General features: G+C 37.2%; 1 protein-coding gene and 1 pseudogene across 3 annotated transcripts; both read right to left on the bottom strand.

Moving 5' to 3' along the window:
* Positions 1-5586: 5586 nt before the first annotated feature.
* LOC114078900 (small ribosomal subunit protein uS10-like) lies at positions 5587-5990 on the bottom strand (annotated as a pseudogene).
* A 16798-nt stretch (positions 5991-22788) lies between these two features.
* Positions 22789-63410, bottom strand: LOC114078893 (interferon-induced very large GTPase 1-like). 3 transcript variants are annotated; one of them, XR_011708565.1, is made up of 4 exons: positions 63298-63410; positions 60408-60621; positions 26338-35018; positions 22789-26006 (listed from the first exon to the last, which is right to left on the bottom strand). XR_011708565.1 is itself a non-coding variant. In XM_027919955.2 (3 exons), the coding sequence occupies exons 2-3, from the start codon at positions 60499-60501 to the stop codon at positions 27733-27735; spliced, it is 7380 nt and encodes a 2459-aa protein (XP_027775756.2). In that variant the 5' UTR covers positions 60502-60621; positions 63298-63410; the 3' UTR covers positions 22789-27732. The 3 variants fall into 3 exon arrangements, 1 of the variants encoding a protein (XP_027775756.2); XR_003580411.2 differs by lacking the exon at positions 60408-60621; XM_027919955.2 differs by having other exon boundaries at positions 22789-35018.
* Between the last annotated feature and the right edge of the window lie 8679 nt (positions 63411-72089).

Below are 72089 nucleotides of genomic sequence, written 5' to 3'. Positions count from 1 at the left end.
CTATCTGTCACCATGGAGAAAACTAAAAGTGGATCGAGAACCTGGGAATTAGGTCAGACACCCTGTGCCTAATAGAGAAAACAGTAGGCCCAAATCTTCGTCACGTCGAATTAGGCCCTGACTTCCTTAACAAGACTCCTAAAGCACAAGAAATAAAATGAAGAATCAATAAATTTGATGGATTCAAACTAAAAAGCTTCTTTTCCACAAAATAAACAATGAGGTGAAGAGAGAGCCTACATTTTAGAAGAAAATTTTTGCCAGATTTTTGTCAGATAGAGCACTAATCTTCAGGATGTACAAAGAACTCAAAAAACAAAGAACTTAACCCCCCCACAAAACAAAGAACTTACCCCCCAAAAAACAAACAAACCAATCAATAAATGGGCTAAGGAACTGAACAGAAAATAGCAGAAGAATATATAAATTTGATCAAGAAATATATGAAAAAAATGTTCAACATCTCTAGTAATTAGAGAAATGCAAATCAAAACTACTCTAAGATGTCATCTCACACCAGTCAGAATGGCATTTATCAAGAATACAAACAGCAATAAGTGTTGGCAAGGATGTGGGGGGAAAAGCACACTCATACATTACTGGTGAGACTGAAAATTGGTGCAACCAATCTGGAAAGCAGTATGGAGATTCCTTAGAAAACTTCCAGTATGGAAGTTTCATTTGATTATTTTTAATCACATTTTTTATTATGGCACTGTAGTTATACAAAACATTGGTATTTATTTTGATATAATCATATCAACATGGAATATAATTTGTTCCCCTCTAGTCCCTAATACTTTTCCTTTCCTTCCTCTTCTCCCTCCTCCTGTTCCCTTTCCTTTACTCTACTATTCTTCCTTCAATTTTTTCATAGGTTTCTTTCAAAGCAGTATGGATATTCCTTAGAAAACTTCCAGTATTCCAGTATAGAATGGAACCACCATTTGATTCAGCTACCACATTCCTTGGTCTATACCCAAAGGACTTAAACTCAGCATACTATAGTGATGCAGCCACATCAAGGTTTATAGCAGCTCAATTCACAATAGCTAAATTGTGGGAGCAAACTCTATGCCCTTCAGTAAATGAATGGATAAAGAAACTGTGATATATATACATATATACACACATATGCAATGGAATATTACTCAGCATTAAAAGAGAATAAAATTTTGCAGGTAAATGGATGGAGTTGCAGAATACCATGCTAAGTGAAGTAAGCCAATCCTCAAAAAACCAAAGGCTGAATGTTTTCTCTGATAAGTGGATGCTGATCCATAATGGGGAATGGGCATAGGAAGAATGAAGGAACTTTGGTCAAAGGAGGGATGAGTGAGGGTATGGGTCAGGACAGATGTTTTGGAATGAGATGAACATCATTAACCCAGGTACATGTATGTCTGCACATACGGTGTGATATTACATCATGTATGGTCAGAGACATGAAAAGTTGTGCTACATTTGTGTACAATAAATCAAAATGCATACTGCTTTTATGTATACCTAATTAGAATAAATAAATTAAAAAGAAAGAAATTGACCAAATTGTGGTATGTACATACATGAATGCACCACCATGTAACTCACCTTTATGTTTATCTATTAAGCAATAATTATTTTTAAAAAGAAGCCTATGAATAAATTGAAGAAAGAATAGTAGAGTAAAAGAAAGGGAACAGGAGGAAGGAGAAGTGGAGGTAAAGGGGAAGTATTAGGGACTGGAGGGAAACAAATTATATTCCATGTTTGTATTATTATATCAAAATAAATAGCAATGTTTTGTATAACTAGAGTGCACTAATAAAAATGTGATTAAAAACAATCAATGAAACTCTCATTTTGAATACAATGATCTTTCTCACATATTCTGTTATTTCAGACTGACATTGTTTTGTGAAAATGCATGTACCAGGCATGTAAAGGTGAAACCTGGAATGTATTTGAATGTAGCCAGTTCTTCCTGTCCTTACAAACTATATATGAATGTTAGTCTTAATACTTTCAGGAAGTTTCAAATTTCAACAACAAATTGGATAGAGATATAAATTTTGTGACTGTTTTATATATATATATATATATATATATATATATATATATATATATATATATATATATGGGGGGTATGGGGGCTTTCTACACTTGGCTTATTTGGCTTAAAACAATATTCTCAATTTCCATCTTTTTTTTAGAAAATGACATAATATAATTTTTCTTTATGGTTGAATAAAGCAGCATTGTACATATATACCACAATTTCTTTATCCACTTATCCATTGGCAGACACCAAGCTTTTTTCCATATTTTGACTATTATAAATTTTTCTTCTATAACTATGGGTATACATGTATAACTATAGTATGATGGCTTTAAATAATTAGGATACATATTAAGGAGTGGTATAGCTGGGTCATATGGTATTACTATTACTAGTCTTTTGAGGAAATGCGATCCTGATTTCCATAGTGGTTGTACTAATTTACACTCCCACTAATAGTCTAAAAGTGTTCCTTTCCCTCCACATTCTTTCTAGCATTTGTTGTAGTTTTTATTCTTGATGATTGCCATTCTGACTGGAGTGAGATGAAATCTCAGTGTAGTTTTGCATGCATTTTCTTAATTGCTAATGATGCTAAATATTTTTTTCAGACATTTGTTAGCAATTTGTAATTTTTCAAATGAGAAGTATCTATTGAAGTAATTTGCCTATTAATTAGTTGGTGTTTCTTGGTGTTAAGTTTTGAGTTCTTTGTATTTTCTTGGTATTAATCCTCTGTCAAAAGAGTTGTTGGAAAAGATTATATCCTAGTCTGTAGGCTCTCTCTTCATATTCTTAATTGGTTTCTTTGCTGTGTAGAAGTTTTTAATTTTATTATCTCTTGACATTATTTCCTGAGCTTTCAGAGTCTTATTGAGAAAGTAGTTGCTGTTCCTAAAAGCTGGAACTTTGCATGTTTTCTTTTTGAATTTGCACAGTTTCTGGTCTAATTCCTGGGTCTTTGATCCATTTTGAGTTGATTTAGGGGCAGGTGAGAGAAAAGGGTCGAATTTCATTCTTTTACAAGGGGTAAATAATTGGCCTGTCACCATTTGTTTAAAATGATATATTTTTTTCTAATGTTATTTTTGGTATTTAGTTGGTTGGATTTTCAATTAGTACAATCATTATGGAGGTTTCTCAAAGACTAGACATGGAAGCACCATATAACCCAGCTCTTCTACTGCTCTGTAGCCATTCTAAAGAATTAAAGTCAGCATATTATAGCAATATATGCATAATGCTTCATCCATGTCTTTAGGAGATCAATTTTTCAATAAAAGTTTAAATTTTGTAGTTAATAATTTTTACAACATTGTAAAATATTTTCTTGTGTTTTGTCATATGCTAACAAAACTTTAAATGACATATTAATCTACTATACCTATGTAGGTTTTTCTCTGTGCCTTTAATTCTTAACATTGGTCTACAAGTATAAACTGATACTTTGCAGTTTTTGTTACTAGTTCTGTGTATGATTTGAAGTCAGATATTGTGATGTCTCCAGCCTTGCCATTGGGGCTTAGCATTGCTTTGGCTATTCTGGGTCTTTTATTCTTCCAAATTAATTTCAGGACTTTTTTTTTTGCTACTGCTATGAAGAATGATACTGATATTTTGACAAAAAATTCATTGAATCTGTATATAACTTTTAGTTGTATGGTCAAGGTAACACTATTAATTCTGATATCCATGAACATGGGAGGTCTTTTGATCTTCTTGTGTGTTCTTCAGTTTCTATCTTTAATATTTTATGGTTTTTATTGCAGAGGTCTTTCACCTCTTTAATTAGCTCCATCACAGACTATTTTCTTATTTGGAGCCTATTATAAATGAGATTGTTTTCCTGATTTCTTTCTCAGAAGATTCATTTTGATGTATAGCAAAATAATCAGGTTTTATATGCTGATTTTATGCCCTAGAACACTGCTGAATTTATTAGCTCTAGTAGTCATCTAGTAGTCTCTAAACTATAGAAGATCCAAATCATTTGCAAACAGTAGTATTTTTACTTCTTCCTTTCCTATTTTTTTCCCCTTTAGTTCCCTTTCTTGCCCAATTACTCTGGCTAAAACAAAACACAAACTTATACTTAGGTTGTTCATTTATAATCCTAGAAAAAAAGAATGAAGTATAAGAGAAGCAAGAAATGAAGAAAGATTCATTAGTCAATTGGCCACTGTAGGGATGACATCTCAAAACCACATGAGGAGCCTTATAAAGAATTCCTCAAAAGCATCTATTTGGGGGCAGAAAAGGAAAAAACAGTTATTCACCACTTCCCATCCATATTGCTCATAAATGGCCTCATGGAAATAAGTTTCCTTACCCATTCATGTTGCACATGTAAGATGGCCCGTAGATTCCCATGGGCACCCTGTAGGAATATACAACATTTTCATAAAAGAAATAAAATGTTTTTCAAAAGTAAAACATAATTAATATATCCACCACATAACAGTACCTTTATATTTATCATTGCTCACATTCTGCTCAATGTGACTCAGTTATAACGTAGTCCGATGTTGGACTATCAACTTTATTCCTATTCCAATCCCCTATGGGTTATTCACTGTGATGTTAATGCATGTGAGAAGTAAACTTTAGCTGCTTGTTATGAACTATCGGATGGTATGAGTCAGTTTAAAGATGTAAACAATGTGGCTACGTTTGATGTGAAACCATGGTAGCATTTTATGGGTGATTGAAGTAATTTCATTTACAGCTACTAGTAATGCTTTGGCTGCTGTAATGAAGCCAATGGACTGGTGTGGAAGTTCCAGATTAGAAACACTGGTGTATAGCAACATATGTTAACCAGGACAGTCAGAAAAAAAGTTCATATATTGCTAATTCTACTGAAAATAATCTTTTCAACAACAATATGTACCTTTTTAAGCCCTGTATTTCCATGTGGCTCAGTAAGTTTTCTTTTTACTGTTAATCTCTACTGAACTCAGTCTTGTTTCAGCATTGGGTATTATTTTCATTTAAGGATCAATAAACTAGTTAAAAATATGGCCCATCCATGTCCTTAGGAGATTAAGTTTTCAAAAAAATTACATTTTGTACTTAATGTATTTTCACAAAATTGTAAAATATTTTCTCTTGTTCTGTCATATACTAACAAAAGTTTAAGTGACAAATGAAATTTTCATACATCAATTGACACTTAGTTTCAATTTTGTGTACTTATTTTGGTGGCAGAGAAACCACATATGCAAGACATCAATCTTAGAGCAGTCTTTCAAGCAGAATTTGTAAAGGACTTCAATAAAACCAACCCAAAATAAGATGGATGAAAAATAAACAGACATTTTATATAAGTGAATATCCAAATAGTCAATAGAGTATTTAAAATGCACAACTTCATTATTAAGAAGGGGATTTCTTATCCAGACTATATTAAATATTAATACTAAAATACTGATGTACATGTCAGAATGACAAAAATTTGAAAGAATAAAACCAAATGCTTACAATATAAATATACTAGAACTCTCATACATTTCTGACATAAATGGGCACTTTGAAAAAAATTGTAATTTTTAAAAACTGATAAACATTTTTTTACAAGTGTTGGCATAGGCATCTACAGTGTTGACTTCAACCTCCACTCCTGGCTTAATACTGATGGAGTTTTTTGTTTTTTGTTTATTTAAACCAATCTCAGAAGGACTGTGCAAGTCAATGAGTCACTTGAGGATTCTCATGTGGAAGTGATCCCATGACTTGGAACCTACACCACAAGGCTTTTCTTGCAGCCCTTCTTAATCTTGGTAGGCGTGCAAAGAGATGCTTTCACTTTGAGATTCTTTTCTTTGTGCCTCTGATGAAGTGAGCACACATTTTTTCTCCAGCAATTTCACATTGCAGGTGGTGAGGGTAATTCTAGTTCTCCAAATTGCCACCTCAGGTTGTAGGGTGTCCTTCCAGTATTTTTAAATGCCATGGCTTTGCTGCAGCCTCCTGATTGATTTATTCCTGGGCAAGAGAGAACAGCCGTGAGTGTGCAGCATAAGCAAACTGAATCGTGTTCTGTAGCAGCACACCCACATCACTCTCTAAAAACCAAACTAAAACAAAACAATAACAAAAAACTGTTCACATATTTAAAAGCCATTTGGTATTCTTTACTGATCTTGAAAATAAGTGTATGCTATGACTTAGCCATTTTGACTCCTAGTGTATACCTAATTGTATGTAAGTGCAAAAAAATGCAAAAATTGTTTGTTACAACATTATTTAATATTTCCCCAAGCTTAAATTAAAGTGTTCATCAATGGTAAAATGAATAATATAAAATCTAATGTGATCATATAGTGGGATATTGTCCAACAATGAAAATGAACCAGTAGAGTTCTCAGGTAGTAAAGTGGATAAATCTCACAGATTATTTAGTGAAGGACATCTGGCACAAAACACAAATACTTTATCATTCCAAGCAAAATCTAATCTATGGTGTTAAATTCCCTATGGGGAAGAAAGAGGGTATAGTGCTTATGGAGAGGCATGTGATGGGGGAAAAACGTGGGGTTGTGGATAATATTTTACAACTTCACCTGGATTATGGTGACAGGAGTGTGTTTGCTTCCTGACAAATTAAACTGAGCTGTTCACATGCAATCTGTGTATTGTTTTTAATATATCTGTTATATTTCCTTTTTTAAAATAAAAAGAAAAAAATGATTAACCACATGTTTTGTAGCCTTCTGACTCACTGAGAGTCATTCTTTCTTTGAATCTAGTATAGATAGAGGTCTCCCCTAAAGATATCTATATCTTAATCCCCAGAACCTGTGAATATGTTCTATGGTAAAAATATCTTTGCAGATGTCTTTAAGTAATTAAGATTCTCCTGGGTTATCCAGGGGCCCAATGTAAATTCCAGGTCCTCATGAGAAGGAGACAGCAGGGTCAGAGTTAATGAAGCAGCATGGGAACAACTTGGCTGGCCATAGCTGGCGCTAAAGATGGCAGAGGTCATGAGTCTAGGAATGCAGGCAGTTTCTAGAAGTTGGAAAAGACAAGAAAATGGATTTTCCCCTAATGAAACCAGAGGGAATGCAGTCCTGCCATACCTTGTTTTCAGTTCCATGAGACCTAATTTTGGACTTTAGCCTCCAGTACTGGAAGATAAATTTGTTGTTTCAAACCATGTTGGTGAGTTTGTTGCTACATGAAGAGGAAGCTATCAGTGAGCCACACATTGTAATTGTGGAAGTGTATGTCACATGATTACTCTACGAATGTGTATTGAATGAATGGTGACAGTCCCCAAATGACGGAACCCTAATTTTGATGAAGTGATGTTATACATCAGTGTCCCTCTGAGAATTCAGTGACAGTATCAGCTGCCACCACAAGGCAGTTGCCTTCCAGCCCCTCTCTTTCTCTGATCTTCAGACTTCAGAGGCCTGGAGTTGAAGAAGACAGAGCACAGTCTTTGTATTCATCACACAAAGCAAACTGAGGACAAGGATGTGGATAAAGACTGCATGATCAGTGTTTCTCCTTAGTCCATCTGAGGAATTCATTTGTCTGGAAGGTGAAAAGAATTTTTTTTAAATATTTATTTTTTAGTTTTTTAGGTGGACACAATATCTTTATTTTTTATTTTTATGTATTGCTGAGGATCATCATGATTCATCTTTTTTCCAGTACAAATTGTTGTTTATATCTTAATATACTTAGGAATACTTTAATTTTGGACATTATTAAAAAACTGACCTATTGCTTACATATAGTTGGACCCCTAACTAGTTAAACATGATTTTATACACACACACATAAAACACATAGTCCAAAGACCTTTTCAATACATCTTTTCCTTGATTAAATTAATTCATTTTTGACATGATTGTGCCCCAATATGTCCTTCTAATAAAAGTCAATGTAACTCTTCTGTTGTCGTAAATACAAATCTTGCATAAAAAATGTGAAGACTGAAGCAGATTACCTAAGTCATTGCCTGACATTAAAAAATATATATCTGAGGAACTGTATAGAGCAATTTTCAGACTAAAATAGTTCCAGCACAACTAGTTAGTCCAAGCCATGGGAGCTTCTCTTCATTCTCATGAGCTGAAGGTTAAGTTCAATTACTTTGGGCTTTTTTTTTCTGTACTGGGTATTGAACCTGGGCCACACTCATGCTAGGCAAGTGCTCTTCCGCAGAGCTACAGCCCCCAAACTTTTATTTTTGTTTGTGTTTTTGAGACAGAGTCTCATTAAGCTGCCCAGGCTGTCCTTGAACTTTTGATCTTCTTGACTCTCTCCAGTGGTAAATACTTGCACGACTAATGCATGTTTGAACTAACAACCATGAATGCTATTTAACAAATATAGACAACCAACCATAACTTTTAAGATGGGACAAGATTAATCAAGCTTTAAAATTTCTCAGATAAGTTTTGTAAACAACTTGGCTTATTTTCACTTGAAAAGAGAAAGATCTTTAAATTTTAAGTGACATTTTTAGAAAGCTAGTATGTTGGTAATATGAAAAAAACTGAGTGAATTCCACTATTGTGTATGTCCACAAGAACTAGGTACTAATTAGAATAAGATGAAATATGCATGCATAATTTTATCAAAATGGATTCTATTGTCATATATAACTAAAAAAATTATTAAAAGAAAAGAAGTCTGATATTTTCATACATCATTTAAATTTGAGTTTTCATCTAAAAATAAAGCAATGCAAGACTAAAACAGGCAAGCAAATAAATGCCATGATTTCATTACTACTATTGATGCAGCCATGAGGTATCTCCCCACACATCAAAGAGCCATAGTTAAGCTTCTCCAGGGACTCCCACCATAATTAAGCTTCTTGTCAGCAGAGTTTACAAAGACTATCAACAAGATTTTTGCAAAGAGCTCTCATTGTAGTTTGTAACTTCCTCTTTCTTTTAAATGCTAGGTCTGCAATTGAACTTGTACAAGAAATGCTCTCTCTGTTTTCTTGATAAAAACTTGTAAAACATCTGTCTAGCCTAAGAATATAGGACAAAGAGTAACTGTTACATAGCTATCAATTGTTGTATAACCACCCCACTGAGTATAAATCTAAGAATTTCCAGAGATTTTTATGCACATAAAGCTTAAATAAACCTGCTTTCTGAAAATTCTTTGAGTGTCCAGCCTCATCTGTCCTACATAATAACTATGTTTTCAGCAGAACTTTATAATTTTTTTTAGAGCTGGGTAACAATCACAGGGCCTCAAGGAAGATAGGAAAGTACTCTGCCACTGAGCTACATCCCTATCCTAGAAGAAAACAAAACAAAAAACCCCAAATCTCCTATTTATAAACACTTCAAAAACAAACAAAAGTTACCATAGTCTAAAATGACAATATGGCCTGAACTTAAAATTGGAACATGTGTGTTAAGGAATTTGAAATACTTTCCAGGAACAATCTTTAACATGTTTAGCTACAGATTCTCTCTTTGAATATTATATCCAGACTCTTCCCTATAACCTAATTAAAAGGTTTCTAGGACAGAAGTGCTTGCACTCTCCTTGGCTACTGATGAAAGAGGGTTTCCCATTAACTCTGTTACCATGGGGACTCCTTTTTCACTACCCTGATCAGATTCCAATTAACTTGTTTACTTTTTGTTTTTACAGAGACAGTAGATGTGTCTTCATTTTCAATGTAGTATATGTCACCTGATTGAAGAGAAATTTTTAAATGGATTTTCAACATGCCTTTGAGGTCAGACAATCTTGCCACACTCTAGAATCCATGAGGAAGTCAAGTCATTGATTCACTGTCAAATTAAACAGGTGAGTAGCCCGCTTGAGAGATTAACCCAAATAAAGTCCTTCTTACCAGTATCCAACTGAATTCATTGTGTCTATTAGTTTGACATCACTGGAAAATTATAACTTTAAACTTAAAACTTCCCTTCATCTATGAATTATCATAGATACTTAAAATGTAAGAGAAAAATCAAGCTAAGAACACTCAAAGTATTCCTGTGCTATTTTATTCAGTCCAGCTTTGTCTATATTTACTTAAAAAGGTACCTAAATATGAATTTTCCACTTTTCTTACATTAAGTTACTTAAGGGAGTATAATTAGCTCATGTAGGGGCTGGGGATATAGCTCAGTTGGTAGAGTGCTTGCCTCGCATGCACAAGTCCCTGGGTTCAATCCCCAGCACCAAAAAAAAAAAAAAAAAAAAAAAAATTAGCTCATGTAGACACTTGAAGCACTATTGACTATATTCAATGCATACACACACAGCTTTCAAGTTCTCTTGTAGCTTCAGGTTCCCAATTTGTCATGAGGGATCTTATAGTCAGAAGCAATTCATGGATGATAGACAAAAACATCATGGAGCAAAGAAAGAAGATTCTAAGAGAAGAATTATTTGCAAAATGCTTCTTTATTTTAAAAAAGTATATTTACTGAAAAGTTAGTAAATTTGTGCATATATATATATATATATATATATATATATATATATATATACACACACATGTGTGTGGGTGTATGTGTAAAAATATGTGCCCAAAGTTTATAAAAAGTCATGGAACCATCACCCAGTTTAAGAAAAATAACATTACATTACCATTTATGTGGCTTACACATCTCTTCCCAAACTGATTCTCATATCTCTGTCTCTAAGTAAAAATGATCCTGTATTTTGTGAGTCACACATGTGTTTTCCTTTAGAGTTCTAGCATTCATAGTGTATTGATCAATATAGACTATTTACGTGTGTATAATTTCCACTTCATATAAATAGAGTCATGCTGCCTATAGTATTAAGTAATTGGCTTTATGAGCACCAAATTAAGGGCTAAGGTTTTATCCATATTGTTTCTTATGGTTAAATTAATTATTTTATATTAAATACAAAAAATCTATGAATATATTAGAGCTATTGTTCATTTTACTATTGATGAGCATTTGTATTTTGAGTTTTGTTTTTCTTTGCTATTAAATTTTACTATTAACAATCTTATTCCTTTCTTCTCTTCATATGTAAGTTTTTTGAGGCATATACATAGGGATAGAATTACTAGTTTCAGAGTTAGCTCATCTTCGCATTTATTAGACAATATGTAATAAGATTATCCCAATGCTACATGTTTTTTTATATTTATTTTTTAGTTATAGTTGGACACAACACCTTTGTTTTATTTATTTATTTTTATGTGATGCTGAGGATCCAACCCAGGACCTTACACATGCCTGGCGAGTGCTCTACCGCTGAGCCACAACTTCAGCCCCTGCGAGTTTTTTCCAAAATTTGAAATTATTAAGTGTATAATATTCATGCAAATCCAGTAGCAGTGAAAATAAATCTGATTGTAAGCTTACTTTTCTTATTCCAAAGTACTAGTTGCATTGAGTATCTTTTCATAGGCTTACATACCATTTGAGTTATGTTTTCTTTGAAGTAATTGTTAAGTTGTTTTTCCACTAGATTATTTTAATTTTATTGATTTGTACAAACTTCTCATGCTAAGTCTTTATCAGTAATATAGGTAGCCAATATCTTCTCAGTTTATTTTGTATCTTTTTGCTATGATGTGTTCAAATGAATATAATTCATTGATTTTTTACTTGTTCTTTTCAGTTATACATGATAGAATATATTTTGACATATCATAAATACATAGCGTATAACTACCTATTGTTGTGGTCATACATGATGTGGTGTTACAATGGTCATGTATTCATATATGAACACAAGAAAGTTATGTCCAACTCCTTCTACTGTCTTTCCATTCTCATTCCCCCTTTCCTACCATTCCTTCCCCACTGCCATCAGAATATTCTGCCTTTGCTTTTTTTGGGAGGCTTATTTAATGTACCATGATTGCCTCCAGTTCCATCCATTTATCCACAAATGCCATAATTTCATTATTCTTTATTCCTAATATTGCATTGTGTAATTCTACCACATTTTCTTTATCCATTCGTCTATTGAAGAACACCTAGTTTGGTTCCATAGCTTAGCTATTGTGAATTGAGCTGCTATGAATATTGATGTGACTGCATCACTATAGAATGATTATTTTAAGTCCTTTGGGTATATGCGGAAGAGTGGGATAACTGGGTTAAATAGTGGTTCCATTCCAAGTTTCCTGAGAATCTCCAAACTGCTTTCCAGAGTAGTTGTACCAATTCATAGTCCCACCAACAATGTATGAGTGAATCGTTTTCTCCACATTCTTGCTAACATTTATTGTTACTCGTATTCTTGATAATTTCCATTCTGACTGGAGTGAGATGGAATATCAGTGTAGTTTTAATTTGAATTTGCATTTCCCTAATTGCTAGTGATGAACATTTTTTTTCATATATTTGTTGACCATCCATATTTCTTCTTCTGTGACTTGTCTGTTCAGTTCCTTTTCCCATTTATTGATTGTGTTATTTGTTTCTTTGGTGTTAAGCTTTTTGTGTTGTTTATATATCCTGGAGAAAAATTAAATTCTATGTTTTTGTGAGGGGTATTTTGTGTTTTATAAATATTTTCTACTGAGGGAATATTCTTCTACATTGTTTTGTAAAATTGTTATATTATTTCATTTCCATTCAAGTTTTGATTTACTTATTGCATACTTTTGTGTATAACATGAGGTAAGAAGGTCCTTTTGTTTATTTCCAAGGGATTAATCAATTCTCCAAGTATTATACATTGACCAAGAAGGCCAGAAAAAAAAAAAAAACCTATGTTTGTTTGGATTCTATGATTTTGTTATTTATTTGAGATATCAATCTTGCAAACATCAAATTTTAATGTAAATGTGAATTTCATTCTAGACTCCATATTGAACTTTATACTAAGCAATTCATTTATCCATGTACTAGTATGGTGTGCTATCTGTATAACTATGGCATAGGCCTTAATATCTGATAAGGTCAGTTTTCCATTGCTTTTTCTTTCTGTAGTGTCTTCTTAGTTCTTGGATTACCATATAAATGTTAAAAACAGCTTGTGAAATTCAACACAAACACACAAATGCCTGCTGTGATTTTGATCAGAATTTCAATGATTTCATACCAATTTTTGTAGCTGTCATCTTCATGATAATATGTGAACATAGTTTAAGTTTTTCTGTTTATTTTGGTTTGTTTGTTTGTTTGATGCTTAACCACTGAAACAATTCCCCAGTCTTTTTCTATATTTCATTTAGAGACAGGGTCTTGTTGAGTTGCTTAGGACCTCACTATGTTGCTAAAGTTGGCGTTGAACTCACAATCCTCCTGCGTAAAACTGGGAAGCTCCTAGGTAATTTACAGGAATGTCCCATCATGCCCAGTACAGTTTGTAATTTAACTGATTTTGATCTTTCTCAAAATTTTCAAGGCTATTTTATAATTATTTACAGTATATTTTGCAAATCTCTTAAACATCCAGTGATTAAGAATAAAAATATCTTGTCAATAATGAGTCACTCAAGTTACATGATGCTAACAGAAAAAAATTTAATTCATACACAAATCATTAGAAAGCTGAACAATATGTGTAGATACAATTTACAATGCAAAAAGGAATTTGAATTATATTGAGGAAAAAAAACTTAGAAATTTAATTTTTACTTTAAAAAATTTAAGAAGTATTACAAGACAGTAGAATGTGTTCTAACACACATACGTTGAAAGTTATGTCCAATTCATTCTGTTATCTTTCTTATTGATATTTCCTTCCGTCCACTCATTTCCCTTTGTTTATTCAAATGAACATCTACTCTCCCCATCACCTTATTGTATGTTAGCATCCACAGATTAGAACATTTGGCCTTTGGTTTTATGGGATTGACTTATTTCATTTAGCATGATAGTCTCTAGTACTAGCAAATGCCATAATTTCATACTTTTTTATAGCTGAGTAATATTTCATTGTGTATATATACCACATTTTTAATGGATTCATTTGTTGAAGGGCATCAAGGTTGGTTCCATAGCTGAGCTATTGTGAACTGAGCTCCTATAAAATTAATGTGGCTGCATCACTGCAGTATGCTGATTTTAAGTCCTTTGGGTATAAACCAAGGAGTAGGATAACTAGGTTAAATAGTGGTTCCACTGCAAGTTTCCTGAGGAATCTCCATACTGCTTTCCATAGTGGTTGCACCAATTTTCAGTCCCACCAGCAATGTATGAGTGTACATTTTTCTCCACATCCTCATCAAAATATATTGTCATTTGTATTCTTGATACTTGCGATTCTGACTAGAGTAAGATGGAACCTCTGTGCGGTTTTAATTTGCATTTCTCCAATTGCTAGAGATGTCAAACACTTTTTCATACATTTATTAATGATTTATATTTCTTCTGTGAAGTACCTGTTCAGTTCCTTTTCCCATTTATTGATTGAATTATTTGTTATTTTGGGTGTTAAGTTTTTTGCGTGTTTTGTATATCCTGGAGAGTAATGCTTTATTTGAGGTGCTGGTGGCAAAGATTTTCTCCTATTCTGCAGTTTCTCTCTTATTCTTCTTGATTGTTTCCCTTGATGTGAAGAAGCTTTTTAGTTTGATACCATCTCACTTATTGATTCTTGATTTACTTCTTGTGATTTAGGAGTCTTTTTGAGGAGGTAAGTTCCTAAGCTGACATAAGGAGGGTTTAGCCTACATTTTCTTCTGGTAGGTGCAGGTTTTCTGGTCTAATGTCCAGATCCTTGATCCATTTTGAGTTGAGTTTTGTGCATGGTGGGAGATAGGAGTTCAATTTCATTATGTTATATATGAATGTGCAGTTTTCTGAGCACCATTGTTTGAAGAGGCTATCTTTTATCCAATGTATGTTCATGGCACCTTTATCTAGGGGGAGATAACTGTATTTATGTAGGTTTGTCTCTGTATCTTCTATTCAGATCCCCCACACTGCCACCCACTTCTCAGTCGTAGATTTAAACTATATCTTTTTGCCTTTAACCTGGACTGTCCTTCCTCAGGGATTTCGAGATAGTCCACACCTCTTTGGAAAAACCTTGGCCTCCGACTCCAATCTTTTCATCCCCAGTGCCGCGAATCCACCCTCTTGCAATATGTTGATTAAAGCACCCCGCCACAGCCTTTAAGGCTACGGTAGCCCTCAGGGACTCCTTTCTTGGGCAGATTCCAAAGTCCTAGTCCTCTTACCTTTAAGACTCAGCTGCTAGAGAGACGCTTACCCTCCCCTTCCTCTTTCTTGCCCTGCATCTCCCCTCTTTCTGGCCCTGGGAGTATCCAGCCTCTCCAGGAGGGGTCCTGAAAAGTCTTGGCTAAGGTCTCTCACGGTTCCGGCTCCGGCCAGGATGAGAGCTTCAACTGTCAGGATTCGGTGACGACCAATCTCTGCAGCTGGAACCTGCCACTTAGGCACTCCTGATTTTTTGGCTCTAGCCGGGATGCCTCTTTTGCCAATAAATCAGTTTCCTCCTTCTTTGTGTCCTCTTTCCTCCTCCTTACATGGATAATGTGTCCTCTCTGCCGGTCAACTCTCCCTTACAATGCCTCTTGGATGAAATATAGCACCCAAGCCTGGCCCACTTATCCCTTAGACAACCAAAGCAGAAGGCCCTTTTTTGGGTCCCTGGATCCCTCCATTCTAAGGGATCTCTACAATTACTGTGAGCGTTCAAAAAATGGGTAGATATCGCTTATGTCCAGGCTTTTTCTTCTTGCTCCTATCCAATCCTGCTCTCTGCACCTCTTGCAAATCTCTACAAATTCTTCTAGCCCATCCAAAGGGCACTCAACAGATGACACAGTTCTCCTACTTTCTTGGCCTTAAAGGGATATCGGGCCTCTCCACAAAAGGCCCAAATAGCATCTGGGGTTCTCTATCTCTCAAGGGAAAAAGGCCATTAAAACAGTTTATCCTTCTTGGGTTTGGCTGGGTACTTCAGGGCCTGGACTCCCTCCTCACCAGGCCGCTATATAATCTGGCCAAGGGCCCCCAAGATGAAACCCTACTCTCAGCGGTAGGGAAGCCCTTTAAAAAGGCCCTCCTCTGGGCACCTGCGCTGCATCTCCCCTGATGTCTCCTGACCCTTCACCCTCTATCTACATGAAAAACAGGGACAAAGTCTGGGCATTCTGGATCAGGAATATGGCCCACATTTGCACCAGTGGCCTACCTATCCAACCCCACCATCAGGGGCTGGCCCCCATGCCTCAGAGCCCTAGCAGCAGCCCATGACCTCCAGAAAGAAGCATACAAGCTTACCTTTGGCTCCCTGCTAACCATCTCATCTCCTCACCATCTAAATGATTTCCTCACTTATAAGGGGCTACAGTCACTTCCTCCTTCCAGGGTTCTATCCCTCCTTGTCTCTCCTTGAAAATCCCTCCATCTCTTTTCAGCCCTGCTCTCCATTAAACCCTGCCTCCCCCTCCCATCTTCTCCCTCACAAGATCCCGTCCACAAATGCCTGGAGGTATTAGACACAATTTTACCCTGCCCTACCACCACTTCTGAGGGACCCCTGCTGTCTTTGGACCTTGTTTGGTTCTCAGATGGTAGCTCCTTTATACACGAAGGGGTTAAAGTGGCAGAGTATGCAGTCATTTCCCTCTCATCCATCATAGAGGCAAAACCTCTCCCACCCAATACCACCAACCAACAAGCTGAACTCATAGCTGCCACAAGGGCATGTGAGCTAGCAGAGGGAAAAACCCTCTCCCTATAGACAGATTCCAAATACATCTTCCATATCCTGATCTCCCACACAGCCATTTGGAAAGAAAGAGGGCTATTGACCACCAAAGGGATGGCAGTCATTAATTCCACACTTATTTCTGGCCTACTTTGAGCCTCCAGGCTGCCTTCCCAACTGGGAATAATCCAGTGCAAAGCCCACCAAACTGACTCCTCCCTTACTACTCTTGGGAATTCCAAGGCCAATCAGGCATCTCCATGAGCCGCCCTAAGATCCCAACAACTCTTCCAGTTTCTTCACTCTCTATTCCAATATAGTCCACAGAGTCTCACTATTTTTCTTCACTCCATTTTCACCCTTTCCCCACGCGACCCTCCTACAACAGATCGCTTAGTTGATCTGTTGCTTACTCACATAATCCCCCATTTTGGAATGCCCACTTCTATCCAATCAGACAATGGCCCAGAATTCACCTCGCAGATAACTCAGGGACTGGCTCATGCGCTATCACTCCCTTGGCATTTCCATTGCCCTTACTGCCCCCAGGCTTCCAGAAAGGTTGAAAGGACCAATTGGTCCCTTAGACCCTCACCAAGCTCACCATGGAATTAAGCCTGGACTGGGTAAATTTGCTCCCCTTGGCTTTATTGCGCATTAGAGCCTTGCCAAAGAAGCCTCCTAATCTCTCACCTTATGAAGTCATGAATGGCCCTCCCCTTGTTCCTCCCGAATTGCCTACAGAACCCCTACCATCTCTGAAACCTATGCCCTGCCCCTCCTCTTCCATCTACACTCTAAACTCTGGCACTATCAAGACTGGCTCCTTCCTGACCCCAGTCTCTTTCAAAACCCTACCCCCTTAACACCTGGTCAACTTGTTTACTATTGCCCACCAGGGGGAAAGCCCCCTTTAAAACCAAATTGGGAGGGTCCTGCTCAGGCAATTATGTGCACTCCCTTGGTAGCCAAACTCAAGCTGTCTAATAACCAATTTACCCCGTGGATTCACATTTCCAGGCTTAAGCCCAACACTCCTACACCTTCATCAGAAGAGCCAATGATCTTCACTTGTCATTAAGTACTCTTGTCATCCCTCCCCACAAGATCCCCTCAAGCTCCACCTCTCTGTGTCGCTGTTCTTAGCCCAATACCTGAAGATGTTCCATAAATGGGTTCTCCTACTGCTACCCCTCATTTCTGGCCCCTCTTGGGTCCTCTCTTTGCCCTGTGTCTGGAGATTCAAAGCAAGTGACCCTAAGGGCCCCCTCCAGCCAGACCCCCTTCTCCTCCTTACAGACCCCTTACTTGCTTGGATCTGGCCGGTAGTGGGACCGTTGTGTGTTGTCCTTCTGACAGACCACTTAGGTGTCCAGAGCATGGTGACCCCTGAATAAGTGTGAACTACCTTTATCATAAGAGAGCACTTTATCAGTTGCCTTCTGGGCCTAAGGAGCAGCATGTGTATTTTGTTTACCCTCCCAGTTTTGTAAGAATTTCAAGTATCAGTATTTAAAGTTCAGGTGTTTCACATAAAATCTGAAGAGATCTGACTTCTCTCAAAGGGAAATCTGGGAACAATGGGCCACCGTCCTTCCTTGGCTGCCTTCGTTCAGAGCATGGGAGAAGCTATTTCGAGAAAGGTAAAGACAGAAGCAAGCTGGTATACCCAGGTAGGAGAAAGTTTGAAGAGCAGCCTTAATAGAGAGTGGAGGGAGCTAGATTGGACTAGGAATGAAGAGTGGAATTGAGGGTGTTAGGTGCAGGACAGGCTGGTCTGCCAAAGAAAGTTAGCTGCAAGATGACCTTGTTCTTTATTATCTGTTTGCTTCAAGCTCAAATGCCTAACCCCCATTCAAGGCTGAACACTTAACCCCCCTTGGGGCAACAAGGCAGCTTGCAGACCCAGAGACCCCATTAGATTTGGGCTATAAAAACTCCTTGTGCCTGTTCCTTCCCTTTATCATAAAGTTCATTCAGACTCAGGTGGGTAAAAGATTTCTAATCAAGCTTTTAACCAGCTTCTCCTCAGGAATTACCAACTCCTGGCTACTGATGATACCTCCAGTCGAGACCTATGCCGAATGGACTGACATCATCATGAATCTGTGGTGGTAAGGAACCTTTGTTGTTCTAGTTCCTGAAGTTATACCTGTCCTCTCTCCCTTCCTGTGGGGGTTCCTTACTTCCCTCCTCTCTGATTCTCCCACACCGCCCCATCTCAGTGGGAAACAGCTAGAATGAGTAGATGGCCACTCTCCAAGGAGGGGGGAATGTTGGGAGTTGCCCCGGCTCCAAAGACTAACTTCCCCATCCCCCCCCCAGAAGAGCCGTCCAATGGTGAGCCCTGCTGGCTCACATGATCCTTACCCACCAATCAGAAAGCACCCCATGCCAACTGTCAAACCATTCAACCATTAAACTGTCATAACCGTCAAACCACCCCTGGCTCTATAAATAAGCAGAGCTGTTCCTCAATAAATGGGCATTTTCTCTGACAAGGAGCCTTGTTCGTTCTTTCAGGTGGTAATGGCATAAGTTGGTTCACAACTTAATTTTTTAACAACTGATAATCAGTTATTAAAACAGTTGATTTAGTCACAAAATTACACTTCTTGAAGTCTTTATTTTCAAATGTGATTTCCCAAGGAGTCCATGTTGAATATGATTGTCAATGAACCTCTGATGAGACTATTTCACCTATTAGCATGTTTCTAGTAAAATTTTATTCAAAAACAAAGGAATGAGGAATTTGCAGTAGGCATCATAACATAATAACTGACACAGTATAATTACTCCATGGGTGGCATTGTATTCCATGCCTTCATTTATTAATGAGAATTATTTTATAGCCATTTATTTGTTAATGAGAATCCCATCATTGCAGTATTAGGGTACTTGAGGACACAAAGGCTAGATTACAGTTCCAAGGTCCTACAGGCACTGCTACTACAGTGATAGTACTATTGGTAGTCATCACAATACTATGATTGATATAATATAATATAATGTGTTAGAATATAATTTAACGCTCTTAATTTTTTACATTTCATACTCATATAACTCATAAACAACAATACCAAAGTAAAAGGTTGACTAGTTGTTTAGAATTTACTGAAGAGTTGGAATGGAGACAATAATCATTCTGAGGTAAAGAGAAAATGACAATTGTACATTTCACATTCCTTTTTCCAGTGGCCAAAAGAGAAATCACCTAAAAAGGGGTGGGGGTGGGGAGGTGGGCAGGTCAATTTACAGACATATCCATTCCCTGGAGGTTCTTAGATTCATGTTGTCTGCCTCAAAGAAAAAGAGATCTCCTTCAAAACCTCTCACAGCAATTTTTTCATCTTTTTTAAAGTAATTCATATTTTTATTTATTTGGTCATCTTTTATACTTATTTATAGATAATAATTATACATAATTATGGGGTAAAAAGTGATGCTTTTATGCACACATGCATTGAGGAATGAGAAAATTAGGCAAATTAACATATCCATAACTTTATATACTTATCTATTTTTTGGGTGGTAGCACCTAAAATTCAATTTGTAATTTGAATTGTACAATACATTGTGTTTTATTTCTAATTTATTTTAAAATTATTTTTCAAGAAAGTAAAATACAGATAGAGAAAATAGCAACACAAACACTTATGTAATTACTACTTGGATTAAAAGAGAGAGAGCTTGGACTTGCTTCTTTATCTACTTACAAGTCAGCACAGTGTAGACACAACCACAATTCAATATGTTAGCAATACTAATAATGTCAATATCTAGCCTAGATACTTATCACCTGGCTGTGCAGTAGATCTCCAGAATTTATTCCTCTTGTTTAACCTGAAACTTTACCTTTTAATAAATCTTTCTCCTTTCCCTCACCTTCCCCTCAGTCTATGGTATCTCCATGCTACTCTCTATATCTGTGAGTTCTAATTTTTAGAGTCCAATTTAAGTGAGTAACTCACACCTTGATTATGTAATTTGATATTCCCCTAAGATCATTGCCATTCTAGCCCCATGGCCTTGTGATTCCTTTCCCACTCTACTTGGCACCTCTGTCTTAACTGACTGGAACATCCCTACATCTTCTGACATGTTGATCCCCAATTCTTGTTTCTCTGCTCCCCAACTCAGTTAATGTTAGAGTCTGTAAACAAGTCAAAATAACACCTGGCATTTTGCCAGGGGAATGTTAGAGTTTGTAAACAAGTCTGGATGGTGCCTGGCAAAATGCCAGAGGGAGTGGTTTGAGAAGTAACAAAAGCGAGCCATTAAGTGTGGAGATTCCTTATTGGTTGACTGATGTATCTAGTTTATGTTAATTAGATAAGCTGTGTGGAATGTATAAATACTGCTCCTGTCCTGCAATAAAGGGCTTCCACTCCTGCTGTATCAATGTACACAAGTCGTTCGTCACCCCCCTGATTATTCTGCTGCAGCCGGACTACAGCAAGTTACTGAGGATCATTCTGCTGCCCATGAGAGCCCTTCGACTACTAACTTTGTAGCTCTTAACAGCTCTAATTTTGTGACCTCTAGTCAGATCCAGTGTTCTCCATCTTGATAATCTCATTCCCACTCACTCCTTTTCTCTGCTCTGTTCAAGTCTCTCACCAGTGACATGCAAACCATTAATATTGTCATCTCTTCCAATTCTGGCCCCAACTTCATTAATTTTCCTAATTCTATCACAGAAAACACCATCTCAACATAGTCATCTTCTTTCTATCCTAATTTACCTCTTACCAATATTTTTTGTCTTCTTTCTAGGTTGGCCTCTGGATCTCATTTAAGAATCACACTGCTTAAATACCTCAGGAGTTTATTAAAAACCTTTTCAGTTATACCACATATTTTTGGCTTGTAAATCAAAAGTAATATATGATACTTCTTACATAAAGCCTTTATGGATTTGTTGAATATAAGAAACATTCAGCAAATATTATTTGAGCACTGCTAAATTTATTTGAAAATTAATTTGAAAGCTTGCAGTGATGAGAGTGACAGGCACTATGCTGTGCAGGGCTTCAGTTCCCATTGCTACTTCAGTTGATTTCATTAAGAGACCCTCCCAATTCCCACCATGAGTATTTTTTCAGAGAAAAAAGAGAAAATCATCCTGTTCAAGAACACCTATATCCTTTATAATTTTTCTTTTTCAAGACTTCTGAAAGCTAGCATGGTAACAAATAATCTTTATTACCAGCTACTTGGGACACTGAGGCCAGAGTATCATAAATTTCATCTTAATGGAACCCCACCTCAGAAAAAAAATAAAAAGGTATAGTTCATAAATAGTGTGCTTCTTGACATGTGCAAAGCCAGGGTTTAATCCACAGGCTTACAACAAACCAACAGAAAGCTTGTGGAGATCATAGTCTGTTGATCTGAAAATGATAATATATGTGTACCTCTATGGCAGACAGAGGAGATTAAGTCAGCATGCCTATCTCTCATCTCTGAAGATCCAAGTTGTTTAGTTGCTGTCCCTTGGGCTGTTTTAACTTCCCATGAAAAGGTAGAGACTGTACCCGCAAAGGGAAACCAAACATTTCTTTTATGTAAAAAATGAGGAAATTTTCTTCTTTGCATCAGAATTCCTTTAGGTCATCAGCTTTAAGAACTGAGCCACAAGGTATAAGGGCAATTCCCTTAGTAATGCCATAGTATAAAGAGCCACAAATCTGTCTGAATTGAAGATAAGCACTCCTTTATATTTTTGAATATGAAAAATAAATTTTTATTGAAATATTAAAACTCAATTAAGGTTAATTATTATTAGATTTTTTAAAAGTACATATTTTTTAATTTTTTTTCTTTAAAAGATAGTATTTGTAATCATTAATGGCTTAATTAAATTTGATCTTGTCCACAGACTGGTCACATTTACATGGTTATAATACATTTTGTTTCAGTTTTAATCCCTCTCAAAATCATACAGGCTTTGAAGACCTAAACTTTGTGAATACCTCAAAGTTTTGTAACATAAACAGAGAAGTTCCAAGAAACCAGGAAGAAGAAAGTGTTTGTGTATGCTCTGGTTACTGGTGTGATCAAAATTGGTCACTCAGCTACCTCAGTTGTGGCGGGTAGAGACACGGAGTCAACACATAGACACTGGGAGCTGGTGAGAGCTGGCAGGTTTAATGTGGAAGTAATTACAATTGATGTAGAACGCATCTTCCAATCATACACAAGCAATCAGGTTATACAACATCTAGAAACCAATCATCTTATGATTAATGTAGCCACACTATGAGGAAGCTCTAAATATTGCTATGCGGTGGAAGGCAGACTGGAAGGATCATTGTCCCTAGGGGAGGGGGCCTTATGAGTCTGGGATTTCATGCCCTGAAGCACCTAACTCTCAGTTTTCTGGCCTTGTAGCTTGGCAACGCTGACCTCAAGCACTGAGAATGTGGTTTCACTGATGGTTCGCCAGAGCAGAGCACCCTGTCCTGCAGGTGTTCCTGTCAGGTCTGTACAAACAAGGGTTTTCCTAGCACTCTGAGATGCTCATAGCTGCTAGGTGTAAACTGAAAGTTATTCCAACATTTTCTCCCTTTTTATTCAATTTTTTGCCAAAGGAGAACCATGCTGAGAGAAGAAAGGAAAAAGGGAAATAACCAAGGAAGAGAAAGGAGAAACACCTAAATATAGCCTTTTCTTGTAGCTTCAGTTGTTTCCTGCTGTGGTGAGGCAGCCACTGTTGAGTAGGTCTCTATCTGTCTCTTGGGTCCCGATCGGAGCTGGGCATCAAGAGCAAAGCAGCCATGGGGGCAGGAGACCCCTCTCAGATGGGGTGAAGACTTAGGTCTTTGCACAGTTGGTGGGGGGTGAGGTTCTGTGATTCACCTCTGTTCGTCCCCAAGTTTTCTCCTGATGGCCCCTCTGTGGCTGTGCCTGTCTTAGGTTGTTCCTCCCTTGAGGAATCTTACCCGTCATTGACTAACCAGCCATCTTCCGGGGCCAAATAGGGTGATGTGAAGTGTGCAAGGCATTGCCCCAGAGAGGGTTCTCTGTCTCCTGGATAGAAAATGCCCCTGTGGCCTCCATGCTGGCATTTACCTTAGGATCAGGAAACTCAGATTTCTTCTCCATGGAGGGCCCAGCTCATAGCACTGGGTTGGTGAGGCTGCATTCAGGAAGAAAGGAGAAAGGCCATAGACAAACAGTAATATTGTGACCGAACTGAGAGACATAGATAGATGAAAAGGAGAGCAGTGCTAAGACTCAGGGCATGATCCCTCATAGAAATCTGAACCCTAGTTTGTACTACTTAGATCCGATCCATAGCTGCCACTCATACGGATGCCAGGGAATCATTATTTTCTTTTTGACTTTCCTTACATGCAAGAACCTTGTTTTATCTCTACTTTGTTGAGCCTTTTTTGGAACCATCTTAAAAGAGCATATAGTAAAACAAGAAAAACTATGCCAATACCAGCAAGGATCCAATTAGCAGGGTCAATTAAAGCTGACAATTTATCCCATAGCCATTGTAAGATTGAGGGGTTAAGAATTAGCTTTGCTCTGGTTTCATTTAGGCTGAGAATCTGAGCATGCAGCATCATAGTGAAATTTCTAAAAGTCATATCCCAAGGTCCCTTAAGTCTATTTTCTAGTTCAAGCAGAGCTTCTGTTACATTTTTTATTGAGACAGGGGTTTGAAAATTATACAGAAATTGAGGACTGCAGGGCACTCTAACATTCAATTGAAGCCTATCAATTTTTTCATCAATAAGGTCAATCTGTTGTTGTTACATTAAGAGACATGGAGTCAACACACAGACACCTGGAGCTCATAAGAACTGGCAGGTAACAAACTTAGTTGACCTCCAGGCAAGCTCGTTTAATGCAGAAGTGATTACAATTGATATAGAATGCATCTTCCAATCATACGTAAGCAAGCAGGTTATGCAATTGCAGGTTTAGTCACTCCTGGGTGGTCAGGGATTTGATGGAGCACTCCCTGATTAATGGTTGCAGCATTTGTTGTAGACTGGGTCAAGGCTACATCAGCAGCAGTAGCTGCTACAATCGCAGAGAGGGAGGCAGCCATATGGCAGCAGTAATCCCCAAATCTCGCTTACCTCTGGGAAGGGAAATATCTTTTGTAAAATGAAACTTTTGAATGGAGGAGTCATCCTCTGTTGGAAACCATAACATGGGGGGTGTTCTCATTACCACTACTGTCTTAACTGAGGAATTCCAGCAATCAGTTAACTCACATTGGGAATTATTACAATAAAGATGATCCTTTTGTGGTTCTGAGTGGAGGCTACAAAGAAGAAGGGTGGCTTAACACATACATGGCCTTTAGTAGCATGTTTAGCTGAGGGTTTTTCAAAAGAGACATTAAACCTAATGGTATTCATGGTGACAATAAGACTCATATCTATACATTTGTAAGCACCACATAACAATTGTTTGCCTAATTGCAAAAAGTCTCCTGTCTGTCTTTCTTTTGTATTTTGAGCATTGGTTATCCAATCTGTATGATATTTAAATATTAATGTATTTGTTTCTATTGAAAATTCCATTCTCTGTCCACCTTTTGTATAGGGTCTGGACCAACTAATAAGCTCATCAGAAATGAGATAGGGTCTGGAAAGGGAGAGACAGTCTCTCCAAGATAGAGCTCTTAGAGGTATACCTTCACTGATATCTTTAAATTTTCTCCATGGAAATTGCTGCAGGAAGGGTTGGGGCCAATAATGTGAGTCTTTAGCATGAGGGGGCATGCCAGTAGGCAGATCACTGAGAGAGACTACTTTTGCTTCTCCTTCTAAGGAGAGTAGCCGAAAACCTATAATGCTTCCTATTCTTGGTTCCCAAAGAATATCTTTATGAAGGCAAACTGAAAACTGACATAACCTCTGTGCCCTAGACACATTTCTTAATGTAGCAAAGGCCCATAAATGATCAAGTGAGAGTGACATATTCCAAGGGTGCCTTGCTATTGGGTCAGATGTAACAGGGCATCTCAAGGAAATATCAGTAGCAAACAAGAAAGTATCATCCAAACCAACAGGTAAAAGAATCCTGGGAGATGGAGCTCCTACCCACCAAGCATGTATTTGCAGGCTGAATGACAGAATGATGCACAATAGCATAAAGGAGGTCCTTTTCTGTGTTGATGCAAAAGAAGGGGAAAGTCCAATTAAACTCCCAGCAACAGCATAAGTTGTTTCCAATCAGTTGGGTGTGGTCCTTTTGGTGGGGTACAGGAGAGCGGTAAGAGTGGTAGTTGCAATCGTGGCTGTGAGGACTGCAAGCCTTATGATGATGTTGATCCAGAGGGCTCCCGTTGTCCTTCTGAGATTTGTCCTTGGGATGCATTCTGCAAGATTTGAGAGATAAGTATGTAAAACATCCTGATCATAATTTATTGAGCGTGGATTGCTCTCATGGTTTTTTAATTGCAGGGGCAAGAGTATTTTGCTCACGGAAGGGTTTTTGCCACTAGATAATACTAGAGGCTCTCCACTAGAGGACAAATGTCCCACAGACAGCCATTCATGTGTTATAGCTGACTGCAAAGTAATTCTTCCCACACGGGCCATGCTTTGAAGTATGTTCATTTTGCTCTGACAGGCCAGCATGGGGCCTTGAGTTATTAGGCTGTTAGACAGAGGCCTTTCTTCTTTCATACTTACCTGTTGTGCACTTACCTGTGAGTTGCAAGTTATAATTGCACACATAAGCAAGAAGTGTTCTGGTCTCCGGCAGGTGACATGGTCTGAGCTTGATCTGATAGGGCTTTGATATAAACTCAGGTTATCTTGTGTGCTGTCCAGTGGGGAGTCATGTTGATCTCTTCTTCTCCTTTTGGCTCGTTTTCCGAGGCCTGGCTGTCGGTGACTGATGTGGTCAATTGGTCACTCGGCTACTTCAGTCGCAGGGTTAGAGACACGGAGTCAACACACAGACACCAGGAGCTGGTGAGAGCTGACAGGTGACAACCGCAGTCGACTCCAGGAAAGCTTGTTTAATGCAGAAGTGATTACACTTGATATAGAATGCATCTTCCAATCATACATAAGCAAGCAGGTTATACAACATCTAGAAACCAATCATCTTATGATTAATGTAGCCGCACTATGAGGAAGCTCTAAATATTGCTATGTGGTGGAAGGCAGACTGGAAGATCATTGTTCCTGGGGGGGGGGGGGCCTTATGAGTTGGGGATTTCATGCCATGAAGCACCTAATTCTCAGTTTCTGGCCTTGTAGCTTGGCAATGCTGACCTCAAGCACTGAGATTGTGGTTTCACTGATGGCTCGCCAGAGCAGAGCACCCTGTCCTACAGGTGTTATTGTCAGGTCTGTACAAACAAGGGTTTTCCTAGCTCTCTGAGCTGCTCATAGCAGCTAGCAGCAAACTGAAAGTTATTCCAACAAGTGTTGATTAAATGAAGGAAACATTTATTTGATTTCTATTTCCAATATTTACTTGATAAGGTTTCCTGAGTTGATGAAGACTCTATCCTGGTCAATTCTCTGGTTTGTCCTTTGCTAGAATAAAATATGTTTAAATAACATTTTATGTGGGAATCACAAAATTTTCGTAGATGATTTTGTATTTAAGGGTGAGTAAATTTTCTTCATGAGTTGAAAGGTTGAAAACATTCATGAAAGGAGAGAAAGTTTCAAGATCTGTATATTTGTTCAACTGCGTGATGCAGTCACTCTACAGGACTTTGAGCATCATGCAATGACTCTAAATTTCCTGTATGAAGATGACTTTCTCAGAGGTATTATTTATCTTTAAAGAGTACTCAGAAAAATACTTCAAATTAGGAAGTAGATATTCTATACAGTTTATTTGATTTTGTCATATGGTCCTATTTTAGTAATTTCTTTCTAATCCAGACAGAATTGAGGAAGAGAGATATTAAATACTTTTTCAGGAACTCTTAAATCTTGAAGTGATAAAGGATCTCTTTTTACACATTTCATTCACAAAGTGGAATATTTAAAGTTCTAGTTGTAAGGAGGATGTGTTTTAAGGTTGATATATACTGTGACATTGTTCAGATACTAAGAATCTTATGTGGTCATTGAGGATTATTGTTTATTCAAATCATTGAGCACATCCTGCTTTGTGATTTTTGCCCATTCATCAGGGATTTTACCAAGGTTAGTAAATTTTTTCTCATAATTTTCTTCTAGCTTTGATCTGAAGTGAGAGACAAACCATTTCCAGTATGGTTGGGTGGATGAATCTGGGGTGATGCTCCATGTGGCAAAATCCCCTCCTGCCTGCCGATATTTCTTATATAAAAATATCTGATCATCTCTCAAAATAAATGAAGAATCACTTGCTACTAAACTAGTACAACAATCAATGACAAAGTCCTCTGATTTATATTTATGCCATCCATTGATAGCCTGAGGACGATGAAATGAAACTCTGTGGTCTCCATCATGTTCAGGAATTGTGTTTGTACAAATTGCTTTACAGAATGGGCACTGTTTCCAGCAACCACAGAGATGTTCAGAGAGGGTTTTCTCAATTTCAGGAACCATTTCATCTATATTCCTACTTGAAAAAATTTCTTCTACTTTTTTCATTGCAGGATCCAAAGCTGCACTCATGGCTTCTTTGAGAAACTCCATATCTTTTATTTCCTGGTGCTCAATGCTTATCAAGTCTCTTCGAGGGAAGATCAGCTTGTTCCCCAGATAGTCACAGAATAAATCCAGCCACTCAGATGCAATGCTGCTTTTATTTTTAGCTACTGCTGTGGATTCATGAATGGCAGACAGGATGGCAGACTTGATGTCCTCCAAACTTGTTTTTAAAAATGTCTTTATATTTTTACCTCTGTTGACTGAAAAGTACTTTGTGGTTTTGTTTCTAATGTAAGTCCTGAAAAATGATTCTGGATTATGAATGTATTGCCAATAACTATCAAAATTTTCTTCTTCTGCTAGAGAGATGAGAATGTGTTTCTCCAGGTTAGCCCTGTTTCCATTGAATGCAGGGCAGGTAGCTTGTATGTCCCCAGTTATTTTCAGGGACATATTCCCCCATATGGTGTCAGAGACAGCAGGAGTGAACTTCTGCCATAGAAAATCAACAAAAGACGTGATGGAGGTTGCACCTTGGCAGAAGATCTTGAAACTCATGAAAAAATCATCTTTCTTGTTTTCTAGATACCTTACAGGATCATTTGCTATTTTGAATGCTCTGTGCATTTCCTTAAAATGTTTTGTTGCTCTACAAAATAAATACCAACATAATTCAATTTTGTATTCACCGGTAAATATATATCTGTCCTTAGTGAGTGCAGAATTCACTTCATTTTCTACTACTCTCAGGATTTCATGGAAGTCATTTTGATGATAATCACGTTGGTGACTCCAAATGCTGTTAATAGATTCATCAAATCTTGAAAAAATGCGTTCAGTAGTCATATTAATGGGCACTTTATCACAGGCCTCTAAATTCTTTGAGAAAGTGCAATATTCTGGACAAATCTTGACATGTTTTACAAAATCTATTTGAAAATCCTCTCTAGTATTTCTCTTTATTTTTTCTACTATGTTTTTCTCCTTTTTGAAATGATCTAAAAGGATGTTTTCAGCATCCACATCAATGTTAGGTTCTATGGCTTGAGGGACATTTGAGGACACTTCACAGACCCATTTTCCCCAAATTTGGTTGAATTTCTCACGTAAATCTTCATCACTCAATTTTTCACCGTTTAAACTTAATGCCAATTTTTGGCTCCTATCCAGTAATTCATTTTGATATACCTTCTTTTTCTTTTCCAGTAGTTCTTGACTTTCTTTGAGACAAATAAGTTCATTGGCTTTTCTTTTAGTGTCCGAAATAAGTGACTCTTTAAGGACTAGCAGCCTATTTTCAAAATGGGTTTTCCATTGGATGAGTATATAGCTCTCTGTGTCTTCAGTAAAATATTTTTCAAATTCTTGCTTGATGGTTTCATATTTCTTTACAACTGGATCCTCAATCATGCTTGCTGTAAGTGTCAGAATTTTTCTATTCTGAATCTGATTGTGAAGCTGGTTCTGAAAGTCCAACATATGACTCCTGAGTTCCCAGGTCCAGTGGTTATACATGGTTTCTAGTTTGCTCATGGCCATGACCTCTCGGGTGTTCCTAAAACTGAAAATGAAGTTCTCATTTACCAGGGCTCTCCACAAATCTTGAACTCTGAATTTTACATCTGATATCCTCATGATACTTCCTCTGGATTCCTGTTTGGCAGTCAAAAGGATTCTACTTTTCAGTTCTTGGACATTGTGGCTATAGCGAGGATTGGGAGGGGCCATGGGGGGATTGCCCTCCCAGAGGTGAGCAAAGTAGTACACGTGAGTATTGACATCAAACTTGATGACGTCATTGAAGCAGGTTACATCTGAGCACTCTTCTTGTTTAGCAGCCAGTGCTGCCATTTCATCTAGCGTCTGCTCTAATTGCCTTCGTCCATCCATAGTTTGGTCTTTAGCTGTCACTTCTCCTACATTCTGATGCACAAATATGCAAGTTGGGGAGATTTTCACTTGTTTCATCCTCAGAAAGGCTTGGACAGCTATCTGTAGGATGTCTTGCATTTCTGATGGATTCTCCCCAAATATATTGATCAGAGTCAAGTTTGCAAGTCCAATGACAAAGGTGGCTAACTCATTGTCCCAATTCTGGGATTTGTTGCTGAGTTCTGGGGCCCGAAGTCCTTCTGTGTCTACAACCAGCACAAAGTCAAAGCCAAGTTCCTCTGTTGATGACTCATCCACCTTTAGGAGCTGCATGTAGGCCCCCCTGGTACACCTGCCTGCACTTACACTGAACTGCAGCCCAAAAAGAGCATTCAGTAGGGTGGACTTTCCAGAGCTCTGCAGGCCAAGGACAGAGAGAACAAAGAGCCGTTTGTCTCCCAGTTTCTCAGAGAGCTTGTCAAAAACAGCTGCCACCCACTTTAGGGGCACATAGGAAGTATCCCCATCAATCAGCTCTATGGGGACACCAGATGTCATCAGGTCTGCAGCAATTTGGGGAAGGAAGAGAAAAAGTATATCTCTTGTGGAAGAAGTTTCTTCCAGAGCTTCATAGAACTGGCCAATTTCTCTGAGAAATTGCTCAATTCCTAAGGTACAATTAATAATCTTGGTAGAGATGGATTCTATTCGATGTTGCAAGAGTTTAAAAGAGTTGCTGTCTTGGGATATTCGCTTTTCTGTTTGTATGTGTGAAAACAAATTAATTAATGTTTCATTCAGGTTTTTCAAATGCTCTGCAGTCAGGATATCCAAAAACATACTCATCCATTGTAAGAAGTAGAGTAAAGTGTGAGTTTCTGAATACTTGTAGAGAATTTGAAGCACAAATTTCATTACATCTTTTAGAGGAAAAGCTTTTTCCAATTGTTGTTGCCTTATTCTTTGTTTATCTGTCTCAATCTCACTCTTGTGTTGTTCAATGCTTCGATTCCCCTTTTCTCTTAGGTGATACATTTCTTTGTCCTTCTTACACCAAAGATGCCACAGTTGTCCCTGAAGGGGAAGGAAATTTTCCTTCACTTGAGTCAACTCCGTTTGTTCTAGGAGAGCCCTTATAATTTGTGCCTTTTTCTTGACTTCCTTGAAATCACTCTGGTCTTCATCAATAAAAAATCCTTTCTGGTAAGCAATATGACAACAGTCCTCTATGCTGAGAGCAGTGTCAGAGAACTTTAGCAAATGTCTGATGGCAGTTGTGAGTTCCTCTGTCAATTCTGCACCATTTTTGCTCTTCATACCAATTTTCACCTTTCTATCAGAATAATTGGACTTGGATTTTTCTTTGTCATCAAGCAAGCAGATCAATGATTTTGAGGACTGCCACAAGTCATTAACAACTGCTCGGATTTCTTCATTGTCATTAGAAGCTGACATGAGGACCACAATGATAGAAGAGACCTCCTGCAGAAAAGTGAGCTGCCTTTTATGTTCCTTTGCATCTCCATGAAGATTGGTGAAGGTCACACAGTTGTCAAACCTGTCTTCCTCTTCCCCACCAGGGCAGAACCAGCAGATTTCCACCACACCCCCCATCAAGAGGCAGTTCTTGCTGCTTTCTCTGCAGTATCGGTGGAAAAACACATCATGTTTGCATTCACTGAGAAGACAGTTCATGATCTGAGATTTGGAAGCTGACAGGCCACTGCCAACTCTAATAAAGGACACAAAGGGAGTGGAGACACGACACATCTGCTGACTTTGGTGACTAATCTTCCCTTGTGGTGATTCCCTTGCTTGCTGCCAACTTCGCCTAATTTGTCTGAGAGACCAGACAGAAAATTCAATTTGAGAAGTGCAGGGATTTGGCACCAGGAGGGGCAGGGCAAATTGACAAATGGAAAGTTTGGTTAAAATGTATTGTCTGGCAAAATCATCTGCACAGTGAAAGATGGCCATCTGAATATCCATGGGGTGAATGTGGGGCTTGGACTCAATGATCAAAGTATTAGTGGGATTATCATCATCTTCAAAAAAGTCTTCATATGGATTACTAGCTTCATTTTCCTGATTAGAAATACTTGGAGAGACCTGATATTCTATGTTTCCATCCTCTTTGAAAACCTGGTATCTCAATCTATAATCCTGCATCAGTAGCTTCTGAAGGAAATAAAAGGGAAGTTCCTGTTCAGATTTGGGCTGAGTGTTGCACACAGAAGGCTTGTAGATCAGATGGAAGTCAGCTCTACTCATCCTTTTTGGGTAGTAATGTTCTAGGCCAAGACGCTGGAGTAAGTCCAGGAAAGCTCCATTTTCTATTATTTCATGTGTGTTATTTGTATTAGTTTCTGGTTCACAGGGCTGTTTCTTTTCATCAAGAAGACTTTGTAGCTCTCTTTTGACCTCATCCATTTTCACAGAAGAGATGGTAGCTTCATAATCTCCATCAATGAGTAGACTCAAGTCTCTTTCTAAGTTTTCCCAATCATGATCTCCCCCACATTTAGTGAGGACATGCACAACTTCTTCAGAAAATAATTGTTCCATATGTTTTGTTATAAATTCCATGCGTTTTGTCTTCTCTTCTGGTGAAATAACTGTGACACCAGCTGTGGCTGTCAGACTTGTGAACACCAGAAATGCATGTGCCCTGGAGCTAGAAGTGGTTTTCAGCTGCTGGTATTTATTGTAGGCAGTTTGCATTTTATCCAGAAGGAAGTTTAACTCATAATGGCTCAAAAGATGTTGAAAATTATTACTTTTCACCTGATATCCTGCACCAGCTGCAATGGAAAGTAACAAGAGCTGTGTGTCTGTCTGCTCTGTTGCTTGGAGGTGATTTAAGAAGCTGTTGAGAGCCAAGCTGACCTTATATGTGGCCTTTCTTTGAACTTTTTCAACTGATTCTGGAGACTCAGATTTTACCTTTACTTCCAAGACTTCATTTTGTGTATCTTTTATAATATTAATAAATTCAGAAAATTGGAAGCATTTGACAAGTTCTTCTTCTGACTCTGGCTGGTTGATCCAGTGCATAATGGAGTGATTCTGAGGAAAGTTTTCCACTTTGTAGATGTGAGGATCAAGAAGAATACCCAACAGCATTTTAATACATTTTGTTTTATAATTGAAAGACATTTTGCAAAAGTTGACAGTATTGACTAAAAAGGTCTGCAGATCTTTATCTGTGAGGCATAGATTAATCCAAGTATCATCACCTTTTGTTTTTTGACTCAATATTTGCATGAAATCTATCATTTTTTGAAGTTGTTTTTCAGGATCAGACACCACCCAGGACTTCACACCATCTAGGAAAACTCTAACCTCTTGCCTAATTTTCAGTAACTCCTCTCCCTCTTGGATCTGTGCGGAGAAACCAGTCAGAGAAGTGTAATTGTCTCTCAGGCAGTTAGCCATCTTAAGGGGATCCGTAAAATCACTTCTGTATCTGGAGAGGATGATGTCCCAAATGGGTACCAGTTGAATTCCCCGATCAATGACACACCAGGTTTGATTGCTGGCAACAAGGCCAGCTTTCCATTGAGCAAGGTCATCTGCTTCTGGTGGTCCACCTGTCTTGGATACAGATAATTGGAATTTGGTTTGGAGATTTTGGAAAGTTTTGTTCTGAGTATCTGCTTTTGAATGTGAGTCTGACACATTTATACCTGCAGCAACATTCGCTCCAAAGCCACTGTAGCCACAACTTATGTAAATATTCAGGGTTTCTATTGCCTGCTGCTTTATATCAACAAGCTGATCACTTTGGAACCCCTTTGAGACAGCCTTCCACCAGTAGATTCCTCCCAGGTGCAGAGGGCCTTGGTTAGCATGAGAGCCAAACCTGTGGAAGAATCTTTCACTCCACTGTTTCAGCACCTGGGATTCCTGAGGGTCTGTAGTCTGATCCAGAAGGTCTTCAAGGCATTTCAATTCCTGAAGAGCAGCATGGGACAACTGGAGTTGATCAATGGGGAAGTGGCAGGCTGCCATGGGAGTGTATCTGAACTTGGTTGAGCAGAAATAAGAGCACTCCGAATTTGTTAGGTGGGTTTGCTTGGATTCTGAATGTTTGCATTTATCCAGTTCAGTTTGTAAACTAAATCCCCAACCTCCACCCTTGGCTGAAGTAGTTAAACTGAAGCCTAAATTCTCCATAGACTGGGTGAACATGACTTCTGCTTGAGAAGATGTAAATTCTTCAGATTTCATCAATGTGCCCTGCTGAGTTCCAAGGAGTGAGAACTCCTTGGGGACACTGAGTAGCTCCTCTCTCCTCTGTATCAGGTCCATGTGGTGGCAGGTTTTGTATATTCCCTGCAGGGCCAGCCCTCCAGATGCCCATCTTACCAGATCTCTATCTGGGAGGTTTGGCCTGTGGGATGACGTCTGCTCCGTGGGACTGAATGTTCTCTTCATGATTTCCATGACTTCCCTGAGGGGCTTTGGAGGCTTCAGCCTGTTCTCTTCAGGGATCTCCATGGCTTGCCTCAGCTTTGCTTCCTTTCTCTTCACTGCCTCTTCCTGTCTCTGTCTCCCTTCTGACAGCAAGTTCCTCAGCTCTTTCACTGCTTGTTCTGCCTGCTTCTCCTTTTTCCTCTCCACTGGTGACTCCTGTAACTCTGCAAGACTATTTGAGTGGGACAGGTCAAGCAGCTTCTCCAGGGCCCTTTTCTCCCATGGATATTGTATCTGGGATTTCAGCTTCTGGAGGTCTTTTCTTTTTAAATATTGTAATGACTGGGCACAGGTCACACCCAGGACTTCCTTCAGCTTGATCAACCAGTACTCAACTCCCAGTCCCACTTCTCTGAGCAGCTCTGGAAGATCTTGCCTCCTTTTGCTTCTGAGGAGAGGCTCATCAGGGGTCTGCTTGCTTGTGTCCATGGCTGTGTGAAAAAAAAGATATTCAGTTAGTGTTGACTGGGTCCTGAGATTAGGAAGTGTCAGCCACATGATGAAAAGTATGAATGTATTAGTAAAGCTAGTCTCCAAGGCCTTCTCATCCCTTGCTTTACTTATTCTAAAATTTATTTTTCATCAAAATCTTTCTGTATATTTTCTAGACATCATTGACTGTGTTTTCAACATAGACTTTTTAAAAATTTTCTATGGTGAATTGAAACTTAATGGCCTAATTTGAACACTTTACACCCTAACAATTTCACTGAAACTATGAGACTGAGGCATGGAGTGTGAGAATATCCATGAGTTTCTCAGCTTAATGTTTATTTTTTAAACTAGAGCAATATCAACACTTAGTTGTCTTTCTACTATTTTTTTTTCTTTGAATTACTTCATTCCTATCACTCTGTCAGTTCTTTTTAGGATATTTAATGCCTATTTGTTCTCTTGTCCTTTAAAATGAACTTCTAACATTTTTTACACTTCTAGATCACTACTTTGTTTCATCTTTACTGAGTTAATACTGTCTTTCCATTATATGAACAATTATTTATATATGGATGTCATTCAAATATATGTATATACATCTCCAGACTCTCCTCAATCTGGATTTTATTAGTGTTCTGCACCCACTCCATCTTCAGCACATATCCTTTGATTGTAGATGAGATATAGTTTCATTTCTTTCAAGTTTATACATTATTCAGGTTTTTTTCCTTTTATTCTACCTATCCCATCAATGGCACTAGCATCCCTGCTCAATGAGTATCCTATACACTTGTCTTCCTATGAATGTAAATTTATTACACCGTGTCTTTTTAACCTACCCCATTAAGTCTCTCTTTTTAGTTAAATTTTTTTTATTGGTTTTATTTTTTAAATACCTGACAGCGGAATGCATCACAATTCTTATTACACATATAGAACAATTTTTCATACCTCTATTTGTATATAAAGTATGTTCACATCAATTCATGTCTTCAATTCAATTACATGTACTTTGCATAATGATGTCTATCATATTCCACCACCCTTGCTAATTCCTGCCTCTCCCTTTCCCTCCCACCCCTCTTCCCTATCTAGAATTCATCTATGATGCTCTCCCTCCCATGCTCTCCCTCCATACCCCACTATAACTCAGCTTCCTTATATCAGAGAAAACATTTGGCATTTGTTTTTTTTTTTTTTTTTTTTTTTTTGGTATTGGCTAACTTCACTTAGCATTATCTTCTCCAATGCCATCCATTTTGATTTTTAAATTTTTATTGGTACATTATAATTATATATAATAGTGAGAGTAGTCATTATGCTTATTCAAACATGCACATAATTTGATCAATCTCATTCATTGATACCTTCCTTTCCCATAGATCCTCCACTGATCTACTTGCACTACTCTATTGATCTCCCCTCTATTATTATTATGATTGTTGTTATTATTATTTTAATTAGTGTAATATAAAAGGTTCAGATTCTTTGTTGTGGTATAGTCATGCCTGGGTAGCTTAGTCTGATAGATTTTGTTCTCCAGTACTACCCTATGCCATCACCTCTTCCTCTCCTCTTTCTCCCCTCTATCTATTCTATTGTTCTCACATCTATTTTTATGAGATCCTTTATTTAAGATTCATTACTTTTTTTCTCTCTGGCTTTCTCTAGGCAGAGACAACATTCAATCTTTGCCTTTCTGGAGCTGGCTTATTTCACTTAGCATGATGTTCTCAATTCCATTCATTGACCATCAAATGACATAATTTTACTTTTCTTTATGGTTGAATAAAAGTCAATTGTGTATATACTGCATTTTCTTTATCTATTTTCCTGTTAACAGACACCTAGGCTGACTCAATAACTCGGTTATTGTATTGTGAATTTCACTGCTCTAAACATTGGCATACATATATCACTCTAGTATGCTGATTTTAGTTATTTTGGATAAATAGGTGTGGTACACAAGAGTCATATAGTTATTCCATTCCTAGTCTTTGAAAAATTCTCCATACTACATTCTTAAGTGTATGTACTAATTTACCATTTCAACAATAATATATAAATGCATATTTATAAATGTATTGTTTTCCCTCACATCCTCATCAGCAATTATTATTTGTATTCTTGATGTTAAAACTCCTTTTATATATATTTCTTTTCATTCCCTACACACAGTCTTTTAGATTTTTCTTTCACTTGAGATAAATTTGCTATGCCTTGGTCTATGCCTTAGCAAATTGGTAAGTCCTATGTGTGTATGCCAAGACCCTTGAATTTATACACCTGGTTCTCCTTCACTGAAACATCTCATATCTCTTTGTGGGGACATATGTGAGTCTCAGGTGCAGGAATTATAATTCAGTGGGAGTAGGGAAACTATGTAATTTGTCCTCATCTAGTTGGTCTGTTTTAAAGGTTTCCAATTTGTTAGCCTTGATTTTGGGAATCCCCTTTATGGGCTGGATATAAGGTGTCCTCCAAAATATCATGTGTGAAACAATGCAAGAAAGTTAGAAGTGAAATGATTGGGCTATGTAAGCCTTAACTCAATCAGTGACTGAATTCCTTGATTGAGATTAACTGGGTGATAACTGAAGGTATGTAGGGTGTGGCTGAAAGAGCTGGGTCATTGGGGATGTGACTTTGGGATATATATTTTGTCACTGGAGAGTGGAGTCTCTATCTTTCTCTCTGCTTCTTGTTGTTCTGTTCTCTACCATAAACGTCAATCCTGACATTCTGTTTCACTGCAGGACCCAAGGAATAAAGTAGGTTGTCTAAATACTTAGAATTCTTAAATTGTGAGGCCCCAAAATAAAATTTTCTTCCTCTAAAATTGTTCTTGCTAGGTCTTTTGGTCCTAGCAATGATAAGGCTGACTAAATCACCCTCCTTGTCTATATATGTGCTTTTGTTATATCTGTTACTGGCCCTTGAAGATATGGGCAACACCATGTCCATTTTTGCTAGTGGTCTCTAGAAACGAGTTTGGCTCAATGGGTCACATAAAGCTTTAAAGTTTGACGAAGCAAAAGATGCTATGTTACTTTAACACAGTCTGAAAGATGCATGATTTGGAAAATGAGAAAAGATTGCTGTTGAATATTATTCTGAATTATTATAAAATATTGCACTTGTAGTTGTTCTGCCAGAAGTCACAAAAAGGAAGGACATTTTGTATATGCAGGCATTCATATTTATGTAATTACATGATAAATAATCTGAATGACTTGGAACTAAGATAATGGTGAAAAACAAAAAACCCACAGTCTTCAGTGCAAAAATATAGCAGAACACCAAAAGGAAAAATTAAGAAAGCAATAAATCATTTTAACTCAATTGCAGCTGGCTGGCACTTCATCTTGACCTGCTTCTAGCACTGGCCCTAGGTCCAGGGAGTTTTGGGTTATCCCTACTGGAAAACACTGTTTGGAGATGCTGGCCTCAGACTAGAGGAAGAAGCTGGGGAAGCTGAGTAGAATGGGGAGAAATAATTTTTGAGTAGGGGAGGTGCGACTCCAAAGGTCTGAGCTTCTATCCTAACTTCAAGCCTGCCCCTGCCTCAGGCAGACTCTCTTCTGCCTGCTGGTTGAAGAGAATGTGGCAGCAGTAGAACCCAGGCTGCTGGCACCTAGAGGTTATGATCTGGGGATGGGAATGGTTTCCCCTTTTAATAACTAATAGGTTACTTCATTTGGCCAAACATCCAGCATTGGGGCAGGACAATGCTGGCTATGGCAGTACCCATTTGTATAAATGTGTAAGGGGATGACCAATATAAACAATAGCCCAGGAGGTATATAGACACCCAGATTTTGTTCAAGAACTGATGTCTAAAATATAAAAATTGTAGTCTTTTTCTATCAGACTTAGAGATCTAGAGTGAAAGGCAGGGACAATCATATAAGACAAACAGTTCTAGGGCCCAGCTTCAGCTGCATGTGGAGCAGCAGGGACCTTGCCTCTATGGGAAAAAAAGGAGGAGCCTCAATTAGTGGAGCCCTCATAAGGCTAGACCAATAATGGCTCAAAGGTTAAAGATCCAGGGGGAATGGCCTAATGGGGATGATTCAAATCTGCTCCTTGCTACAAACAGGTATTTGTATACTACCATGAGTTCATACACCCCAGCACAGCTGGTAGAGTTGGGGTCCAACTTCAGGCAGAAAATGAGAAAGTATACCAGCATGAACACTGGAGTAGATGGGATAAAGTTGAATGGTATCAAAGTGTATAAAATGACTTTATTAACTCCCCACCCTGCTTACATTGGCACCTTTACTGCAGTGCTGCTGATGAATGTAGGGTCATTAGTAACTTGACATCTTCTTTCTACTCAGAAATGTCAACAAATTTAGGCGATATAATAAAAGAAGAATGCATGGCTCCCTTGATAAGTCTTTGAACAGTTGTTTGTGGGAGAATTAGGTGGTAAAGGTCAGTATTCAAGGGTTTGAGCCATGTCTCGGCACTAGAGGCCTTATATAGAATTGGCAATACACTGGTCTCCAAAAAATATTTGGAGAGTAACAGCCTTTGTGTACATAGGATCTAAATTCATGTGGATATATGGTAAGGTTAAAAAATTCTCACATGGGTTAACTGCTACTGATGAATACAGTGAGAGTTTGAGCCATAGCCCTAATGCTATGGTTTAGAAATCTGTTGCTCACTCTCTTCCTGGTGCTCATACTTCCCATTCCTGAATGTAAGGTAATGTTGAATGGTATAATATTATTATTATTGATGTAGGGTAAATGCCTTCAAATTATCTTAGGTGAGTTCTGTCTGTATTGTTGGGAGATTAAGCCCATGTTAGCTGGAAAGCCATTTAAAGGGGGATGCAACACATCCTCCCACTGGTTGGGTAGTTGCCACCAAATGATACTTGGCTAATGTAAACATAATTTGCCCAACTGACAATCCTTTTAATTTCCATATGTGCCTGGTAAGAAATACAGATGGAATTTGGAGCACTGTCATAGATTACAATAAGATAATCTCTCCACTTTATGTAGCTGCTCCCAACATAGCTACAGATGATTCAAGAATTTTAAATATTTAATTAAATGAAAGGACAGAAATGAAGAAATAGGCCTATACATTGCAACAAAAAAAAAAAATATGCTCACACACAGAAGTCCTGGTGACTAAGTAGGTTTTTTCATTCTCACTGGCAGGGAGGGATAAATGGGGATTTTGCTTAAAGCATTGCTGAAAGTGAATGTCTCCTCTTTTTAGGTAAATCTATGAATGTATCCTGTCTTTTTAGGTAAATCTATGAATGTATCCTGCTCCTAGCCTGATCATCATTCATATTATTAATTCTGAAACCAGGATATGTTGCCAGGCATTGTGGCACATGCCTGTAATCTCAGTGGCTCAGGAAGCTGAAGCAGGAGTTTAAAGCCAGCCTCATCAATAGCCAGGTACTAAACAACTCAGTGAGATCCTGTCTCTAAATAAAATACAAAAAAGGGCTGGGGATGTGACTCAGTGGTTGAGTGTCCTTGAGTTCAATTCCTGGTACCCTACTCCAACAACAACAAAAAAGAAACCATGATATGTTAAACAAATACAAAAGGCTGTCATCCTCAGGTGGAAGACAAGAAAGTTGATTTCCAGATTTCATTGCATATCAGGGTCTTGCAACCTCTTTTTATTTTATGCTTTTTTTTTTTGTCTTTCAGGTCAGTCGACATTGTTTCTGTTATACTAATGTTCTCAAGAACTTGTGAGGCTTCTGTGTATTTCACTGAGCTTAGTCCATTAGATGCTAGTCATATTCATAGGTAATTTTGGAGTAAACTCTCCTATTCCCTGGCCTCCTACTGAAGTTGGTAAGAGACAGTGTCCTAAAGCTTTCTTGAAGATTTCTGGTTTGATTTGTATCTGTGAGGCAAAATATCGTTTTCTTGAAATAGTAATTTTTGTACCTGCTTATTCTAACTTTTTGATATTTCTGAGTTTTTAGGAAAAGATTCAACAAACTTATGATTCAGAAACTCATGACTGAGTCTCAATACTAATGTGTTTGACATTTTGGAGTGGATGAGACATTCAACATTATATATTCCTGGTTTCTCTTTGTTTGGCAATCCTTTCCTCAATTCAACTTTCTCCTCTCACATTTTATTAGATTCAGCAAGAAGAAATTTGGAGTCACTTCAACCCTTTGGAAATTCCTTACCTACATAACCAATTGATCACTTATAGATTCTACATAACTTCAGGACATAATTTTGCAAGGCTTTCTGTCACAACATAACAAGGGTCTTTTTCCTCCTGTTCTGATAATATGTTCTGTACTTTTTCCCGAGCACCACTGCAGCATTCTGAATCTAGGTTTCTACTAATGCTCTATTTAAACTCCTTTTAAAATTCTCTGTCATGTTCCTCAACATTCTTCTAGTCTCCAGCCACTAGACTTATTCCAAATATTCACCCATAATTTTCACTGTTTGCTATAGCAGCACTGAATTTCTCCATGACTAAGACCTATGCTATTTTTATATCACTTTGTAACTAAATAGCATATACTTATTACCTTGAAACAACACACAAAAATCAAAGTTTCTTTGAGGAGTCCAAGCACTGAGACAAAATAGGCCTGACCCTCTCCAAGGTATACTAACCTCATTCCTTATAAAAGCATTGAGTTGAAGAATAAGTGCTGAGTTGAAGTTACTAAAGAAGAATGTCAGCATGTATTGAAACTTTTTTTTAGAATCCAGGATTTTATTCTCTGTGGGTAATACATAACAAGTGAAGTGCTTTGTAACTATATTATCATTAATACAAACTTCTTTACCTCTAATCATTGCATTTTAGAAGGTCCTGAGTGTATTATTCTATTCTTTCATTTTAAATAGCTAAATCTGCTAGGTAATTTGTGGCAGGGGCCATCTCTGGCCTAGTTGTTCAACTGATAAATGTCAAGTCTCTCCCTGGTACACCCCCACTATACCTACTGCCATCCTAAGATACAGCCCCATGGCTGCACTTTGCCTGTAGTGCAGGGTGAAGTTAGGGCAAGGATCAGAGCTGAGGCCATGCCATCTGCAATATAAGGCTGCAGCCTCAGCTACTCTGGAGTGATGAGCAAAGGCAAGTATTTATGGTTGCTGATCAACACCACTGCTTCTGAAGTCAGAAGGCAGCAGCAACTTGCCTTCATTCCCACCACCACCATAGAAACCATGGGAATTGCCAATCTAGTGACTACTTCTGTAGCAGTCCAGCCAAGTTGTCATCCTGACAACTAATTTCTCCGGGTGTCTAAGGTGTCTCAGGGGGCACTTTACTTTATTTGCTGCAGCTTCAGACCCTGCAACCACCTCAGATGACTACCTACAACCACTCTGGATATCTCTTCCCACCTTACTGCTGCTTCAGTTGTTGCCATTCTGGTATATAAATAGCATCTCGGCCACATGAGAGACAGGACAATTGATCCCAGTATGTCTGCATAGACTGGCACTACAGTTCAGAGAGCCTGAGATTAACAGGAAAGAAGCTATGCACATACTTGGATCTGCCCTTTTTGGCTATAGAAACAGCATTCTTCTCAGTCTCACTGGGTCAATTAGGGAGCTCCTTCACTGCACTGCCCACCTTCTGTGATTCAGCATAAACCCCAATAAAACCTTTTTTGGACGAGTTTATATTGTGTTTTCAATATTTCTATAAATAGTGTGGAATGGTGAGCTCTTTGCACTAAAAGCTGGTAATACCAAAGTTGCTAATGCTGAGAATACCATGCAGCTAGATAGATTGAAGAGCTTCAGAGAAAGATCAATAGCTCTGAAAGCTGTTAGCTCTGGCTTCAGAATTGTCACTAGGGATGATTAGCTCTGGCTGAGGAGCATTGTGAGGAGTTGCTGACTAAGTTGCTGAGAGCAACTAGGATAGCTGCCAACACTAATGGCCAAGAGCCCCAGCACCGATGGCTCATAGCTGATATCACCAAAAGAGTCGCAAATTTGTCTTTTCCAAATTTCTGTACATATTTATCAAAAGAATCCTTAGCCCATTGGTAAAGAGAATTGCTTGAATGATTCCTCTGCTCAGGGTCTCACAATCCTCCAATGAAGGTTTGAACTGAAGTATTTTCTCATCTGTTGGATTAACTGGAATGAAACTGTATCTAAGCTTATACCTGCAGGCAGAATTCATTCTTAAAAGTTATGGGACTGGGATTCCCATTTTCTTTCTGGCTGCCATCTGTACTGATCTCAGCTCCTGGAGACTGCCCACAGTTCCTTCTCACAACATGGCATCTTACTTATTCTAGCCACCAAGAGAGAAAAGTATTTGCCTAGTCTCTTTTGTAAGGACCCAGTCTCTCTTTTAAGGGATTTTTTCCAGATGAAATTCATCTCAACCTAGATGATCTTTATTTTGAATATTTCAAAATTGATTATAGAGGGAGAAAAAAATGGCAGATTAGAGAGAGTAGCTTTTCTGGTTTCTCAATGGTGTGAAGCCATGAATTTAGACTCTGCAATGTGAGAGGGGGAACCTTTTGGGGAATTAACTCTGGATAATCAAAACAGATTGCAGAATCAGGCCATTGGATATAACAAAATTTTAAAAAATCCCCAATGCTGCTGCAGTCACCAGTTGTGGCTGCAGATGCCATACCAACCCTCCCCCAGTGCTAAAATAGTGGTGCCATATGTCAATTAAAGGAACCCCCAAATTTAGGAGGTCTGAGTTATGTATGGATACAAAGAGAACAGAGATCAAAGACACTGCATGACTAATCTTAAAGATTCTTTACACAACACTGTTGTGCAGTCAGATAGAAAAGAAGAAACCAACTCTTTCCTGGTGACCAGGGGACTCAGGGAAGAGTCCATTTTGCAGCTCCAGCGAGGGGGAACAGCAGCCAGGGCATCTGAATAATTACAAGTGTGCTTAAACTGAAAAACAGTTTTGGAAACCCACAACACATGGCATAGTGTGTGTCTAAGAGACCAGAAGAAAATCAAAAGTGGAGCACATTTAAATAGGGGAAAACCAGTCAGGAAAACACACCTGGATTCCCCCCTCCTCTTCTTCCAGAAAGGCAGCTTATAAGATGGGCTGCTTGTAGGCTGGGCTGGGAAAGTCACACCAGGCCAAGAATTTTAAAGGGTGAGGGGGAAATTGAGTGAGTTCAGAGACTGAAACTGAGATGTCTAAAAACAGCACATGTCTGAGGGGATCAAGAATTGGCAACTCTACCACAAGAGTGAAAACCAGGTTTTTTTTCCTGAGGGAAAGTCTCCCAGCATGGCCAAGAAACTGCCCCAAACTAGGAGGTGCACTGATTTAAAATCTTCAGATCAATCCAAGGAACAGCTTGGAGACTATCTAAGCCCAAACTCTGCCCCTAGGAGTCCTGCATATGGGATCTCCCATCACTCCAGCAACTCTACCTGACACAACTGAGAAGACTATTTGGAAGTACAATGGAAATAGTTCCCTAACTTTTCATTAAGATCCTGTGCTTTATTTTAGGGTTTGTTTTGTTTTGCTTATTTTTCTCACTCACTATTCAATTGTAACCTGAATGATTTATGGACATTTATTTATACATTCTCATACCTAGTTTTGTTTGATTATTTATCATTCCTATGAATTCTTAAGGCTGTTATTTTTCATTGATCAATATTTTGAGAACTACACTGTTTGATTAGAATATATCAGTTTTGTACTTGTACACTTTTATTATTATTTTTATTTTTATTATTACTATTAATTTCTGAATTTCTATTCTATATACTTTTTCTCTCACTTATCTCTCTAGAGTCTCTATCTCTTTTTCTCTGCTAACAGGAAAACATTATTGTTCTGTCTTTCCTTCATCCTCTATTTTCTACTTCTATTTTCTCTCATTTACCCACACAAATATTACATCCTACACTGTTTCTTTTCAATTTTTGTTTACAATTTAAAATTATAAACCCATTTGTAAAATTACTGTTTTGACCATGGGTAATAACTGATCATATCATCTGCATTTATTGGGACAATTAACATCTTAGATGATAAAGCAGAACTATTTGGTTTGATATTATAAACTGTTTGCCTTGTTTTATTTGTTTGTTTGTTTCTGCATTGGTTCTTATTAATGTCTGTCTCCATCTAAACTGTGAGGTACTGGAAACCTTCTAAGTCCCTGTAAATACACAGGGTAAAGTCTCTACTGCCTCAAAACCATACTGTCAAATGGGCAGACATATAAACAACATGAAAAAGCAAGGAAACAAACTGCCTCCAACAAGCCAACATAATTCAATAATAGAATCCATTAATATTATAGTGAAAAAAATGACAGAGAAGGAGTTTAGAATGTTCATACTTAAGTTGATAAGTGAGGTAAAAGACAATATAAGGGAGAAAATACAGGAAGTGAATATCACTTCAACAAAGGGATAGAGACACTGAAAAAAAAGAAGAAATTCTCAGAATGAAGGAATCAATAAACCTAATTAAAAATTAATTGAAAGGCACTACCAGCATACTAGAACAATTGGAAGACAGAGTTTCAGGCAATAAAGGCAAAATATATACTTTCGAAAATAAAATTGACCATGGAGAAAGGATGTTTAAGAGACCATGAACAAAACTTCCAAGAAATATGGGATAACATGAAAAGACCAAACTTAAGATTTATTGAAATAGAAGACGACTCAGGAATAGAAATCAAAGGAATGTATAATCTTTACAATAAAATAATGTCTAAAACTTTCCCAAATCTTAAGAATGAAGTGGAAAAATCAAATACAGGAGGCATACAGAAACCCAAGTATACAAAATTACAATAGACCCATATCAAGGCACATTAGTATGAAAATGGCCAACATTTGGAATAAGGACATAATTTTAAAGGCTGCCAGAGAAAAATGTCAGATTACTTTTAGCGGGAAACCAATCCAGATCTCAGATGATTTCTCAACCACACCCTTAAAGTTAGGAGGTTATAGAAAAACATATACCAAGCTCTGCAAAAAAAGTGGATACCAACCAAGAGTACTATACCCTTCAAAGTTAAGCTTCAGTTTTTATGATGAAGTAAAAATCTTTCATGATAAACAAAAGTTAAAAGAATTCACAGCTAGAAAGCCTGTACTAACTTCAGGACATTCTCAGCATGATATTTCATGGTTAAGAAAGGAAAAATAAAAGAAAAAAACAGCAAAGGGAGGAGGAACTACACTAAAAGAACAATAAATTAAAGGAGAGACTAATTCAAATCAAAAAAAACAGAAACAAACCAAAATGACAGAGAATAAAAATCATCTCTCAATAATGTTGAAAATAAATGACATAAACTCATCAATAAGAAGATATGGACTGGAAGATTGGATTAAAAACAAGACCAAAAATATGCTTTCTCTAAAAGACTCACCTCATACACAAAGACCTCTACAGAATAAAGGTCAAAGGATGCTAAAAAAAAACCTTATTATTCACATGGATCTCATAGACAAGCAGAAGTTTCTATTTTCAGATAATAATTGGACTTCAAGTCAAAATTAATCAGAAGAGAGAAAGAAGGATATTTCATACTGGTGAAGGTGAGTATACACCAAGAAGATATAAAAGTCTTAAATATTTATGCCCCAAATAATGGAGCATCTATGTACATAAAACAAACACTTCACAAATTCAAGAATCAAATAGAACACAACAAAATAATACTGGATGACTTTAATACACCTCTCTCACCCCCAAATAGATCTTTGAAACAAAACCTAAATAAATAAGCAACAGAATTAAAAGTACAATTAATAATTTAGACTTAAAAGACATAGACTATTTCATACATCAAAGACTGAATACATTTTCTTTTGGCAGCACATGAATTCTTCTCTAAATTAAGCCATATATTAGACCACAAGCAACTCTAAGCAAATACAAAAAAAAAAAAAAAAAAAAACCAACAGAGATAATACCTTGCATCTTAGTATAAAATAATGGAATAAAATTATAAATCAATAATAAAACAAAAAATAGATCCTACTCTAACACCTGGGAACTAAATAATACAATATTGAGTAACCAATGGGTAGTGGAAGAAATCAAGAATTAAATTAAAAAATACTTAGAGGTAAATGAGAATAGTGACAGAACTTATCAAAATCTCGGGGACACTGTGAAGTTAGTTCTAAGTGGAAAGTTCATTGCATTGAACTCATTCATTAAAGGAATAGAAAGTTACCAATTATATAACCTAAAATTGAATTTCAAAGCCCTAGAAAAAAGAAGAACAAATCAACATCAAAAGCAGCAAAAATTATAATCAGAGCAGAAATTAATAAATTTGAAACAAAAATTCAAAAACATTTTTAAGTTGATTCTTTGAAAAAAAATATTATCAAATCCTTAGCCAGATGACAAAGAGAAAGAGAGATAAATCTTAAGTTTCTAAAATTCATAATGATGAAGAAAATATCCCCATGGACACCAGTGAAATACAGATGAAAATCAAAAACTACTTTGAAAATATATACTCCAAAAATTGAAAATCATGAAGACATCGACAAATTTCTAGAGATATAAAACTTACCCAAATTGAATCAAGAGGACATAGAAAATTTAAACAAATTAATTTCAAGCAATGAAATTGAAAAAAATAATCAAGGCCTACCAACAAAGAAAAGCCCAGGACCAGATGGCTTCTCATTTGAGTTCTAAAAGACCTTCAAAAGGAGAAGTTACACCAGTACTCCTCAAATTATTCCATAAAATAAAAAAGGAGTAAATCATTCCAAACTCATTCTATATCAAAACCAGCAAAGATACATCAAGAAAAGAAAACTTCAGGCTAATATTTTTGAAGAACATACATGCAAAAATTCTTAATAAAATCCTGGCAAACCATACACAAAAACATGTGTGCCATGAGCAAGTGGTGTTAATTCCACAGATTCAAATCTGGTTCAACATACTGAAATCAATAAATGTAATTCTTCACATAAATTGACTTAAGGACAAAAATCAAATTATTATCTCAATAGATGCAGAAAAAAGCATTTGACAAAATTCAGCATCCATTCCTGCTTAAAATACTAGAAAAACTAGGAATACTAGGGATCTTCCTCAACATTGTAAAAGCTATATATACTAAATCCAAGGCCACCATCATTCTAAATGGAGAAAAAATGAAAGCATTCCCTCTGAAACCTTGAATGAAACAGGGTAACACTCTTTTATCACTCCTATTTAACATAGTCTTTGAAAACCTAGCCAGAAAAATTAGACAAAAGAATGAAATTAAAGGTAATAAGTAGGAAAAGAAGAACTGAAATTATCCCTATTTCCAACAACATAAATCTGTATTTAGGAGACCTAAAAATCTCCACCAAAAGACCTTCTGGAACTCAGAAATGAATTCAATAATGTAACAGGATATAAAATTAACATCCATAAATCAATTGTGTTCCTAAACAGCAATGATGAATCAACAGAAAGAGAAATCAGGAAACTATACCATCAAAACAGCCTAAAAAATTAGGGAATCAATCTAACAAAAGAGGTGAAACACCTCTACAACCAAATCTACAGAACACTAAAAAAAGGAATTGAGGAAGGCCTTAGAAGATGAAAGGACCTCCCATGATCTAGGATAGGCAGAATTAATATTGCCAAAATGGTCATACTACCAAAAGTGATATACAAATTTAATGTGATCCCTATTGAAATTCCAATGATATTGTTCATAGAAATAGAAAAGGCAGTCATGAAATTCATTTGGAAAAATATAAGGCCAAGAAGGGCCAAAGGAATCCTTAGCAAGAAAAGTAACACAGTAGGCATCATGATACCAGACCTTGAATTATACTACAGAGCTATCATAATAAAAACAGCATGGTATTGGCACAAAAACAGATGTTATGACCAATAAAACAGAATAGAAGACACAGACCCATAACAATATAAGTACAGTTATCTCATATTAGACAAAGTCACCATAAACATACAGAGAAAAAAAAATGAGCTCTTCAAAAAATGGTGCTGGGAGAACTGGAAATAGTGTGTAGTAGAATTAAATTGAACTGCTATCTCTCACCCTGTACAAAACCCAACTTAAAGTGGATCAGGGATATATATTTAAAGCAGGGAAGGAGAGGTGCATAGACTAAAGACTATGTCCAAATCTCTACCATGTCATCTTAGGAACCAACTTCCTAAATAAGACTCATAAAAGCAAAAGAAGTAAAATGAAGAATCAATAAATAGGATGGTATCAAACTAAAAATCTTCTCTACCACATAGGAAACAATCAAGAATGTGAAGAGAGAGGCTACAGAATGGGAGACAATCTTTACCACCTGCACCTCAGAGCATTAATCTGCTGGATATACAAAGAACTCAAAAACTTAACAACAAAAAAATAAAATAAAATAAGCAATCACTAAATGGGCTAAGAAACTGAACAGGCACATCACAGCAGAAGAAATACAAATGGTCAAAAAATATATGAAAAAAATGTTCAACGTCTCCAAAAATTAGAGAAATGAAAATCAAAACTACACTGAAATTTCATCTCATCCCAGCCAGGATGGCAATTATCAAGAATAAAAGTGACAATAAATATTGTCAAGGATATAGGAAAGAATGTTCACTTATACATTGCTGGTGGGACGCAAATTGGTACAACCACTATGAAAAGCAGTATGAGGATTCCTTGAGACTGAGCAGAGAAAGAACAATATAGCCATTAATGCTTATGTTTAGCTCTTATTAAAGACTGAGTCCTTGGACATTATGGAGCTTCCAAAGGATCTTTAATGAGGATTATGCAAGGCATTTACTAGGTACTTCCAGAACACAGGTTAGTATATTTCCCAGAAGTTAGTTACATTAATTGATAAGAAATGTACAAGGAACCCCTTTCCCTTGGCTAGAGTGTCTGGAAGGAAATCCTTTGTAATGACATAAAAGCCAACTTTGTCAATTCTAAGAAGACACTAATAACAAGGCACAGGTTTACATTCTTGTTAAAGTCCATATGTTTTTCACTGACCTCTCATCTAATTAACATACATATAAATTACTGTGTACATTTAAGAACTGTGTATGAGACACTCATACAGAAAGTTTCCAAAGGTATAGTAAGTCATTCTTTACATCCCTGTATGCCTCTGGTGCTGGGTTGTGGAAATTGAGATGAAGTAGAGACAGAAGTAATAGTAACATGGAAGAGAAGAAAAATGTTGTCAATGCTACTGTTGCCCATAAAGAGGCACTTATAAGCTGGAAGTAGACTGTTTTGCCCATATTTTTTAAAGCTAGAAAAATTTAGACAATGTTTTAAACAAAGGTTTTTCCTCTTAGCTTTCCATCAAACTTTCTTCTGCTATGGATATAGATTTAGAGCAGGGAAGGAGAGGTTCAGTCATGGAAAGCTAAAATTGCAGCAATGTAAGAGAGGTGTTTAGAATTCTAACGCTCCCAGAGCTGTGACTGACTCAACTAGTGCATTCATATATTAGAAAATTGGGCTTGGTTTTAAGCCAATTTAATATTAAAAGACTAAGTTAATATTTCAGTGCAGTTGTTCGCAATTTTTGCAAAATAAGCACCTGGACTTTTAAAAAATGTGGATTCCTAGCTCTATTTATGATTTGTCTTGTTTTGTTTTTTTATTTCTTTTCTTCTCTTTTTTCTTTTTCTTTTCTTTTCTTTTTTTTTTTTTTTTTTTTTTTGTGGTACAGGGAATTGAACTCAGGTGCACTCTAATCCTATTTTGTATTTTCTTTAGAGACAGGGTCTCACTGAGATGCTTAGCACCTCACTATTGCTGAGGCTGGCTTTGAAGTCTTTATCCTCCTGACTCAGCCTCCAGAGCCTCTGGGATTACAGGTGTGCACCATCGTGCCCAGCGTTTACCTATAGTTCTGACAGGAGATATCTAGCTATTGTTCAGGAGCTATAATTTTTGTAAACTTCTCAAATCATATTTGATAAAGGTTGCCAAATTGTCATTCACATTTTGAAGGTGGTTATCATAAGGAGAAATTTTTGATGGAGAAAATATGATAGTATAAAAAATAAAATTGCCATTCTAGATGAACTGGGCTTGAAAACAACTCATTTGAGGCTAATTGCTGAAATATTTGCTGCCTGAACATTTGCTAAAATACACAGGAAGCTTCAAGTTGAATGCTAGATGTTTAGCTGAGGGTTGTTCCAGAATTTAACATCAAAGGACAAAGAAACAGAAAGGCTGAAGTGTAAAGAGACATCAAACAGCATTTTTCCAGAAACATTGCCAAATCTGATTGACTGATTGTGAGGACAGATCACTAAGAATATGGGTGAAAATAATCAAAGACACAAGGAATTGTTCCCAAATTGTTGTTGTTGTTATTGAAGATATACACCAAATGTTGCACAATATTAATAATAATAATTACTCTGCTTGAATAAGTGCTGGGAAAATTTTTATACTTTTAGAATAAAGAGTAAAATAAATAAATTATATTATTTATGGATAAGCATAAGGCACACTGATATCTACTTCTCCACAGCAACACTGAATATGTGGTAGTAAAGCATTGCCTTTACAATGCTTAAGGAATTTGATTTGGAACCTAAGAGCACATACCAAACAAATTAATAAAGAAATAAAAAACTATTAGCATGAAAAATGTGTATGTAATATAAACATTGGAACAGAGTGTATTTAAAATTGCTGCTAGTTCAGTACAGGAGATGATATTTGATGAATGGGTACAATGTCTTTGGTGCTGGTGGTGGTGAGGGTAACTATGTGAATAGTTGATAATTATTTTTTAATGTATCAGATAATAATGGAGGGTAGCCATGACACAAAACAGGGAGATAATGACCTACATGATGGGATGATAAAATAAAATAAATCTCAGTCCCAAGAAGATAGGAAAGAAGAACAAATGCAAATAAAACAAGTAAATCATGGAAACACAAAATAAAATAGCAGAAATAAGCCAGAAATTCCACCTCTAATTATATTTCAATATATACACATGGATCTCAAGACATATCCATGAGAATGTTTATGTAACACTCTGGAAACAACTCAAATGCCCAATAACATCCAAATGAGTAAAGCATTTATAATATATTCATACAATGAAATAGTATAGAAAAATGAAAATAAACATTGCATCTATACACAGAAATATAGATTAACCTCACAATATTAAGTTGCGAGGAAGAAGTCCAATATAAAAGAATATCTGCACTAATTGATAAATAGTGGATAAAAATAACCTATAAAATTCCAATCTTCTCAGTGTCTCAGGCCCTAAAGAGAATCATTTTTTGGCTTTTCCATCCTTCACACCTCACAATCAGATATCACATATTCATAATTTTACATGTAATTTACATGCACATGATTCCTTCCTCATTTCCAGGCACTTTGCTAGACAATGGGGTTGGAGAAATAAGTAAGAAGTTGTCCAATACACAGCATAGAGAGGAGGCTAGGGCATTAGGAAGGAAAACAAAGCATTCATTGAGGCTTCTCTCACTTTAGCTTACCTCACTTTGTAAATACAGACAATAGCTAAGATTTCTGGTCAGGCCTTTCTCACCTTCAAATATTTCCACCTTAAAATTTAGGACTATAATTAAGATTCATCTTTGTGTTCTTCCCTCTGGTACCCACGGAAGAAGTGTCTTTAACCTCCTGCACCTAACCATCTCCCCTTGTGCCTTATTTTCTGTGTCTTAAGTCCAAGATATCTTGAGCATTGTACTTTCTTGGTTGCCTCAATTTGGACAAGAGAACAAACTCAAATATTTTCATTCCACTTAAATGCAAATTTCTCCCTGACTATAATTTTGTGCCTTCTTCATGTTTTATTTAGTGTGAGGTTTAATATATATATATATATTTCCAATATACATATATTGGAAATGAGAATGTCTCTCAACAAATGCTTGTTGGTATAATGTATAATGAAAGGATAAATGTATCACATCCACTGATTATTTAATCTCACTTCTGACCAGAGATTTAGCAAAGAGATACTAAAAAATTCAGGAATCTATTTCACACATATTTATCAAGGGCTTCCATATGCTGGGAAACGTTCTTAGTGTTGTGGGTTAATTGATAAATAAGACAAACTAGATCCCCATCCTTAAAGAGTTTAAATATTAACAGGGGGTAAGTAGACCCTTTTAATATATAATTGTTTATTCATGAGTAAACACATGAATAAACAAAATAATTTCAGAATGTTTTAAGTGTAAGCAAGGAATAACTATGTTATGGGCTATAAATAGTTTGAGGCTGCTTTAGATTATGTGATCAGGGAACACGGCTTCGAAGAGTTCTCATTCTCTTGCTAATTATGTGGTGCTTTATGCTCTCTTGCCTTTTGTAGTTTGTATTAAACTTTATCTTGCTTCTTGGTGTCTAATCCTTTCTGAATTCTTATCATTTCTCTGGATTAGTAGTGTCTCTTGGGACTTATCTGTGTAGAATGGTTTATTCTAGAAACTCATCCTAAATTTCCAGCTGTCATTCTTTAGACAATTTTTTTTCTAGAAATATTCCCAACTTCCAAGTGACCAGTATTTTTAGACTCTCCATGTGTGCAAGATAATACATTATTAATTTATCTGTGCATGGCCAGTTCTATCCATCATCCACAAAAGACTGAGTTTCATCCATTTTTATGAATTATTCCATTGTATATACATATCATCTGTTCTTTGTCTATTATTCCCTGATGAGCACTTAACAAAGAGTTAAAGGAAATTGGGGTAATTATGTCTCCTAAAATAATGAATACCTATAAAGAGGTATAAAATTATATAAAGACTCACAATAGAAATTCCAGAGCTTCACATGCAATAAAATAAATGAAAGATTTACAAAGAGTTTCAATAGCAAACTTAAGCTGACAGAAGAAAAATCAGAGAATTTTACTAGAGGTTAATCGAACTTATCCAGTCTGAGGACAAGTGGATAATGAAGAATAAGGAACAATAAAGAGAGACTATAAGATCTGTGGGGCACCATCAATCATACCATTGAATATATATTGGAAGCTTCAGAAGGAAAGAAGTGTGTGGGGGAGAGAAAGGAGCTTTCATGGTTTGGATAGGGTTTAGGTGTCACCAGGTGTCCATGGGATTGGAAGGTTAGTATTTCAGGTGGTAGTAATGGGAGGTGCTATTGAACTTTTAAGGAGCAGGGTCTAGTGGAATGTTCTTAGGTCATTATGGGCAAACCTGCAAAATAGACCATGGTAGTTTCCATGAAACACTGTTTAATTCTCTTAAGAGTCACAAAGTGCTTATGATTGCTCCCTTCTCTCTCTTCTCTCTGGTTCAAGATGGAACTCCTTGCTCCTTCACACAGTCCTGACATCTGCCTCCACCAGCATCTGTGCTATGCTGTTTGGATTTTCTGCCTTCAAAATTGTGACTTAAATCAACAACTCACTTCTTTATGAAGTTCACTAATGCAGGTGTTTTATTAGGGTAAGAAAATGTGGACTGGGGTTGGGGTTGTAGCTCAGCGGTAGAGTGCTTGCCTTGCATGTGTGAGGCACTGGGTTTGATCCTCAGCACCACATAAATAAATAAAATAAAAATCTATTTAAAATAAAAGAAAAAGAAAATGTGGACTAATATAAAAATTAGTATTGAAAAAATGGGAAACCAAATGGTCAAATATACAAAAAAATATCAAAATGACTGAAATAAGCCTTTGACCATTGATTAATACAAAAAGATTAAACTCTTCCATCAAAAGGCAGAGATTGACAAAATGGACAAAATATTTCAAAACATTAGGACATAATTATACACTGTCTATGGGAGACTCATTTAGATCCAAACACAAATAAATTAAATAAGCCAAAACACAAAAGAAAAGATATTCCAAGCCAATGGTATCCAAATGAGAGCTGCAATGGCTATCCTAAAATCAGACAAAATAGATAGTAAGTAAAAAATTGTTTCTGGAGACAAATAAGGACACTAAATAGTGATAAAATGTCAATCCATTAATAAGATAAAATAATTATATATGTCTAATTAGAGATCTCTAAAATACATGGAGCAAAAATTGAGAGTATAGAAGGGAGAAATAGTTCTATAATAATAAGACAAGGTTTTAACATTCCATTTTTAATTGTTTTTCTTTTTTTAGTGCTTTATAATTATACACAGCAGTGGACTTCATCATTAGATATTTATACATGCATGTAACACAATTTGGTCAATTTCATTCCCCAGTCCTTCTGCTTTCCCTTCAATGTTCCACTTTTGATAATAGATACAGCTAGATATGAGATTAAAAATACAGAGCTTGTACAACACTGTAAACTCACTAGACATTGGCAGGAGCTGCCACATAGGAACCGAGTGCCCCTTAGCCTTAAGCAATGAGAATGTGGAGATGTGGCAAGCCAGCCATGGGCTGTATGTGTGTGTGCACTATGAGCACTGAGCACACAAAGTGGACTGAACCCACACTGTCCCCTGGGCAGGTGACTTTGTGCGTCTTTTCCCTCACTCTGCCTATGATTCCCACTCAGCACATGAGATGGGCGAGGCCTTCCTAGATGTCAGTCAATCTGCTGACAGCAAGACTTCACAAAGCTAGACTCAACCCCCTGAAGCCTGACCCCTTGTTTCATTTGAATGGCTTCTTCCCAATAAAAGGGTTCAGCATGTGCCCCTCACTCTCTTTTCTTCTCTGCCTTGGACCCCTTGTGGGAACTGCAGCTAAGGAGCAGTCACTAAACCTAAAGAAAAGGTACCTTCTGTCTCGGTGTCTTTATTTATTCCCCAAATTAACTTGGAATGACCCTGACTAGTTTAGCTGTGTGACACAATAAGACGTGACAGATATATACAGAACATTCCATCCAACTACATCAGAACACACATTCTTCTTTCGTATACACCTGCTACTGATGGAACATTTTCCATAATAGACTATTTGGTAAGCCGTAAAACAAGTGTCAATAAAAATGAGAAGACTGAAATCATAAACTGTATCTGCTCTGATTACAGTGGAATGAAACTATAAATCAGTAACTAAAAGAAAGCTAGAATACAAAATATGTGGCAGTTTAATAATATTTCCTTAAATACTGTCAAAATGGCCATACTACTAAAAGTGTTATACAGAGGTAATGCAATGCCCACCAATGATTTTCCTCATAAAACTAGAGAAATACCAATGATTTTCCTCACAAAACTAGAGAAAAGGACCTATAATTAAGCTCGAAGAAATAGGAGACCCAGAGTAGCTAAAGCAATCCTGGGCAGGAGAGTGATGCTGAAGGGAACACAATGCCAGATCTCACATTACACTACACAGCTAGAGTGCCAAAACCAGCCTGCAATTGGCACCAAAACAGATATGAATACCAATGGATTAGAAGACATACAGACAAAACCATGTAGATATAGTCATCTGACACTCAACAAAGGTGCCAAAAACATTCACTGGAGAGAAGATAGACTTTTTAACAAATGGTACTAGAAAACTGGATATCCATATATAGGAGAAGGAAACTAGGTCCCTGTCTTTCATGCTGCACAAAAATCAAATCAAAGTGGATCAAAGACCAAGGAATTAAACCAGAAACTTTGCAAATGCTAGAAGAAAACAGAATTAAAACTTGAAAATATTTGTTATAGTTACCAAATTCCTTAATGAGACTTCTGAAGCATAAAAAATAAAACCAAGAACCAATTTCAGGAATGGCATTATATCACCGCAAAGGAAATAAATAAGAATATGAAGTAAGAGCCTACAGAATGAGATATTTTGCCAGCTATTCCTCCAACAGGGTATTAATATCCAGAATATACAGATAACTCAAAAAGCTTAACACCAAAAAACCCCACAAATAATATAATTAACAAATGAACAAAAGAACTAAACCAATATTTCTCAAAACTGGCAACAAATATATGAAAAAAAAATGTTCACCATCCCTATCAATCAGAGAAACACAAATCAGAATTACACTGACACTTACTTCAGTCAGAATGGCAATTATCAAGAATAAAAATAATAATAAATTCTGGTAAAAATATGGAGAAAATGATACATTCATATATTGTTGATGGGACTGCAAGTTAGCACAGTAACTCTGAAAAGTACTATGAAAAGCCCTCAAAAACTCAGGAATGGTTGATGTCATATGTACCTAATTTAAATAAATTAATTAATAATTAAAAACAACACTAAACTAGAAAATCAAACCATAACAGATTTATTTGAAAAATTTAGCTGCCTTCAAAATACCACTGTTGTAGGAAGCACAGGAAGCCAGATTTCTAAGGCAAACATCCCTCCTTCCTTTCTTGGCTAATGCTCTGCCAGTATCGAACAAGTAACAGCAAAGACCACAGCAATGGAGAAAGTGGAACCTGTTTACTGCCTAGGCATAAGACAAGAACAAGTTAATTTTGTCTTTAAAAATGAAATAGGCCTGAAATGTAACTCAGAGGTACAGCACTTGCCTAGCATGCATAAGACCCTGGGTTTGATCTCCAGTACTGCAAACAAACAGAAAATGAAATCATGTGTATTTAAAAGAAATATTTGCACTGTGAGCCATTGTTAAGATCTCCCACCAATCTAAATAAACTATTATTATTATAAACTTAAAAAAATAAATAAGATAAAATCCATGAAGTTGTGATCTTCTTTGTTTCATATCTTCTTATTCATATAATCAAATATACTTAAATTGGTAGAATAACAAATTTATACTTTAATAAATAAATAAATTCATTAATAAATTTTTTTAAAAAACTCAGGAATGGAAACACCATATGACCCAGTTATCCTACTCCTTGGTATTTCTCCAAAAGAACTAAAGTGAGCATATAATAGTGATGCAGCCACATGAGTGGTTATAGAAGAACAATTCATCATAGCCAAATATGGAACCAGCCAGGGTGTCCATCAACAGATGAATAGATAAAGACAATGTGGTACATATATACTATGTATATTTACTCAATCATAAAGAAGAATGAAATTATGGCATTTTCTAGTAAATAGATGAAACTGGAGAACATCCTGCTGAGGAAAATAAGCCAGACTCAGTTAGTAAAGGGTGAAATGTTTTCTCTTGTTGACAGAAGCTACACTAAATAAGTTAAAGAGTGGGGAAACCCCAAGAAAAATAGAAGGAAGTGCAGTGAAGCAGAGGAAGAAGATTTTAGGGGAGACAGGAGAGAGGAAAAAAGGAATTGTAGAAAAAATAATTGTCCAAATTATGCTACATACATACATGAATATACCACAGTGAATTTCACCTTTTGTATAATAATGAAGCAATAATTTAAAAACACAATAAATAAATAGAATAAAGATCCATACAGTAGAGAAAAAGGCAAAGGGGGAGAGATAAGGGGAGGAAAAGGAGAAGTACTAGGGTGGCAAATTATATTCCACGCTTCTATATTTAAATCAAAATGAATCCCAATATTATGTGAAACTATAATGCATTAGTCAAAAAAGAAATATTTTTTAAAGTGCAAATTACATTGAAATTGAGACAATCCTTTGGAATGATTATAAATTAAAATGCGACAGTCAAATTTTAGGAGATGAAGTGAAATCAATGCTCAGCAGGGATTTTGGAGCTATGAATTTCTAAATCATAAAAAAGGGAAAGATCTCAATCAATAACATATTTTCATACCTTAAGGAAATAGAAACAGAAACAGAAACTGAACTCAAAGACTGCAGAAAGAAGAAAATAATAAAGATTAATGTGGAGATAAATGAGATAGAGAATAGAGAGACAATGGAGCAAACTGACACAGTCAAAATTTAGCTTTATATAAAAACAACTGGATATCCACATGCCAAAGAATAAAGTCAGAGCCCCACCTCACATGACATACGAAAATTAATCCAAATGGATCAAAGACATTAATGTAAGAGATAAAAACATAAAACCCTTTCAAGAAAATGGGTAAATCTTTATAACCTTAGATACAACACTGGATTCTTACATGGCACCAAAAGCCAACGGGGATGGGGGATAGAAAGAGGACTTATCAAAATTAAAAACCTTGTGTGTCAAACACATGATCAAGAAAATGAAAAGTCAATCCAAAGGATGGAAGAACATATTTGCCTGATATATATATATATATATATATATATATATATATATATATATATATATATATATATACCAATATTGATTTAATGCATAGAATATCAAATGAACTCTTACAACTCATAACTATAAAGATAACTATAAAAACAGGCATATGATTGCAGAGATATTTCTCCTAAGAAAATGTACAAATAGCCAAAAGCACATTAAATGAGGTATAATGTCATTAGTCATTTGGAAAATGCAAATTAATACCACACTGAATATTTTACATCCACTAGGATAGGTACAACAACTGCGGACTAACAAATGCTGGAGAGGGCATGCAGAAAGTGAAACATTATTGGTGGGAAGGTGCAATGGCACAGCTATCATAAAAAGCAGTTTTGCAGTTTCTTAGAAAAGATTAATAGTGAGTTATTATATGGCCTAGGAATTCTAATGAGAGGTGTACCCCGAAAATTGAAAATAAAGGTTAAAAATATGTATACACAAGTGTTCGTAGTGGTACCATTCATAATAGCCAAAAGGATGAAGATAACCCAAATGTCCACTAATTAATGCATTAATAAGATGTGGTACATTCATGCAATGGAACATAATAAACCATGAAAGGATGTTCTGATACAGCCACAGTGTGGATGAACCTTGAAAACATTATGCTAAGTGAAAGGAACCATACAGAAAAAGTGAGACATTGTGTCATTCCCTTATAAGAATATTCAAAATACATAAATTTAAAAAAAATACTTAAATTCATAGATTTGAAGGCAGGTTGGTGGCTGCCAAGATCTACAGGAAGTAGAAATGGGAAGAAATTGCTTAATGGGCTTGGAGTTGTCTTTGGGGATAATGAAATTAGCTTGAAACTTGAAAGAAGTGCTTGTTCTATAACATTGTGAATGTACTAAATGCTAATGGACTATATAATTTAAAATGGTTAAGTTGATATTATGTGAAATTCACCTTAATAAAAAAGAAATCATGTACATTTCCAATTAAATAAAGTGTATTAAAATAAAAAAAAAATAGTACAACTGAGAAACTGACCAGTTTCTAAATTATTGTATTAAATTGTACTATTATTCATGCTCAAGAGTCCACTTTTGTCCATCTTATATGTACAGGGTACATACTACATAATGATGAGTTACTATGCATCTCTTTCCAACTTTCGGTTTGGAATAGGTAACTTTCAATTGGCCACTCAGGATGTATTTATATAATAGAAATTGGAAAATACTTTAACCAGGAATTATGGGCTGGTAGAGTACTTACCTAGCATGCCCTGGGTTTGATCCCCACAAATGACAAAATTCCAAACCAGGAGTTTTCCTCTTCTGAGAGTTGTTAAACATCTGCTACACACCATGGATTGTAATTTTCATGGTCTTGTCTGCTTCCCTTAGACCATTGATTGTGATCTCAGAGATCATAGATTATTCAGCTTTCAGTTTGGAGGACAGAAAACAGTTTCTGGCCAAGATTGGGCCTGTTCAAGAATCATAGAATGTGCTCTGTAAACTTTTCTGTCTCTTCATTCCCCGTTTTCTTTTTTTCCTTTTGTCTTTTATTCAACGTTATTATTTGGAAATTTATCTGTACTATTGTTTACATCAGTAGTTTAGTAAGCTACTCATTCCCTGTTTTCTAGTTGAAGTTCCTTTGAAAGAATTCTATCTGTATTCTGAATAAATTAAGGGAATTTGTGTCTACACATTTTTTTTTTTTCTAGGAGAAGAATAATGACCAATGATTCAAGAAGCCATCCCCAGCTTGGACTAAAAGACATTTACAACTGTGGATCAGAGAGGGAATGATAGCTGTGATGACTCCTCTCTTGCAGAACCTCTCTGAGGTTCTCTCAGATTTTTCCTGAAGTTAATAATCAGCTATGGAGGAATAATTTCTTTCTAGGCCCCTTCTAAAAACCAACTTTCTTCCTGCGCTACATAGGAAATATAGAAAATATTTCATGAACACTTACTCTATTATCATTATAAAATAATTCTGCTCAAACTTTTACTTCATTTTTACTAGTAAATTATAAGCATTAATAAGGCCTGATTTTTATGCTGTATAATAAAATCACAGTGTTGTATTAAAAATGTATGTCTTAAAGAAAAATCTCTAGATATAGATTCTTAGAAAAATGGAGATTTCCTCTTTCCTTATATTTACAGAGAAATTTGTCTGACTAGAAATATGTCAGGAATAGCAACAATGAATATTATTCTTATTCCTATGATCCAATCTGTGAATATTTGTAAGTATTAACTTTCTGGTCTGTTAATATAAACTGTAAAGCAGGAAATCTGGCAATATTGAAAAGAGAAGGCAAAAATATTCTTTATCATTTGTCTCAAAACCATGACTTCTCTAGTTGGATTGGCATCAGAATCAAGAACTGAGATTTTTTTAACAGGTATGATATGACAATATTTTGCTAAAACCTCAAAAATATCAAAATATCAGAGTAATCTGGTACACAACGAACTCTTTCAAGAGTCTAAGAGTTTGGCACAGAGCTATCAATCAAACCAGATGTCCCAGAGGAAGTTTTAGGATACCATCCTTCACAAAAACTCCATCAAGGCCAATGTATAGGAGAATTTATGTTAAAACTGCCTATGGATGTGGCTTGTGTCTCATGGAGTGGGGCTCCAGTGAAATATATCAGAAGTACTTGAGAATATTAGTGTAAGGGGACAGATAGATGAGAATGGTGGGACACCAGTTAGGAGAATAATTGGATAAAATGGGCCCATGGTGCTGACCACACCCAGCACAAGCTTTCTTAGCCAAAAATCAAACTGCCTGCAGCCTCACCTGGCCTGAGTGGACAGGATATGACACATTCCTCAGCAAACTGAGGAAGGGGATGAAGATCAGGCAATCAGTGTAGATAATGAATGATGGGGGTCCAGAGAGAGTGAGGACTGGTTATTAAATAGAGGACAATGGATTGTTAGCCTCTATGATCAGGCTCCTGGGCAGTCTGCATTGCTAACAACTAACCCCCAATTTCCTGTTCCCAGGCACTTATACTGTAAGGGTTCTGTGTTTGGGATTGGGGTCTCTGATGACTTCATGGCTGTGGCATGCTTGGTGGCAAGGAAAGTTTCTGTACAAAAATACAGGATGCCTAGCAGCTGGGAAACTTTCTGTGCAGAGACACAGGATGGCTAGCTGCTGTAGCAATGCCCAGCATGAGGAGGCTTATCAGACTTGACCTTGATTTTAGGCATACAGCTCCTGAGAATAAAGAAACTCTCTTGTTTCACACAATGTTTCACCAAGCTCCACTGCACCTGAACCTGTCCACATATCAGTAGCTTTAAACAGTGAATTTTCTTGTGAGCTACACAAAGCTCCTAACATTGCACATTGCAACTATAGCATGTAACTCAGGAATAAACTGCATAATGTTGCTAACTCTGTAACCTGCCTAATGACACAATGAACAATAATGTACTACTGAGGCTAGTGACCTTATGTAGCCTATTGATATAAATAAAGCTGGCAGCTTGGGCAAGGGGCCATTCTGTCATTCTGCCTCTGCAACTTGCTTCTGTCTCCTTTTGATTTCTTTAGAGCTTTTAAATTCTTTACATTATATGGAGAAAAGAGAGAAGGCAATGATTTAAAGAGAGATTCTGAGGTCTATGAAAGAACAACACATGCCCAGCTCTGGGGCCACTTCTCTTAGAAGTCTGTCTCTATCCCTTTATTAAATAAAACTTGCTTTCTACACTTGCCTTGGCATTTCTTAGATGTTTAATCTTCAACACCAAGGAGCAAGGACATTTTTCTGATCTTCAAGACCCATATCATCAGTACAACCGACAGCCTGCCAGCTTGAATGACACAGTAGGTACAAAATAAAAGGAGGCTGTTATATTCCCTCAACCCCATCCCCAAATTCTATCTGTAGGAAGCAACCTGAAAAAACTGCTCAACTCTGAACTTTTACTATGCTTCATGAGAAAGGAAGGATGACTCAGAGGGCAGAACCAAGAATGCAGGAAGCAGAAGCAAAAGCATTATTACCCTTGAATTTGGAAACCTAATCAAGAACTCCAACTGCCCTTTCCCATCTGAATATTAGAACCTTCATGGTGTAATATTCTCTCTGTCCACCCTGTTTCTCAACTTCTTGTTCACCTACTTGTGTCCTTAAGGCCAAAAGCCTGTCTTCACGTTGCTCCAGAGAAAAGTGCACAGCCAAGAGCAGTTTCCTTCACACAGGGTGGGACCGCAAAGCATTCATAGCTGCAGGCAGTTCTGGTTTCTTAGTGTGAGAAGGGATTTGAATTTAACCTCAGATCAGGGCACCTCCCGTTCTCCTTCCTGTTGTGTGTGGTTCTCTCATAGTCTTTGTTTATTTCTTTTGTTCTGGAAAAGAACTTGAAACAAGCAATGTGTGATGATTGCACAAGGAAACTAGTGTATCTGACTGTGGGAGTTCTGTGTGTAAGGGTAAAAGAAATTGAAGTTAAAGCGTAAAAGTTAAAGGGTAAAGGACCAGGCATTGTAAACCTGCTTCTAAACTGCAAAGCCTGGGTTAAATTCCTGAGGCAGTTAAGACAATGCCCTACGTGCAGCTTGTCACGTAGGCATTGCAGGGCCTGGATCAATCAGTTTGAATGTAACCCCCTCCTTAGGAATGACCTATCACTCCAGCCTGACCTGTTCTCGCCAATGTATGTACTAATCAAGTCTAAGAATTGTTGTTTGACTTTCCCGCGGTGTATAATGATTTGTTAAAGGAGACTGTGATATATGTAAAATCCCCGCCCTCCCAAAAAAAGTGTACTTAAGCAGTGCTCAGCCCCTGCTCGGGGCTCTGGGCTGTTCTCCCTTCTTGAGTGGGCACGGAGCCCTAGCATGCTAGATCAATAAATCCCCTTCTGCCAATTGCATGAGTGGTCACTTGGTGGTCTCTTTCTCCGACGCTTCGTCGGACCCTTACATGTGTTTGGGATTGGGGTCTCCAACAAACTTCATGATTGTGACATGCTTGGTTTCTGTGCAAAGACATAGAATGCCTGGCTGCTAGGATGTACCTGGCTACTGGGAAACTTCTGTGCAAAAGCATGGGATGCCCAACTGCCATAGCAATGTTCTTCACAAGTTTCCCTGTTTCCCAGCCTTGGAATGCCCAGCAGTTTTCCCTTCTTCTGGCTACTAGGATAACTGTGCAGGTGCACTGTCTGGCCTCCTTAGCAAGTCCTTGGAGAGAAGGGGCTCTGTGTTTGTACTAACCTGGACCTTATCTCAGTTAGCTATCACTCAGGGTTAAAAGGATGTAGTCATGGTAACAGTGGTAGGTAACTTAATTTTTGAGTTAATAAACTCAGCAGGGGGGAGGGGCAGACACTTTTCACTTCACTTTTACACTTCTTCTTCACTTCTTCTCGCCACTGTGCTCCACCTTTTCTGCCTGCTTCTATCAGGTCTGTGTCTGTTCTTTTGCTCATCTCTTGACAGGTTTTCTTGACAGGTATTCTTTACATCTGACCTGGTTTTCACATGTGTCTTTGGGGATGACAAAGGCTATTCTAATGAATTGCTGCAAAGAACACAAGGGGCATAAGTCTTTGACTCAGTGTATTACCAGTGAGACTGATCTTTCTCTGAGTGGGAGCATAGGCATTATCTAATGAGCAAGAGTTTTAGGATTAGTCAAAGTCTGATCCTGGTGATACCGTAAGTTATCGAGTTCTGCTCCCTCACATTTTGAAATGTAACCTTAGAGAAGCACGCCAAAGCAAGCATATAAAGCAGAGTTTATTTAATAAGGGGTAACATAGACTGCTTCCAGGGGGGAGAAGGGGGCCATAGCTGGTACCTGGTATGCCATTTCTGGTATGTCCTAGGCTTCCTTTGTTTCCCTGATCTCTTCCCTTATCTTTTTCTTTCCTGTGTACATGATTAGGTCCAGGAGATGCTTGGTGGGATGGCCAAAAGGTGAGAAGCAGATGGGCTGGATGGGGCCAATTTAGCGTGATCTGGGCAAGAAGGGGGCATAATTAACAACTCCTTGTAGGGAGGGACAATCCCTGGGACAGGTTACCTTAGCAACAAGTTAGAGCAGGGGCTGTTTATCTTGATCAGGGTGGAGGAAGGGACCTGAAGGAATTAATATTTCAATCCCTCCATTCTCTGGATCCCACCCTTGCCTATCTGTCTACTTCTGGCTTCACTAGGATTCAACAGCTACTAGTGAGGGAGTTCAAAATATCTCACACCAAATATATTTCTGCTTAAGTTGGTGATTCAGAGAGACTACCAACCTCTTAGACAAAAGAAGACTCTGGAAAGCTTTTCTTTTGTAAAAAGAAATATGTATCTGCATACACTAGTAAAGTACACAGTGCATGCTATAGAAGCTTTCTACTTGATATCCTTTACCTACCTAAGAAAGGTATTTTCATAGGAAGAAGACATTGAGATATCTTGCCCAGAGAGAGATTACCCCAGGTGGCTGCTACCTAGGAAATTTCACTTGCATGAAAAGATAACACTGGGCTCCTCCTTTCTTGTCCTTCTAATGTCTGTGCCACCCTCCCTCCCATAAATCCAGCACCTATACCTTTGTTTAGAAATTTCATGCATTTGTCCTCTTTTGGTCTCCTACTTTGGTATAAATTCCATGCTTAAGCACATTAATAATTCATAGGCATTTTTCCCCTCACGGTATGTTCATTGTGAGTTTGTTTTGGTGACTAAACTTATTAAAACCTTTGGAGGAAAAAGAGTAATTTAAATCTTCCTTACACTACCTCTTTGTAGGAGAAGGGCAACCTAAGTAATGAGAAGCAGCTAAATGGTGGATGAATTTGTTAGTGGCAGTACTATTACCAATGCTAATAACTGTTGTGAGGACAAAAGAAGATGACATAGGTGACTCTCACCTAATGATTTGCATGAAGTATGTGTTCAAATGTGAATTCTTTTCTCCCCAGCATATAATCAACTTGAGGATCAAATGTGTCACAAAAGGAGGTACTGGAGGGAATCTCTCCAGTTCTAATATTTTATGAATTTAATTTGAACCTCTGAGACTTTCCCTGTGAGTGACTGCCAGCATCTTAGAGTTTGGGGGCTTAGGAAAAGTCTTTTCCAAAAGTTGGTTTATTTGGGCCTGCTGAACAATGTGATGTAAAGGGAGAAGCTCTCTCTGGAATTCTTTTTATCTGCATGAAAATCAGACTGCAAAGGGGAACAATTGCCTTTATCACCACCCTGAATTCCCATTGTCAATCTCAAAGAGGACTGAGATATGAAACTACATTTGCATGAATTTCCCCTACAAGATTCTATTCCTTGGGCTCAATCAAAATTCAAAGTGATCACCCTAGAGATCAACTTTTCCACTAATAATAATGTATAAAAATATAGAAAAAGGGATATGTATGTTTGTGCATAATGTTAAACACGTGGGTAATCCTACTCCTGTGATTGTCTCCCAAATTGTGGTTTTCCTAATTTGCATCATAGTAAATCCATATGCCTTTTCTTCTATTTGATCCTTATCTGTTTCTTTCCAGTTGTCCTTGAGAGGTCAGAGGAGCATTTTTCCCATTGCCCATACACAGTTCTTGGGGGATTGCCTTGTCCTTTTGTGCTGAGGCTTGTATTGGAGCCTGTGTTCTCTGTTGATGTGCTAGGAGACCACAGGTGGTATTCCATATCTGATCCCCTCTGAGATTTCTTCACAGTGAGAGCACAATGCCTGTACATGGTAGGATCTCAAAAAGTGTTGTTTCAGTTGATGAAGTTGGTAAAGTCCTCCATTCTGTAGTTTGGCTGTGTCCTATAATTCTGGCCCACTCCCAGTACTGAAAACAGACTTTCAGTTTCATTCACTTTTCTCATCTCAATTCTCAGAAATGACTGTTAAAAAAAAAGCACACAGTTATGTTTAAGCTGTTTTCTCTAGGTGTTCATGGGTCATTGTTTTTACTTGCTTCTTTTTTTCTTTTTTCTTTCTTGCCAGTTGCCTAACTAAAGTTCCACTTGAAAAATTCTCACATTTTATGATACATTGAAGGAAAGGAAATTAACTGAGACTTCTCCAGGGAACTTCAAAAGAGTCCTGTGTCCCAGGAACATCCAGGGTAGGACTAGGGTGATGTAAGAGACATTCTTGGGGGCAAGGGAAACTGAGAGCATTAGCTCAACTCTCTATCCCAGGGGTCTCATTTCCTTACCCTATTTCCAGGCCTCACCTGGCTCTGACTGAAAGCTTTGTGGATTGGCCAGTACATTCCTAATCCACTAGTTAAAGAGGGAAAGGCTTCTAAGATTGGTGGCACATTCTTGCTTGGATTTTACCACTAGACTTTTCCTTAAAGCAGGCTCAAAGTTTGTTTAAGAGGTTATTTTATAAGGGACTCTCTTATGCACTTGAAATCTGTGAGCAATACTTGACAACAAAGAACAAAATGGAGACGAGGAAGAAAAATGAGTCAGCCCAAGGAAAGACAGGGAGGCATCAGTTTCTGTCTCCTGTGGGCTTCTCTTGCCACCACTCAGGGCAGTGCCAGCTGCAGAGGAAGTGTAGAGGAACAGAATATCCCTTGCTATGTATATTTGGAATATTTTCTATTGAAGAAATCTAAAAATATTCCCAACATGCTCACTTTAGAAAACATGGATTTCTCAGCAAATTTATCAAGTGGTGTCTTCCCAGTAGATAAGGCTTCTTCACTTACACTGTGCAGTTCCCAGTGAAGGGTGAGTGTTTTAACATATTTGAGCTACCTCCAAGTTCCTGAAAAACAACTCCAGCAACTGGTACCATTTCAACCTACATATCAGAGATGTCATCCAGAGTAAGGCTAGTGAGATTTTTTTTTTTCTTTTCTGTGTGACCTTGAAAAATTGATAACCTTGTATCAACTGGTTAATGGAGAAAATCAACTGAAGCTAGAGGGTTTATTCAGGTTTATGCAGCTTTCTTTGCAGAGAGTTCAGGGAGACTGTCAAGATGGCTGAGCTCTAGAGTGGGCACCATGGAAGTCAGGGATAATGATGGGCCTAGAGGCAGCAGTTCCCTAAAGGATGCAACTCAATTTATTATATTTTTTAGGGGCCTGAAGCCAATGTCCTTAGTTTCTGACTCAGGTTGATAAGAGGAAAAGAGAGAGATGGGTAGAGGCCCAGTGCTTCAAGAAAGTAAACTCTGTCTTGAACAATGTCCCTGTTTTCTTTTAAATAAACTCTTTGGAATGGCTTTTATTTGTATGTGATTGGAAAAAGTTTTCTTTTCCTCATCTGAATCTTTTATTATGATCTTGATGGTATGGAGTAGCCTCCTCTTGTTTTTATGTCATAAATTGTTGCTGAAAAAAAAATTGTGAGTGGCCTCTTTATGCACTGGCATTGCAAGCAGCCACTTCCTTTTCCAGTGTGTTCCAGCTGACCTCTGAGGGGTTGAAGAGTGAGAAACAAAATCTGAAGAGAGGAATCGGTGTAAGTGGTGCTTGTCCTAGCAGCAATCATTCTTGGCAGCAGCCACTGGGATTCATTCAATCTTACACAATTCAACAAATTGATAGCTTCATCATGACTCCAGTTCATCTATCCACTGAATCCCAGTGTCTTATCCAACTGTTACTAAAGAGAAATTACTGCTCCCTTGGTGTCTGGTGGCCTGTATCTCTTGAGATTCATCTTGACCACTCTGGCTTAGAACCTGGACTGCCAATAACCACTACTAAGAACTCATGCTTCTGAAATGGGACACCTGTCTTTTTTTCCCATTTGTTTTAATTAGTTATACATGACAGTAGAATGCATTTATGCACTTTGATATATCATACATAGATGGGATATAATTTCTCATTTTTCTGAGTGTACATGTTGAAGAATCATATTGGTCATGTAGTCACATATATACATACAGTAATAATGTCTGTTTCATTCTACTATCTTTCCTATCCCTACATCCCCCTCTCCTCCTATCACTTCCCTCTACCTAATCAAAGGTAATGCTATTCTTCTCTAGTGCCCCCTTCCTTATTGTGAATTAGCATTCATATATTTGTGAAAATATTCAGAGTTTGGTTGTGTGGGATTGGCTTATTTCACTTAGCATGATATTCTCCAACTCCAAGCATTTACTGGAAAATGCCATAATTTCACTCTTCTTTAAAGCTAGTAATATTCCATTGAGTATATATACCTCATTTGCTTTATCCATTCATCCATTGAGATATACCTAGATTGGCTCCATAGTCTAGCTATTGTAAATTGAGTTGCTATAAATATTGATGTGGCTGTATCACTATAGTATGCTGATTTTAAGTCCTTTGGGTATAAACCAAGGAGTGGGATAGTTGGGTCAAATGGTGGTTCCATTCCCAATTTTCTGAGGACTCTCCATACTACTTTCTATAGTGGTTGCACCAATTTGCAGTCCCACCAGCAATGTATGAGTGTACCTTTTCATCACATGCTCGCCAACATTTATTGTTGCCTGTATTCTTGATAATTGACATTCTGACAGGAGTGAGAAGAAATCTTAAGGTAGTTTTGATTTGAATTTCTCTAATTACTAGAGATATTGAACACTTTTTCATATATTTTTTGATCAATCATATTTTTTCTTCTGTTCATTTCCTTAGCCCATTTATTGATTGGGTTATTTGTTTATTTAGTGTTAAGTTTTTTGCATTCATTATATATCCTAGTAATTAATGCTCTATCAGAGGTAAACATGGTAAAGATTCTCTCCCAATCTGTAGGCTCTCTGCTGAGAAAAAGCTTTTAAGTTTGAATCCATCTCATATATTGATTCTTGATTTTACTTCTTGTGCTTTAGGAGTCTTGTTCAGGAAGTCAGATCCTAGGCTGATTGCTGAAGAATTGGGCGTAATTTTACTTTTATTAGCCACAGGATCTCTGTTCTAGTGCCTAAGTCTTTGATCAACTTTGAGTTGAGAAACAGAGGTTTAATTTCATTTTGCTACATATGGATTTCCAGTTTTGTCAGCACCATTTGTTGAATAGGCTATCTTTTCTCCAGTGAATGTTTTTGGCACCCATGACACAACTATGTGTCTCTATGCCCTCTGTTCTGTACCATTGGTCTACAACTTCATTTTTGTGCCAATACCATGCTGTTTTTGCTGCTATAGTTCTGTAATATAGTTTAAGGCCTGGTATTGTGATGTCTCCTGCTTCACTTTTCTTGCTAAGGATTGCTTTAGCTATTCTGGGTCTCTTATTTTTTCAAATAAATTTCTATGAAGAATTAGGGGCAGTGTACTATCAAATAGTGTCCCTCTGTGGCTCAGGCCCTGAGGGAAACAGATTCTTTTTATCTCTGGTTCTGCCCTCCTTTGTCTTCAGGATTGTCCAGCAGCTCAGAGAGCTATCTATACCTATCATAATTTCAGGAAAATCTAAAATGCAGTGCTAGATGACAGCAGTATGCAGCTATATGAAGTGGCACAAACACTAGCAAGCACTAAGAAAGGACCACCTTTGGAGACAACAAAATGGGACCCTATATATTCCTTACTTGCATGTCTTCCCTAGAAAGAAGTCATATTTATCCTGAAGAAACATATTTTGCTCTCTCATAAACTGGATATGAAAATTTTTAAAACTTCTCACATTCAGTCCAAAGGTACATAGCTACAAAAGCAATGACAAGAAAAAGCTTTTATTATTTTCCAAATGGGTTATTGTGGTTCCATAAAGAGAAGTATTTCAAGTTTGTGTTTTCATTTCTTGTAAGATCCTTTTTATTACTTTTTTCAAATTTTATTCATAAATCCAGAACTTCTAAAATTCTTGTACTCACAGTCTATTTCCAATTCTATATACTCTGAGAGATTCTCACTTCCCATTATAAATACCCTAAAAATCTCTCTCACTCTATATTCCCACCCATATCCAAGCCAAAATCAGTAGACGTTTCCCTTGGAAGGATCTCTTTTGAGCCTCTTCAGCTCTGAGATGGTCGCCCATCATTCTGCTTTATTCATTTCTTTTTCCATGCTGTTGAGACTTTCACCTGTCCCTTAAACCATCTTATTTTGAGATTCTAGTGAACAATATCAGGGTAGAGGACAAGAGGCCTGAATAGAGGTGTCCAGTATTCATTTCTCCTTCACATAGAAGAACCAGAGTATCAGGTGTATAGCTGCATTTAGAAGCGAGTGACCATGGGAGAACACTGTAATTCAGCAAGAAAGAGAATGGAGTCTTGGAAGTTTCTGAGACCAAGGACAATAGCATAATAAGAAAAACAAAATATTTGGCATCTGCCACCCTATTTCTATAGCCAAGAGAGGAAGAATCTCTCTTCACAAGGGCAAGGATGAAAGAGAGTCCCAGCAAACTTTATTGGTATGGACACTGGTAATCCTAGCTACTGTTTCACAGTCCTCATAGGTTTGCAGACCACTCAAGTAACTTGAAATCTGCACAGTAGCATTACTTTGGTAAAGAATCTCATATAGTCTCTCAGTGATCTCCCAGGGAGCTTAGCCAGAAACCCACATTGAGAAGGGGGTTATAGTCTAAATTTGGACTGTTTTAGGGATCAGACCTGCATATTCCCACCTCTGGGATGCTGCAGAAATTCCACTGCATTAGCTTGGTGGGGTTTAGCTCCTCATTGTACCCAGCAGAGTTACTCTGACTCAATCCCACTGGATTCCCTGCACTGTAAGGGTATTCTGACATGGAGGGGAACACTACTTTCCTCAAGAACTAGATCAGGGAGCTTGTCCGCTGAGACCAATGGCACTGTCAGAAACTTGTACACATGTGCCTGTGTCAGGAATGAAGAAAAGTACCCATGAAGTTCCTACTGCCTCTCTTTCCTTTCCTGTGCCTTGCTGAGGCACCTATTTTGACAAAGCAAAGAAGTAACAATACAGTTCCTACTGCTGCCCTGAGCAACTCTGTGGCTACAACTATTGTCGCACCCACAGTTGT

The sequence above is a fragment of the Marmota flaviventris genome, chromosome 9 (assembly GCF_047511675.1).
Source record: "Marmota flaviventris isolate mMarFla1 chromosome 9, mMarFla1.hap1, whole genome shotgun sequence".
NCBI lineage: Eukaryota > Metazoa > Chordata > Mammalia > Rodentia > Sciuridae > Marmota > Marmota flaviventris.
The sequence above is the reverse complement of the archived record's forward strand: the minus strand, read 5'-3'. Positions and strand labels throughout refer to the sequence as shown.

Coding starts and splice junctions, on each gene's coding strand:
- LOC114078893 (XM_027919955.2), bottom strand. CDS start 60,501: ATGGTGTGTAGCAGATGTTTAACAACTCTCAGAAGAGGAAAACTCCTG. Junction 35,019..60,407: donor TCAAACCCAGGGCATGCTAG/GTAAGTACTCTA, acceptor TTTTTCACACAG/CCATGGACACAAGCAAGCAG.